Consider the following 60,948-nt stretch of genomic DNA (forward strand, 5'->3'; position numbering starts at 1 on the left):
ATCCAGCAAGAATATCTTTTTAAGAGCGAATTAGTCTAAATATCACACATTTTAGATTATATTTTATTACGAGAAAACTAGGATGGTATATGTAATTAATAAATTATATTAGCATCTTAACCTAAGATATAAAATAAAATAATCAAGACATAACTATAATTATAAAAGTATTATTATATACCAAATTAGAGACCCTTAATTATAAAATATTCCATAATGTATTGCGATACCTATACGTAATTAATTTGTTCATTTAGTTTAAAAATACAATCTTATTCTTATTTCTTCTTGGTGGAAGACATATATAGGTATCATTAAAATAGAATACTCATGGTTAACGAACTTAAAAATCGTTATATGGACGTCCAAAATAATATTTGTTACAGGCAGCGTGGTCACGATAAACAGTCCACTCGTCAAACACCATCACAGCCTCTCACTGTGAAAATATAAACAAATATTAAGGGAAAGTTATTCAACATTTTAATGCCATCTCTGAATCCACTGGGAGCATTGAATGTGGCGTCGTATATAGATTTACGGCAGTTTGTTGTTGCCGTCTCGCACTCCTCTCACTGCTGGACACTGCTCTAACTGGGGAGTGACAAGGTGCTGCAAACTCAGGGTCGATGTTGTGGTTGTACCACTTAATTGATGGAGGGGAAAAAGCCGTAATTGCAACTCCAGCAACGACGGGTTGCTAATAACAGTACGACAACCATCTGGGTGGATTCCATCACTGCTCATCATGAATCTATTTCTCAGCTGTACCCGACGAGACGCTAGCACGCTGCTCCGCCATATCTTGCGGTCGTTGTTGAAATCGTTGCATTTCCTGAGAGCACCTGAGCCACCAGTTACTCTCTGATTTCTTTACCGCCTCCGGTCCAGTAATGCTTATTCGCAGCTTTCCTATTTACTATAGGATGTGTCACTATCTATAGCTATCTATGACCCGGTAGGTATCTCTCCCGCCGCTATATAATATAATAATAGAGTAATAATTATTATATATTTACGAATATTTGTGAGACTATATAAAAAGTGCAATGTACAGTAGAAGAACTTTTGCACATGTGAGTGGTGTCTTTAATAATTAAATTAATTTCATTCCCTTTAAAAAGCATTTAAATATTTATTTCAATATTTAAATAATATTAAAAGGATTTCTAACATGATAGACAAAATTTATTTCATAGTGTCAACCCTTGAAATCTATTTTAAAAGTTGCAAGTGTTACACCAAGTGGGAATGTGTATCATGACCGCCTGATCTGAGTGTCGTTATGTTGTTATGTTTACAGTTCTTTTCAGTACTACAGATTCTATATAAAACTATCCGAATCAATTATATGTCCGCGTATCTCAACTTGGAATGAATCTGCTTTGTCGTGTATCTTTATAACATAGTACCAATCTGAATAAAAGTCCCCTTAACGCGATGCGGACGAAGAGCAAACAGACAAAATTGTGTTGACGTGAATTCATATGATCTGCTAACAAACCTTTTGTTCGTCAAATGAATTTGCACTACAGTTTTTTGAGGCATTTTTCATATGAGCAGAATATTTTTTCAAAATTTTCCTGTTTTCAGATAGATAAACCTGTATAAGTTTATGTAAGTGTCTCTATATCGAGAGGACAATAACATTTCGTCGTATTATTCACGATTCTTAAATGTGTTTGATATTCTATTTTAATCGATTTATTTCCAACAAACGCTATACGTCTTTTTTAATATTATTAATCCACGTACATTATGGTTGGTGGACTCAACTTCCACTCCTCCACCACTCCAGTTTCCTCGTACTCCGTCAGTTGTGCGTATAACCTACATAGTACCTAATAATATTAATAAAACATGATAAATAGAAAATTTAAACCAATTTAAAAAGTGGCAGTGTTATTGTAGCTTTTCTCCTTGTCGAAAATAGTAGCATCCCATCCTTCAAGGGTTCAAAGAATCCCATCCTATCGCTTGCCATCGTCTCTATTTTAAATATTTTTTGAATAATCAAAAATTACCAAGTTTAGTTAGTCCTTACAATGTTACCTCACAATGATCTTCAGATATTTTGAGTTCTATATATTGTTTGTTTGATGTACTACAGTTACTTTTCAGTTGGAGCTCAGAAATGTTTTATAGGCTGTAGGTTCGATACCCGGCTGTGCACCAAAACAACTAATATTTCAATTTATGTGCGCATTTAAGATTTACTCGAACGGCGAAGGAAAACACCGAGAGTAAACCGGCTTGCCTTAGATCCAAAAAGTCGACGGCGCGTGTCTATTAGATTGACAAATGCTCATGAAACAGATACAGAAAACTGAGGCCCAGACCTTTTAAGTACGAATCAAAAGTAGTTACTCTCTTCCATAAGTAATACCTAATATTAGATAATATCTAAAACTTAACGAAAACTTTCTTATTAACCAATTCGATGTGGCTCTTCAAAATGAACTTCAAATGCGTCGTAAGTTCTCACTCACTTCACAATTGCGGTAATTTTGTTTAAATTAGTATGAAATTAAATCAGTTGTCGGGTCGGGAGTCGAACTCCGGTTCGAAGTAATCGTAACACTCGACACAAAGTCAACACGTTAACGAGCTGAGCTCTTTAGTACATTGTGTATGGAGTGTTCAAAAAAGTATTTATGTTTAGGTTAGAATTTCATTGCTGTTTGTAGTTACTCAAAAATATTTGGAAATTTAACTAATAAAGATAAATCGGCGTCATTTTTATTTATTTACACAACAATTCATGCAATTTCCTGGCAGTACTAAGCGAATACAATGTCGAAAAAACTAGATATTTTTTATTATTTAGATATACTGTGACCTCACTCTAACATTTTTTTTTACTCTGGTGACGTCCTCTACATTAAGGTCTCGATGGAGGTTGTTATTGAGAATGTACCAAGGAGCGTTAATAATTCCTGGAATAACGTTTGGAATCGTTGGGCAAACGTATAATGATGTCGATAGTGTCGCAGACAGCTTTCAGTAAGCGCAACGTCTATGCAAACAATTTTGGCCTTTGCCGTCGTATCCCCTAGGTACAAAGAAACCAAATTCCTGGAGAACACTTCCACTTCTCACAACCCCCCAAGACTACCATCGAAAGTATACTTATTAGGTATTTAGAACTTATGCAGTAGCATGTAAATTTATGGAACTATTGGTTTAGTCTGTGCCTTTAGTTCTTGGCGAGGATCCGATTTATATTTTTTCATTTTTATTATAAGCCTTTTTCTCGAAAAGATAGGCAGAGACTACGGATTACCACTTGCTAATGGCAGTATATACCATTATCGCTTATGCACTTTCCTGATACTTACCATGCATGCTCGGTTATGGGTACATTTACCCTGACCCTTATGTAGTGTCATCTAGATTTGGTCGAAGTATGAAGACCTTACCAATCCACGGGTGCCTTGTCCCATACTTGATTATAATATTATAGGAAATATTTTGAGGGGCGGTAAGATCCTGACACTGTTTAGCAGTAGTTTCAATTTAGTTTTTTCTTCAAAATATGTTGTTTAAATTTTTAATTTCAGTTTTCTCTTATAATAAATATTTATTCAATTATTAACTAGATATTATCTTAATACTACATTAATTACGCAACGGAAAATTAACATTCTTTGAATATAATACTAAAAACCTTAAAAAGTATAATATATTAAATAAAATTAATGTATACGTAATTCCCCCTTTGAAGAGCTATACTAATTCTTAATTAATGTACTTAATTGACTTATACTTTTTGTTTTGTTTATTTTGTTTAACAATGTCAATACGTTATAACCTATCTGTTGTATTTGTATATTATCTAAGTGTTTTCTTTTATTATATGTAGCTGTAAGATTAGTTATAAATAATGAAAGAAATACAAACACATCGCAATACATTAGATGCCTATATAAGTTGTAAATTAATTAATTATAACACACTGTATGTAAATGATGAAATGGTCAAAAGTGCTAAATCGCAGAGCAACGCCAAAGAGTCGCGTGAGACACCCTCGTGTCTTCCTCGTCGATGGAGCTTATTATAATTCAGAGAAATGTTATGAATCGGACTGTTGTCTTTGTAATATTATTTACTGAGAAAAATGCATACATCGTGTAATTGTATAATATTACTATTATATTTTCATTATATGTATATCCTTAGAAAAAGCTTATATTGTACATAATTTTATTTATTATCATGTATTAATGGTTCATATACCAAGTTGCTCCTATGATGTCGATGAATATATGTTAAAGAAAGGATATATATGTGTGAAAATGACATGAGAACTTATTACAACTCGCGAGGGTACTCTTGAAGAAGTCGCATGGGTGCCCCAAGCATCCGCCAATATACAATATAAATACATAGTTATGTAGTAATACATAAAATAACAAAATTAGCAAGTATTTACTTTCTGGTGGTTATGGTGTTGCTGAATATGCCCACCAAGTCATTTTAATCACATTTTCATTGTAAATATAACACAAACTGTTGAAGGTCCATTAAACGATAAGCACAGTGAGGTAAGCGTGTACTATGATTAATTGTTTCTAGTCAACCATTTTAATTTTTTGTTTTATAATTTATCTATAATTAATATTAGCTATATTAACATTACAGATAGGAACTGAGGCGATTTCAATGTTTAACGTTAGACAACATTAGCCAATATTTCCGTAATATAATAAATATGGCAAAATATTCAAATTTATTTTATTAATATTCTTCAGTAATTTATTGAAATTAAATCAGTAATTCATCCTAAATTTAATAAATAAAAATATGTATATATTTATTTAAGCACCCAATCATAAGTCCATATGGTAACTATTGTGATAGTTACAATATTGTCCTAAATATTTAAGGTTAGCCTTTTATTAGAGCTTTGTTAATAAATCCATACAAAAAATAGTTAACATTTCTAATATGAGTATTAGTTAGTATAAGTGGTAAAAATTTAAATACATTTCTTTTTTAGCAGTCTAGTAGTTTTTGGCATGTTAAGGGTAAAAACCTCCTCTATATTTTTTCCGATTTTTCTCAATGCATTGTAAAGATCAAATTTTCTTGCTGTTATTATCTTACGCTAAGTGCATAATTTTAATTATTGTGACGTGGAGCGCCTTTTTTTATTTTTATTATTGTTTATGGATTTTCATATGTGCGAGGTTAGATTTAAAGTATATTAAATCACAAAATTAAAAAGGGCAATCCAGCCTTCCAGCTATAACTGCCAAATAAGTTCGCACTTTGAAATATCACAAGAATTTAAGTCATTTAAAATTTTGGAATACGTCATGTCGTGTCCCACGTTCGCCTCCCGGCGAGCCATTTGTCTTTGCTAACTGAATGTTATTACATTTGAAATTATCTTAAAGTGTTAAATATTATAATTCAATTGTATTACTTAACAAATGTGTTTAAGTGGCTTTTGATTTTCATTGGCGTAAAATTTATTCACAGTAGTATAGGAGTAGTCGTTCTTTTGACGGCAACACGAGTAGCGAAGACCAATGGATGACAAAAGAAACTTTAATCTACACTTCAATCAATTATTTTATTCCTTATATATATAATAATTTCCTGAGATGAAGTTAGAATCTCCCAAACGGAAGTCTCTCCGGATACAACGAAAACAAGACGCAATCAAAATAAATTCAAAATTAAACGCATCCAACCCCTTGAATAGCAGTTAATCCGAACCCAAACATATGTTTATAAAGGGTTAAATTACATAAATTAATAACAACATCCTCTTTATATAAAGAAAGCTTGAAATATACGCGTAAAATCATTTCCTCTATCATTTACGTTTTTTCCCGCCATATGACGCAGTTTTTTCAAGATGGCCGCCCATATGTCGTCAAGCACGTGGACCCATTACAGACACGAGCGACTGAATTAAAATTATTTTAAGTGTGAAAACATCGGTAGTGCAATTTGCTCTGCGAAATTTGCCTTGTTTCAGAAGCTAAGTACAGTATTTAGGATTTAAACGGAAAAATCAGCAGGTAATTATGTAATGAGTTTCTGTGAGAAACAAGTAGGCGAAGTATTTTTTTATATTGAGCAAAAGGCGGAATTCATCGAACACAGACTGTCGTATTATAATTACGAGTTAGAACACATATAAAAAAAAATATGGATATGCTTTTATAAACCTTTTGGTCTTAATTAGGTTAATAATTAACGCAAATTATTAGTGAAATGATTACTAAATCTATACTAATAACTTCACTAGACAAGGGCGGATTCTTACCCTTTGATAAACCCCTCTGAGCACTATCTGACATTATTATTAGATATATGTATTTCTTTGTAGTATGTACAACTTAAAGTATAACGATATTTAAAGTAAATAATGACATTTAAAAGAAGTTTCTCATAGAATAAATTGAAAAATATATATATTTGTTATGCACTTGCGTAAATTCTAATAGGTAGCTGCGGACATCTGTAGAGATCAAGCAATGATTTGTGTTGAATTTCTGGATCAACAAATAAATTCATAAAATCCACTAAACACATTAGCATTAGTATTTGTCTATATGCCAGCAAGCTTCCTGTTTTCTCTCAGTACCAACAAGTTATTATCGTCTAGTAAATTTCCACATAGCCTTTTCATATCTTGGCAATAACAGCTCAATTTAAACTAAATATTAATTTCAATTTGTTGACATATTATACCTCACATAACAGTTTGATGAGAATAGAAATATCAGTTGCCATAAAATATAACGACCACCACCCGGTGTGTCGGACCCTTCGCCAAAGTACCGACGAGCTGTTTGCATTAATAAATATGTGAAACTATTGATAGTGACGATTTGGTACATCTTTGGGAGGTCCTGGATTCTTCATTTTTATTATATTGTTCTACATTGTGCATATTAATCAACCCGTTATTTTTGACTTATGCTAATAACTCTCCTGTTATAAATAGACTTTTTTGTTAGGCGTCGTGTGAGAATTGAAAAATTACCGAAACTGTGGGATAGAGATTCTATAAACTAGAACTTTAACAGGAAAATATAAATTCCACGCAGAATACTGACAGACCAGTGTCCATTTGTAGAACTTTCGTTGGGTTCATACTTTATAATCTTAACTTGTCATTACTGTCTCAATATAAGTTAGGATGTAATTTAATAAACAAATGTATTCTACTCTAAGATAAACATGATCTGTTTTATATAAATGACGCAGCCAACTAGCGTAATAAGCCGTTAAATTAACGGCCTAGCCTTTTAACGAAATAGCGCCGTTTATCTAGCGGCCTCAAAGATACTCAGCCGATCAAACATTACTTGCCTAGCCTGTTGACTTTTAAATTTAGTTCCACTTTCTGCCACTGTCAAATTCGAAACGACACTCTTCAAACTGTCATATGGCGATGGCAAATCACAGCTTCAATTGTGTTTTCCAAATTTTAATAAAAAACAACAAGTGTGTAGTGAAGAGTGTAGTGATAATAATAATGTGAATTTAGCTTTGACTGGCTCAAGCAATTTAATTTTAAAAGAAATATTTGTTAGTTTAGATGTTTTTTACTTATAATTTCTGCCAGTTTAATTAATGTTGTTACAAACGCTACGGCTGCATATCTTTCAGGCCGCTAGTTAAACGTCGCTGTTTAGTTTAAGGGCTAGGCTTTATTGAACGGCTAATTAAGCTAGTTGGCTGCGACATAAACATAATTTCAATTATAATATACATATGCGTAAACCGGAACATAAAACCATAAATAATACAAAGCTATAAATCATCAACATAAAACACTATCATCACTACGAAAACAATACATTTTTAACCCCCGTCAATGCTAAAGGGCATTTTTTACCACAACGTTGCAGAAATTAATTTGTACACACAACGAAGGTTAATAGACTATTGTTAACAAAAATACCCCTTTTGTGTGTGACTACGAACACACGTCGCGATAAAAATTGCGATTTTATGCTCAAAACGATCTTTGAATAGTTGATAATTGTTTGATCATAAGAACATTAATTGACGGAGCAACAGGCGTTTCTGCTCACTCAATTTGATTTTTTTAATTATTTTACAGATCTAAAAAATTAAAATATTTAAAAAAGTAAAAAAAATAATAATATTCAATTAGGTAACACAATGTTCAATTAGGAACGTCATTAAAAAATATAAATACATTAAATGCTTCTAATTTTTCATTTACTACCGGTTCTCAAATCAAGGGCGTAGAATGGAAGCGAAGAACTGGCAATCTCCGCCAGTAATTTTAATCGGCAAGTTTTTTTTTGTTTTACATAACGTTTGTAAGGAGCTGCAACCATTACACCATATTCCACATGACATCAGCAGGAGGCATGGTGAAATAGGCGCACGCACTTACATTCTCGTGGGAACAACTTGCAAATACATAGTCGAAATAACTAACATTACATGACTATGACTTAGCACACTCACTCCGCTGGTTCTGCGATCTAAAATCTGGCTTGGCCTCCGAAAGGAGAAACTTAGGAGACTAACGCCTGTCCTGTGCCTCTTACAGCTAATTGTTTACTTAGCAAGTAGGCACATGGAAATTTCCTACAATTCACATCCAAACCGCAAACATTTAGGAGTCACACAGGCAAAGCCTTCTTTTTTTAGTGCCTCTCCACTAGGTTGGCAGTCAGCCTCATGAAGCGTGTGCCAAATGCAGCACCACCGCAGTCACAATGCCCATCCATTCCCTAACGTTGCGAAGACATGATTTTTTTCCTTCTACCATTGTAGTTAATTATTGAAGTAGGAGGTAGCGGTCATGGCGCAACACTTGGCAGAGGTACGCAACTTTCAATACCTTACCTATTAATAATTGGTAGAAAAATACGAGTTTTAGCAATTATGTAATCTCCAAACATAACCATTTGTTAAGAAAACACTTGACTCTGTCAAGTGCTTACGTGAGCTACCGATTTTTAACATGCCACCCTCAAGCCTCTTGAGTGTGTAAAAAAAATAGTGAGAACGGTGAGTCAATCAGTTTTGTGGTATTTTGTTAATTAATTTAAATGTTTATTTGTTATATTATACTAACAATTAATAGTAATTATATATAAAACTGTATGGTTATTTGTGTGTATATAGGTAGGTTATAGGTACATTGCTATTTATGGTCACACGGAGAGCAAGAATATGAATGCAAACCGATGTCAAAAGGCGCTATGCTTATCAACTTTACTTTAAAATAATAGTTTTTGAAGGTTCGATCTACGTGTATCTCACGGACGGGAAGGGCAGGCTGAAGCCACTAGGCCAAATTTTTGGCACTGAAAGACACAATTAACGATTAACTTTTTACACAAGATTGATACATGACGTTGATTTGTATTTTCACACAGTCATGGCGGAATCGACATCTCAATTTTTTACGTAATTTTGCTGAGTCAGAGGCGGCGTCGAATAAAAAGCTTCCTTCCTCGGTGATCTTTGGGATTTTGTTTCTTGGACAAATAAACTTTGTTTTTGTATGCACTTATTGTGTTGATAATATTTCAGCACCTGCACAAGTACTACGCTTAATTCCGTAAAAAAACATCACCTCACGTCTGAAGGTGTCATTAATAATTTTTCCTCATATTCAAGTTTGATGTCCAACTAAAGTTATGCTTTGTTTCAGACGGAATTAATGTAAACAAGTTAGTACAATAATTTAGGACCTAAAATTACTATTTATTATTACTTTTTAGTTTAATTAGTGTAATTAAATAATTTTTTCCGGTCATAACACAATAAATAAATTCTTACGAAGACGCTTTTAACACTATTAAACTATTAAAAAAATGGCAACACTTTCTAAGATTCCCATAACTGAAGGGGTGTTTTATCGTAATTTTTTTAATTTATAATGACCGTGACAAAAGGGTATCGGCAGTTTTGGCGCCTCAAATTGGACTTTTTGCCAGCTTTTTGACTTTTATTTTGATTTAAGTTAATTGGGCGGCAGCTTGAGTAGGCCACCCGGTATCATTAAAAAATTCACTGTCCTGCTAGTCCAGTCCACGAAATCGCTGATTCATTTTTGACTAGAAATAATTGTCTAGTAATCAAAAGTGTTGTTCGATGATTTTTGACGTAACTCACCACGAGGGTATGGGATAGCATTCATCATTTTCGGGGATCTGGTAGTCGTCGGCTTTATATACCAACCAATCCAAAACCGTAATTATTTTACAGGGTATATAACTCAGCACCTTCAGGTTCTACGTTAACCACAATGCTACAGATATAGGGAAAATATGAAAACGGCCTACTAAACTCAAGTAAAAACCCTCGTTTGAAATTATTTGTGAGGGTAATTGCGCCATCTTGAGACCACAAAGGCAATAAAAATCTATTCATAAAATATTGATACACTATAAAACTATTGTTATGTGTAATAGTTTCTGGGAATAGTTAAATATGGGAACCATATCTCTAATACAGGACGTCATTATCTACAGGTAGTGTTAAGCATGCGGCCCACTGAGAACAAAATCACACTACTCAACGCGTGACGAGAATGTAATTTTTTTAGTGAAATTCAGCTTTATAGCACAGATCATACAACGTCAAGAAGTTATAATATTTATTCATATTATTATCATAATAAATAAACTATGAAGAAACTGAATTACTAGTACAAGAATAATCTAATAATTTTTTAATTTTCACAAAGCAGTAAGCACAAGAGTGTAAGCTCTTTTACACTAGCACTCTCACCATCCCTTCCCAAACATTATCACTATCTGTACAAACGTTTCAACCATGTAATCCTAAATCTTTATTTTAGTAATAATTCTCAGTTTTCTATTTTTCTTTGGTGTTTGGTAACGATTTCATTAAACCGTTGGAGGAACGGAGTCAGGAACTCCAATATCCGCTAAAATAATATTTTTTATAATTTTATTGGCGCTATAACCTTTCAAGGAACTGATCTTTGGATTATGCGTCTATTTTAATAACAATATATTTTTATTTTGAATTTAGCTCTATTAGATTTAGATTTTAAGTTAACTAAGCTATAAATATTTGAATAGGCTGCTTAACATCTACCCGCTTACCGTCTACAATCAAAGAATACGACTAAAGGACTGGCTCATGAACATACCCTACGCAGAGTTGGAGCTTCTTCTGAGGCCTAGTATGTAGTACAGACTTTATTCATTCACTCACTGACTCACTCACTCACTCACACATTTGCACTCACACATTTGCACTCACACACTCACTTATGCACTCCAGTGTGTTGATAACAGTTAAAAATCAATAACAAAACAAACGTTAATAGAAGATGTAACTAAATTATATATAAATTAAATATTTTAAGGAATGTATAACTAAGTTTGTTATGAAAGAGCTGGAAACCCTGACACAGGTATATTTTTTTACTTAAAAGGGTTGCCAAATCTTACACATTGTAATGAAATTGAACTTGGAATGAATAAACATATTTTAATTAAAAAACAAATTTATATATATATATATATATATATATATTATCTCCCGGTGTGCCCCAAACGGACTGATGCTGCGGAAGTGTTCCGTCCTTCTCGTATAGAACCATTAAACTTTTTTAATTGTATAAAAACGCGTTTCCCACAACGAGTGTGGGAGACTCATTTTTTGAAAAACTTTTCCTCACTAACCCTTTATGAGTACAAAAAGATATGTGTGAGAAAAACGTAATAACATCTAAAAAAATTAAAAATTATTATTAGCCATTTTCAGACCCTATATTGTTACCTGTCATATATGCATCTATAAAAAAAGATTCGCCACTTGGCTTATCTCTTTCTGAAAAAATAGTATTAATGTCATCTTAAATTCTATCATCTTAAGTTCCAACTAACGCTTGACCCCATCAAATCTATTCTGCTCACAACATACGTATAACATTTTTCTGCTTTAGTGGATAGATTCCTCATTTTTGTACAAAAAACTTAATTCTCCCTTAAGTATTTACAGTCAACATATTTTTTTTAATAGCTATTTCTAAAAAGCCTTGCTTACAATGCAGCAGATTTTCAGAATTATCCAGTTGAGGTAGACATAGAATTAAATTTTTCACACACGTTTAAATTACACACCCACAACCACTCATACTTTAGTTTTATTTGTTACAGATACCGGCAAACTTCTTGAGCATTAAACAAGGTAGTGGGGGAAAGTTTGCGCATCGTACACACACAAACACACAAACGTCAACTGATTTACCAATCACGCGATCGACACGTAACTATTTTTGTTACCTTAGGTCTTGTAAAACACGTTTTGAAGTGTATTTAGCATTGTGCACGGGTGTAATCAGGCGTTAAATTACGGCGCCCGTGTGGCCGAAGCCCTAGGACTGCGGTCACCTAGTGCCCTACTGGTGTTTATTTTTTTATGAAAACTCAAAACGAGCAGCTAAATCTTAATCTAGATTTAAGCTACCTCAATTTAATGACGGTAATTTGTCATGTTGCATTAATTAGATGTAGGTTTCAAACAAATTAAATGTTTGATTGTTACCTAAAGAATTTGATTAGTAAAATATGTGTTCGAGTTGAAGAATTATCTTTGCGTATTCCGTGGAGGAAGGCTATGTAAACGCTACCACCAAATAAACAAGTGAAACTGTACTAAGAAACAAATACAATTGCTAGCTTTGACCTGAATACGCCACGGCTGAAAATTCGATAAGGATTCTTAGATATTCTTATTCACCAACCACATGACATCTGACTCCGATACACTATTTCAGGCAAAGTGCTCAACTTAGTGGAATTAGTAGTCTAAATCGTATTGATCTTTGGATGGGCAGTCATAGTTTGCACTCAGGCTAAACTCTAGGCTCATCTGATGTTAAGTGATACCATGGACACTCTCAATGCCAGAGGGCCGACGTTTTAAGTAGTGATACGCTCTTTTCTTGTTTGCTGTGGTTATTTTATATTATTCATTACAAATAAAACAAATAGCGAACATCTTGGATCGCTTGATTCCTTTATTTTTTCAGTGTAAAAATTTAAGAGTTAAAAAATTAGCCGAATATCAAGTGAACCCGATAACACAACCTCTAGGTGGTCTGAACTGATTTTGAACCCCTTCCCATGAGAAAATATTGATCCAACAACCGTATGTCACAAATTCTTCAACCTGACCCACAATCTTCACACGAATATTCAGCATACCGAGCGATTAAACCAATTATTCACTTAATTACTTCACGCTATAAACAATTAGCGGAGATTTTGTAAAAAAAAGCAACATCTGGGCGCGAAAAATAAGGAGGCGGGGAGAATGACAGTTGTGACAATTCGATCTGTCTGTGGGGCTTCGCGCCTTCGCGCATGCGCCGCCAGATGGTTCGCAATTGGTGGGTTTTTGTTCGAATAGAGAGGCAGGTGTTTTGTTTTTACAAATTCGCAAAAAGGTAGTCAAGACCATAGGGAAAGAGTTGACAGATATCCAAGAGGCATTTAAGCCCCATGAAAGTCCTAACTTTTAAACGTGTAGTAGGAGAAACCTCATATTTGGACCAAGTGGACCAAGTGCTTGACAAATGCTTACAATAGAGTAGATTCTATAGAATACTAGTAAATATTGTCTAAACAACGACATTATACTAAAAATATTCCATGACAACAGAGACATTGAAAGAAAACACTTTTTAACCGGACTTACGCTATGTATTATTATAAACTTATAAATAATTTACATAATTTTAAATTTAAATTTTTCCGACGTTTCGCGTGCTTTACAGCGTGCGTGGTCACGGTGACATAATTTTATAATAAAGTTTATAATAATACAAAGCTTCAATCCGGTTAAAAAGTGTTTTCTTTCAATGTGTAAAAGCTATGTTAACAAAAGACAATACTTTGAACACAGACGTGGTCAAAGTTAGCCTTATAGTGACGCCATTGTATTAATTTCTAATTAAACGCTACCTTGCCACGGTTTCCTTGAAAAAGACGGATAAATTTCAAAATACCGTACAAAATTGCTTCCTATAATTCCCCAAAAAGGTTTCACGACGGAAGCTAGCAGAATTTGTAAGATATCGCTCTTCCGTTTAATAGCCAATATTGTCACATGAACTTCGACCACTTAGTTTTGATACTAGTATTTTATTATTTGGTTTTAAGGCTTTCAAATTTTTGCGTATGATACAAACGAATCATTTTTTACTACACACACTTTTGTACTACACACTATGTACACAATGCATAGGAGCGATGAGAACCTAGAGAAGCTCATCGTGATTCGGCATCGGCAACACAGAAGGCAAAAGATCAGAAGGTGGATGCTCGCAACCAGATGGATTGATCAAGTAAATGGCTCGTCATCCTCAGAACTATACACAGTTGTAAAAGCGCGCCTGATCTCGCTATACAATACCACGATACTTAGACATGAGATCCCAACCCAGAGAGAGTATCTACAAGTATCAAAACTGGTATATTCATTGCTGATCACATCTCTGCACTTCCATAATGTACATTTTGCACGCATCACCGATCGCCGGACACCGGAATTAACGGACATTGTCATATTTGTAAGGACGCGCTAACCACAATTTTGTCTTCGTATATTTTCCATCGCCTTTGGTTTTTTCTCAATCATTATCCAAGTTACTTAAACTAATTTACAAATTTGTGCGTAGGTGTATATTTGCTCTCACGTGGCTTATTATAAAGACATATTTAACAATATTAGTCTATATTTTCTTTAAAAGAGTTTTTGTTACAAAAAGTTTTAATATTATGTCCAATGAGCCTATATTATACTTAATAATTAGGTTCTCCGCTGAGTAGACCGTTTAATCGATACTAAAATCAAAATTAGAGAGCAGTGTTATCGAGTGGGTTTGGAGCGCGATTCTAATCCCTGAGGCATGAACCTACGACAGGTTCAATCTGCTGTGCACCCATGGGTTTTTGTCTATGTATTTAACATTCTTCGAACGGTGAACATCGTGAGGAAACCGGCTTGCCTTAGACCCAAAAAGTTGACGGCGTGTGTCAGGCACAGGAGGTTAACACATACTTGCCTATTCGATTAACAAATAATCATGACAAATAAGAACTTAACATAACCGAAAGAGACCTAAAAAGGTTGTAGCGCAGTGGCGCTTTTAACCAGTGGTTTATAAACATAAATTAACATTTATCGAAACCAAAAGGATCAAGTTGAGGATTTGTCCCGTTTTCATTAATTTTACATAAATATCCTATCATTACAATTTAAAAAAATAATCTAAACTGAATCTATATATTTTTTTAATAAAAAAATACATGAAGTATGTCAACGCAATTTATAAATATGTTTTTCACACAGGATTTAATTGATCGCATCTAAAATAACTTTATTTTGCAGAACAAATCTGATATCCCATACTTAATATGTTTCACAGATTAAAAAGAAATTATAAAACTGGCATGGAGATAATTTTATTATTGGGCATGTAGGGTTAATAACTCTATTATGGCTAACGGCAAAGTCCAAAGGGCTAGCGATTTTCTGCTTGAAAAGGGCTCCCAAATTCACATTCAGGTGAGCGTCATACTTATATTTACAAACGCTCGAAGCAGCTTGGGTTAGTTTATACCAAGTGCAGGAAAGTGGTGACTTCCAGCTGCGAAACAATAATTAAAAATACAGATAATGTGACACATAACACAAATAAAACTAAAATTTTCATCGCTACGCAATATTTTATTGGTTAAAATAAACTACAATACTAACATTATTTTCAGATTATCTTAAAATAATTTTCTAAAGTTTCCACTGTAATCTATTTGTCAATTACGAAACATGACACAACACAAGTAAAAGTTATGTAGAAAGAAAATATAGTAGTTACATCCTTGAATTGTTTCACAGATAAGGTTTTTATATAACTGTGAGTAATGAAACTGAAATAAAAATAAATACAATAATAGGCACGAAATAGTTATCACAACAATTAAGAGTACATAAACCAAACAACTAGGTACATAAACGATTTAAGAAGACACTTGGTGATCACGAAAACATATCAACAATCAAAAAATAGAAACCAGACCAGACCATTACAATTTTTTTAAACCATTATAATTAACCATGGAAACTCAGATTCAGATCAGACCCGGACTTCTACAATATCACTCAATCATAGCCTATGACTACCAAAAATATTGTGTGTTGTATATACAGAATATTTTTGTATCGCTCGAGAATTATGCTTAGGGCGATGCGTGATTCTTACAGCTGAATAACAGCTAGCGTTTTTATATTTTATATCGGAAGCAGTGTAACTTCCTATGTTATAATAATAATAATAATGTATAGGGTAAAATAATATTGTACTCTCGTATTCTGCCACATATTGCGTGCAAAGTTGTCTTATAAGGTAGAATTTTACATTTTCGTTATCACATTATCAGTAAGTCTGCGACTAGGTATATTTAAAACCCCTAAGTGATAAGGGGTATCCACGCCAAATTTAATTTTTTTTATGTTTGAGACCAAACTTTTTGTTTTTATCTTTTTATCATCATACAAAAATACATACAACCTAAAAATTTCAGCCCTCTACTATCAGCCCATATATTTTATTTGTTGTCCACATTACTTAACTTCGGTTTGTTGTCCACTGTTGGTATGTACTAAAAAGGTAGGCTAAGTAAAAACACATAAGGGGAAACGAAGTTCACGGGGGCAGCTAGCTAAAACACTTATTACATTATCAAATTAATATTAATTGTAATGTTCCACTCAAATAATCCAAGAAGACCAAAGAAGATCAAATCCCATAATTTTGAAAAAATGTAATTTTGCAAATTGAATATTGCAGGATGTAGTAATGAATACGGTCCGATGTGACAGGACTAGGTCATAATGGACCCAAATTGTAGGGTATTTGATTCTATTAGCAAAGAAGGAGCTTGCCATCAAATAGCGATCATCTACTTAGCAGAGCCGCAACCGCCTCTTATTATTCGGCTAATTTGGTGACTTTTAATAAAAATAATGCCTCAGATATAGAACATTTTTCTTTGGAATGATTACGCGCAAGACCACTATGTGCCAGCTGGCTACTGAAAAATTTTCGAACCAATTCGACTTAAGTTCACTGAGGAGCCCTCTGGCATTAAGTGTCCACCACTTAAAGCCAAAGCCCTGGTTAAACGTAAATTAATCAATAAAGCTTTTTATAAATTTGACAAATACTTAAATAATCCTAATCCTTGGTTTGCTCCAGTTAAAACAATTTTTATGACTCAAAACTTAGCGATTAAAAAGAGTGGCGGAAAGTTTCTTGCAAATTTTTCTTGCCCGCTCTACGCCCTTGACTTGCGAACTGATTGTAAATGTCAATTTACAATAAATTTAACTTCTTTTCTGAAGGTAAACGTTGTTTACCGATACGTATAAACTTATTTTGAGCTTTGAGTTTTAACAACAAGTGAGCCTCCAGCTCGAAACACAAACCAAAAACACCTGAACGTGTATCTTAGTTGGTTCTCGTGTCAAGAGTACTATTGTTTTAGTTTAGTTTAGATTTCTTGCAGAGGAAAACATCGTAAAAAAAAGTCGTAGATCCAAAATCTCTAGAATTTATATCGGGCACAGAAGACAATACCTTAATACCTATACAGACAATATCTATTTATTTTCTATATTAACGTAAACAACGTACATTAAAAACCTAATCCTAGCCTTAATCGTGAAATCAAATGTCGTTATATCCTCCACCACTGAGTATAAAAATTGTATTACAAAATATATCATTGTGATCTCAAAATTGTGACCACTATTATGTCAAATTAGGGATGCGGTAACAATGTATAATCTTCGAGTTTGCGGCTCAGCTAATGCTTGCAAAATAATGGAATTAGATACGCTTCCTTTGATACCTGCCTGAAATTAAATGGCCTATATGTCGTATTCATAATTGGAGAAAAAATATAAAACAATAGATGTACAGTAAACAGTTTTAAGTTAAACAATAATATTTATAGAATAATAATAACAATAAAAAAAGTTTTCGTTGGCAGACAAAGTAGTTCAACTCACACAGCCGTCCTCAGAGTCTTCTTTAATTATCTGTTGTGATAGCTTCTATACATCTAATGAACGGTGCATCCCTCTTATTTAATGTAAGATTACTTAACTACTGATTTATGGAAGCTAAGGGCTTTGGAAGATTTGAACGTACATTTATGATCTAAAAATGAAATTAAATTGAATAATATCGCTTCTAATACTGTATATTTGTGTGTTTAAAATAAATATGTATATCATATCAAATACAATTTAAAATGTTGAGTCATTGAAAGAGAATATAAAAAAGTAATTGTCCATAATGTTATGCATTTCAATAACATACAATATCACTCAAAATAGAAATAATGTGGGAACCCATATGAACAACAATGCTGAAAGCACTTATGGTCAAAAATGGGCCATAAGATATAGTCATAAATTGACCATGCCACGCCCGGGGCATTTCATAATGTACGATTTTTTGCCACCTACCGCCATGTTTAAATTTATGATTTTATTTAGAAACGCGTGTGGCAAAAACTTAATCGACTGGGTCAAGCACGGGTAGACTCCGTTTTTTTCAGGAAAATTAATATTTATTAAAGTGGTAATACATTCCTTGAATAAAGAAAAAGCCATATATGATAGTGATAGTGGATTTGATCCCTGGCAAAATGCATGATTCGGGGTTTTAGGTGCTGAACTATTTGCTTTAAAAACACGGTGAAACAAACTCAAACGCAAGTGTAAGCGCTACATTGAAAGACATTAATATATGTCGACGTAATACATCTAGCCTAGAAAATGTATAATGAGCCAAAGCCTTCGCAACTTAATTACCAAAGATTTAATACCCATAATTAAACCCACCCACAGGAATTCAAATTGATATAAATCCATAGGCTACACGCCCTTTACAAAAGTATTTAAAAAATATTTTGATGTTTCGCAACCTTTTAATAGCCGGTTGCTAGTAAAACCGCCAATTATAGTATATTTTGGTAGAAATATCAATAGAATAATCGATGATCAACCATTATTCATAGCAGCATAATCTACCCTGTTCAATAACGTCATAAGTCTCCGCTGATTTTGGATTTCCACCTTAACATGTTAACATAAAGTTGAATTTACGAGTAGTCTCAGTAGTGCACTTTGTTTTCTATCCGTAGCTAAAGAGACGATTATTATATAAAGCTTACCGCAAACTGTAATATTATGCTGATGTTGCGTCAATGCGTCAATCAATCACTTTTTAGAAATTATTTTAGGTTAACTTCAGTTAGATGAAATGGAGTATATTATATTTAAATGGGTATTTTACATTCAGTGGCTGATTTACAAATTTACAAGAGGCTGTCAAGTTTTTGCCGACATCGCCTCTACAATTGTCATGTCCTAGATTATTTTTATAATCCAACATCCAGTTTGGAGCCTCCAAACAGTACTAGGAATGACATGTATAAGTGTAGGGGTAAGAGGAAAGTTCGCGAGTTCGTTCTTTTCACTTATGCAAAGTATGAGCTGAGGGCGCACAGGTAGATTACTAGTTGGGGGACGGCGAACTAGCTGTTGGACTCTATATTATGGAAGTTTGCTACACCAAATGTACAATGACAAGTGAGAGGGACAGTCATCGGCAGAGGTAGCAAACTTCTTGTTAAACATCAGAAAACGTCAACATTTGTTTGGTTTCTATTAGGTAACAAAAAAATTTTCTCCCTAAATTTGCCGCCCTAGGCTACAGCCTACTCAACCAGCTGGTAAATCCGCCACTGTTTACATTGCGAATCTCATTTAAATTAGTAAATCGTTTTCTGTTAGCTTATAAATAATTGTCCGGTAGTTTGATAAATTTCTATTTAATTCGTATTTGGCATATTACATGTATTGTATCCTCTTTAAGATTATTGATCCAATTGAAATCCACATTACTTAAAAAAACATTTATTTACAATAAATAGATGTGATTCTTTTGCACTTGACACCCTCTGTAGCTTTTAACGAAACGGCGCCGTTAACTAACGGCCTGAAAGATATTCTGCCGTAGCCGTTACAAAATTTAATAAACTGGCTGACTAATGCTTGGGCCATTCGTACAATACAGTACAGAATAACAAAGAAAAAGAAGAGGTTTACATTAGTGTGGAAAAACTAACTGGACCACCAGGACGTCAAACAGATTTAAAACTTATATACTAAGACCAATGATGCTCATAACAGAAATATCACAAACGCATTCAAAAATCAAATACAACAATACAGATTTATTAAATTAACAGTAAAGTAGGTAGGATATACAACTGGCGTCATACAACGCCATAAGGATAAGCGACAAAGCTTTCGTAGCAGCAAAAGCGTGGCAGTCAAGATAAGCTAAGACCATTAATTGACAAAGTCATTATTGTCAAATTAAAAACTATCGGACATTCGGTCAAGCAGAGCAATAAAACTGAATTTATTGTGTCCACGCGGCGATCAGGAACTAACAGACAATACTATTTTACGCAACAATAGATACAAACAAATTTGAAATAAAGTACTCTAAAGCCAAGTATTGAAGCTCATTTTACTTTGAAACACAAGTTCAAACATTCAGTAGTTACCAAATATTACGTGTGAGGAAAATTGAGTCTTAAAACCTAAATATAGAGCAACATTTCGATTGGTTTTTGTTTTCAGATAGGCCCTTTCACGTAACGATCCAAGTACATAACTTATTTACGCCTTAAGTGTAAAGTTATTGTATCGTAGATAAGTTAAGCTAACGTTTTGTATTTCACAGGTTTTATTGTATCGGCTTCCGTATTCTTAGAATCGATAAAACAGTTTGAAAGGGAAAAGTATGTTTGTCACTTTCTTAGATAAGTTTTTTAGTATAGTTTGTTAATGTATGTAATTCATTTGCAAGCATCGTTGGCAATTATTATTATTTAAATAAAATACATAACCGTTTAATTCGGTGTATTGTCAACACTATTCTTTTTTGTAAAAGGAAGCTCAATTCATGTTAAATCATACCGCCAATAGACACTCATTGCCAGAAGGCTTGCAAGCGCTTTACCAGCCTTTTTAAGAATCGGTACGCTCTTTTCTTGAAGGACTAGAGTCCTAGAGGTCGAATTGGTATTTTGTATTGTGCCTTAACGTCCGCTGATGAAATTCAGCTGCAGGTATTAGCGTTATTGCTCCTTGGTACATGCGGTACAAGACCTTACTTTACCTTCTTCTATTATAAAAATATCAAAGTAAAAAAAAATATGTATTAATAAAATACCTATAAGGAAGGATTTCCATTCGCTTATAATGTTTTGTACGGCCCATCTGAAACAAGCGGTTCCTCTGTAGATTAATTTGTAACGAACCAATAACGGGCTTTGATTTTTTGTATGACAAATAGATACTAGTAGTAAAATTTTTCATAAAAAAATTTATTCATCAGCCAAAACTCACATTTTTGACAAATTTTCAAACACATCTTATCAAATTATCTTAACGACCACCGGTAGTTCTGCCTATTTATTGCTTAGGAAACTAATAAATTTAGTCGTTTTTTCTTTACTAATTTGCTTTAATTTGCCGTAAAAATTTGGCAAAAAATCAAACCAGTTTGTCACTAAACACTGGAGGCAATTAGTAAAAAACTTGAGTTATTTGTCCCATTATATTGTTTTGGTTACACTAAATTAATTTTAACTTTTTTTTTTATAAATTACGCTAATTTTGTTGAAAACTATTTTGCCGGTTTTATAGTCAATGATTTCGACACATTATGAATATTTTATCACGAATCCTTCCAGCTTTTCGACACAATAAATAAGCTAGAAAATTTTTGTACCTATAGTGTGGTGCGTGTTGGGTAATTTTAGTGTTGAGCCTTTAAGAGCTACTAATTTAACTAGTGAGTGAAAGTAAAACTATGCAAAATACATTTTTACTTTTAATTTTTGTTCTCAAACATCATTTATTATATATATTTCATCAGTCACTTACAAACATATGTTATAAACAGGATATACATGTATAAAACGCAACGCAAACGAAACGCAAAAAGTCGCAACGCCAACCAGATCCACGTAACTTCCTCACAATCGAGTAGCCCACAATATATTACAACTCACGAGAGAATTCTTCGCATTGAAGAAGTCACATCTGTCCGCCAAGTTTTCGCGAATGTACACTGTAAATACATAATTATGTAGGAATAAAGAAAATTATAAAATTAACACGGTTTCAAAAACGGCAAAACATTGCTGGATAATGGCCCCCAAGTCGTGGTATGTTATAAAACAATGTATAACTATATCGAAGTCTCTTTAGAATCCTATTTTTATTAATACGGTTTAAACAGGTGTATCCGGAGCTGGATATACTCGGTGATTGTGATGAAGAATGATTAGTTATGAATTGATCAATTTTTCATTTGATCAAAGCATTCAATAATTTGATCAATTCAAAGCATTGTTAAGTGCCTATCTCAAACCTAATCCGCTAGTAATTTCTTATTCTGCTTACCAAAAATTGCTATGACATAAATTTATTGTACTTTCTTTATATATAACATATACCGTATATCTACGGTACTATACCTAGTATTATGTGTGATGTGGTAAACTAAAATTAATAAAGCTTTTTTTCTGTAAATATGTAATATACTTTAATACATTATTTGACTTGGAATTCTTTCGACGTTTCCTATACCTATTGTAATATAACAAGCCATCGGCATCTATTATTGAAGGCTCTAAGGGCGAGTTTCAACATATGGCGCGTGCGCATCCCAACGCAACGTTTTACAACGCAAAGCCTACTTGGCCTGAAAATGCGTTTTTATAACCAACAGCTGATGGGTAGCTTTCCGTGACCAGCAACTCCTGTCACTCTTAAAGAAGCCATATGTAAATTAATCAAAATAAGATCAGCATTTGTTTTTAATTTTGATGATTTTTTGTGTTGGTGCGTACGTTCGTACGCGATGTATTAACATACAATTATTATTTTCGTGTATAATACAAAAAATTATATTAAAATACAAACAGTACTACCTATTTAAGGATCTGTCATTCAAATCAATAGACAATTTTGAAGGTAAAATCGCCATTCCAACGGGTGGGTAATTTTGAAACCTCAAGAACATATGGTGGTGGCAGACGCCATACCAACTGTCGTGGAGGCTATCTCTTTCAAACTATTCGCAATGTGTATTGAACGAAAAGAGATAGGAGATTCATTAGTCGGTATTTTTTGAATTGCGAAGAATTGTTTGTGTCGTAGACACGTGCTCCGGAAGGGAGGGTAGGCTTTGACGCGAATTCAAAATTCGAACAGGATATTGGACGATAACATGTGGATTATAACAATAGAATGCTAATCTTGAACGTGTAAGAAAGTTTCTTTGTTGTATTTGAAAGCATCGTTTCTAGTAGCATTTTTATAAGAAATTATTACTGAAAAGCTTTATTAAAATTTCTGCAATAATAATACTAATTTATTTGCAAGAATACCCTACATAAATAATCTTCATTACTGAAGGTCCTGCCTGTCTTGAAAAGCCCTAAGCGATACGTCGACTTGCTACCTCCACACCACTCCATCCTCTGTCTTAGTGCATTAGGGTTGTTGAGACCTATAAGTTTCTTTATTGATGCAGAAGAACGGGTAGCAAACAATACAATTAAGAGTCTATTATTTAGGTTTTCTCCCCCCCCCCATTTAGGCTACAATCTTAAAACCGGAAATTTTAAGACCGTCAACGCACTCGCGAGCACTGGTGCTAAGAGACGTAACATCGAGTTAGCCCTGTTACATAAATAAATATGTATACATTAAATTTCACATGATTTATTCTCTCTACAAAAATCTCAAGAAGAGGAAATTAAGCAAGTTATAATACAAACATTGCCGTATTGCGTTCCATTTAAAACTAATGAACTAATCACTGTGTTTACGACATTTCTCCGAAATGAGCTCGTAATAAAGGGATGGTATAATGTACCAAAGAAGCTATCAAAAGGGTTGAAGTAAATGACGCTATTTCCATAAATCGTAGCGCGAACTAACTATATACCGGGGAACCGATCTAACCCTTTCTAAATTATACTATTGAGCAGTGTTGGCCTAGTGACTTCAGCGTGTGACTCTTATCCCTGAGGTCGTAGGTTCGATCCCCGGCTGTGCACCAATGGATTTTCTTTCTATGGGCGCATTAAACATTAGCTCGAACCGTGAAGGAAAACATCGTGAGGAAAGTGGACGGCGAGCGTCAGGCACAGCAGGCTGATCACCTACGTTTCGTGTTTTAAATAAAATAAAATAAATATTTAATGCCGCTACAACCTTTTTAGGTTTGGGCCTCAGATCTGTTTCATGATCATTAGTTAATCGAATGGGCAAGTACTTAGGTGATCAGCCTCCTGCGTACGCCGTCGACTTTTTGGGTCTAAGGCAAGCCGGTTTATTCGTGATGCTTTCCTTCACCGTTCGAGCGAATGTTAAATGCGCATATAGAAAGTCCATTGGTGCACAGCCGGGGCAAACCTTCGACTTCAGGGAGACTCTGAGAGTCGCACGCTTGAGCCCCTACGCCGACACTGCGCGTTTCGTCTGTTATGTTTAATAAAAAATACATAACTATGACTATACAACATACTGTCTCCAACAAAAATTATTCGCTCTTGAAAAGACGTCGATTTCATGATTCCAATATCTTTTAATTGGATTTTTTATATGAAAAATGAATTAGAGATACTTATCCTGTGAGCCTGTATTCCTGTTTAAAATGTTTTACTAACCCGGATATTTGAATTATAAAGTCATTCTTCAAATTATATACTAATTTAAATAATCCTGTTTTATTTTCGTAGGATTATTTTATAACTTCGTGGGTTTTTTAGGGTGTTATATTTAAAATAAAATATCTACTCAACAGTCCCACTCTCAGTTTTTTGAATAGCGATGCTACATAAACATACTATGATATTTACTATTATCACAAACATACCTGCAACGCAATAATTATTATACGATTCTTCTCCTAAAGTCTTTTAAAGTATTCTTCTTGTATTTCGTGCGGATCTTGTGAAGAATGCAACACGCTTTAATACAATTTTTGTCAATAGATTCAAGTTTACATATATATTTTTATAAGCCAGTAAAATGGGTCTAGCCATCAAGACGATGCGAATGAAATTTTGACTTAATACTGCTCGTACGGTGATGAAACGAGACAGGAAGGATCAAGCCAAACACACTCAAGAAGAATACGTATAGAGATGCAATGCCTCATCAGGAATTTGTGATTGACAATTCGACAAGCCCTAAGCTGAATTTGGTCATCAAGCTGGTATTTCAGAGCGCCGAGAGATGTGGTCAGTAATCTGTATCAGCTCGTACTAGCCATGTAGAGCTACATATGTGTTAACCCAAAACACCCACCATTTTGGGTGATATACCTATTATTTATAAATAAGAAAGGCTTAGTTCGCTTTAACGGTTTCCTATTTACAATTGAGGCAATGGCTAGTTAAATCGAGAGCTTACACTTAACCACCATTAACTCACATTTAAATGATAATTTAAACTTTTCCTTACGGATCCAAATAAAAGCTGCGCTCCATTTAGTCGATTAGTGGACGATGAAGTGATTTAGAAGGATCCCATGTTTGTTAAGCATTAAATGTTATAATAGGGGTCTAAACGGTCGCGGCAAATAAAGGGTTGACTACGATTTCATTTGGTCAACATATGGCCGACTTATTTTTTAATGCTAAGCAAACAGTATGTGAATATTGTTGTTGATACAAATTTATTTGAGCTCTTTATAAACTGTTGTCCGACGTAGTTTGTATACATATATTTGCGTGAAGTGAATTCCGGCGAATGTATATTAATATTTGATGAATTATTTAAATCCAAACACGGCCCAACAATAAGTCGGCGATAAAGTCAAGAGGAATGTTTACTTTAACTTAAAGTTACAAATGTAAATATAACGACTGTGACCTCATGCCAAAATCACAACTTGCATCTTCAGGGCATGCTGTCCACGGTGGTTTTAATAAATTTAATGTTCCACCTCTTCTTCAATTGCTCTTTTTTCGCTCCTTGTTTTGTGAAGGTCGCACATCTAACTTGTCACTTTAGAATACCACAGACATGCTCAATTTGATTGAAGTCAGGACTTTGAGCAGGCCAATATAAACGACTGATCCCAAATTCTTGAATATATTACGGTAAATTGGTGCGAAAGAGGATTTATTTATTTATTTATTCATTTAGGAAACAAAACAAATACATCTCTAAAAGTGAAAAAAAAAAACATTACACAAAAAAATGTCGTCCATAAAAATCACTTCTCACCCTTGTAACCATACCACGGAGGTATGGAGCAGCCTCATTACTGTGTCCGAGGCCAGTCAGCCAGTTTATCCGATACAATTATTTTCTCGAAAATAACTGTAGGATAGTATTTTTCAAATGTATCTTTAAAACTATGATCATGTCATACGTGCCGACCGTTCGTATTGTCTTGGTAGAATTCATGAAACGTATAAAAAATAAATTCCTTATTGATAGCTAGTATAATCGATTAATTTTTGACGTATATCAAAAGTCAGGTGGAAAAAAAAGTTGCGAAATATTCACGGTAGCGATGTCCCGCAGTGTGGTCAATATTGGCTTCATAGAAAAAGTGTTGCAATATAAAAAAAATTGATTGATTCGTGCAACTTTCGAAACACTTTCAATCTTATACGCCACTCGATTATATTTGTGATATATTCACACTAAAAACAGTAGAAAAAAATTTGAGCATTATTTACTGTATGTACATAGTTAAAACTTAGTTTTTTTTTCATAAAATTCTAGTAAGTAGTACTAGTAGTAAGGCTCCGGGTAAACCACGAAAAAATTGTGCTGAAGAATGATATATTGATATATAGTCAAACATATTGTATACAACACGTACATACACATACACTGTGGATTTTATTTGTGTATGGGCTGATCCAGATTACTGGAGAACACGCAGTCTTCTGATTAAGTCATTAAGTGACCTCGTTGACAATAATCCTAATTATAGCTACTTATCCTTGTTAAATCGCCGTCATTTGCAGTCACATTACAAAATCACTGTACAATAATTACCAGAATAATAAATAAATTCATCTCTATTTCCCATGGTATTATTACGTTATCATACATTCTCCTAGCTCACAACTATTAATCTTTTTTTTTATCATCCCGTTTTTGAATAATTCCTTGTTTTCAAATTAACTAATTTACCATTGTAAAGGATGCCGCAAAAAGTTTCTATATCAAATGACAATAAAACCTTTTTTATCAGTGCACCCGCGAATAAAGAAACGGCGGGATGTCCAAAATTCAAATTGACGTCAATTCGAACAATAGACTCCAGCCGTTCGCGCCAAATCCACCTCGCAGACCACACAATGACATTAAAAATAACATAGATAAAAATTTTTTGGAGTTCACGCGCTACTGAATTAACAAATTAATTGTGAGGTTAAAATGAACTGTGTATAATTTAATCAGGACCGGTCAAGTGTGACTGCTTAAGCAATAAGCTTTGGAATAAAGTAACTTGACTACGTAAACTATAAAAGTTACGACAGAGTTGACAAGAAATTTATTACGCAAAAAAAGTGTTACATAATTATTAAATCCATTAAAAAATATTCGATCAAAATTAAAACTTCGTTACAACAAAAGTTAATAAAAACTTTTCAATTGCATATGTCAAAGTACATGAAACTAACGATTGTCAAAAACAAAATTTATCCAGAAAATATAACAATTTGTAAAACATTCTGGTAATATGTAATCAGATTAGTATATTTCCTGACCTTGCCGTGGGCATGCGTTAAGGAACTCTATACTTTATTTATTCCTAATTATTCTGGTAAGATTTGTGTTATTTTTTCTCACCTCATTTCGTGATGGCTTGCAACGACTTCAGAATTCTGTTAGTCTGTCAGAAATCTGTGTAAAAATAACTTTCATTTTAGTTCAATAATGGCAGATATTGCACGGGAATATTTAGAAAATTCATTGGAAAATGAATATATTTTAAACACGAACCAAGAAAGCAGTATAAATGACATAGAAACTCATGATAAGATTCAAGAATCAGAGGTTTGTATTTGAGGAGTTGGGTTAAAAGGAGTAGTCCATGTTTAGTCTTTTGATTTGTTGAGTGTCTTATATGTCTGTACTGTTTCTCCTTTAAATAATAAGATGTGTGAATTAATTAAATGTTAATTGCAATGAAACGAATGCTAAATTAATCTAATGTAACTGTTGAAGAGAGGGGTCTACACTCAGGGCGCTTATAAAGCTGAAAGCCTGAGTGAGCAAAATGTGCTTAGTGCTAGCTGTTAACTGGGTATTATACCTTGGGCGAGGTTCGTTCGGAAATGAGTCCCGATTAATAAATATTTACTGGTCTTTAATATAATAATATTTGGGCAGTGTTGCTACTTTATTTCGTTTCCCCGATATACATATTTTGTATTTGTAGTTTTGTTTCACATTTGCCCTGGTCCGCTTAGTGCATTATGTGTATGAGACCTTTTTTTATAGAGCATTATGACACATTCCTCGTCGTTTGTGCTAGCCCGAAATGACAGTCAACTAAGTGGTGATGTGGATCGCTGGATGGGAGACTCTCCTACTGAAGTACCCTTACGTGGTATCAGGTCAAGTTTTTGTTTAACTCAGAGTCATATATGAAGATTTAAATAGGTTATCATAGTTGATGATGAAGTGATACCGCCCGCCTATGGACAGTCAATGCCAGAGAGCTCTCGAGTGCGTTGCCAGCCATTTAGCCATTGGAATTTTTGTTGAAGCATCCTAACTCGAATTGGTTTGGAAATTAAGTTACGGTTTAATGTCGGTTTCAAAACTATCGCATTGGCATATTAGTTGTTAGGGTAGATGTATAGTTATAAGTAGATAAATAATCTTTAAGCGTATTTAAATGAACCACTCAATGTTTGTGTTTTATCAGCTCCATGGTAAATGGAAATTCGTAAATAATATCATCCGGACACAGCGGACGGTGCAGGCTAAATTGACCTTTTTAAAGTTTTAAAGTTTCTCCTATAGTGATTTTTTAGTATTTCTGTGTAGGTCTAGTAATTAGTTTTAGTCTGGACCGTGTAAAATTAACGAATGAATTTTGACAAATGTATACATTCGAAAAAGAAATGGGTTTTGTTACAGGGCTTCTAATATCCAGCGATCGGCATTAATATCTACGCAACACTCGCTCCTGAGTAACAGTTTCTGGTATTTGGCTGCGCTTGTCCTCCCCATATTCAGTACAAATTCTTACTCCCAGTGGCAGTGTTCACCAAAGTACGTATTACTACTCATACAATTTATCCGATAACTAGAATTAAACAAAATTTTACCTATACATTTATGGTACAATATTAATTAATATTCTTAATAAGTAAAGTAAACTATAATTGTTGTTAAAACTTATAGTCTAAATACTCTAAGAGGAGATAAATTTTTAATGTTAAGGTACTCCCAAACCATAAAAATTTAATTAAAAATAACAACAGTAAATATATTTTTTTATAGAACAAAGTATTGTTAGCAAATTATATATTTATATAGTCATATACTTGAAAACTTTCTTTGAAACCCTGGTTGAATAATGTTGGGAAGATAAAGATTTATATTTTATGCACCTTCTCTGTATTACAGCGCCATCTATTTAATGTTGCTTATATTATTTAAAGGTGTTGTGTTTCCAAACTCCGTTTAGACGAAACTAAATTTTTACCATAGATGGCGCTGTTTTCAATGTTTATGTTTGTTGTATTTCGATTGTTTTACAATGCAGTATTTTACACAACAAGCTATTTAATATCAAACTGTTTCCTAAATACTTTTCGACTCGATGTTTCCAATATTATATTATATTAAACAAACACATTATATTCAAATATTTTTGTTTTTTAGTGCCATTTTTAATTCAGCTGGCCTACTAGTAGCGCAATTGGGACGACTTTGCAGCCATATTCGATGTCAGTTGCGTCATATGTCCGAGACCACCCGTGCTAGGGATATTTTTGCGACCGCAATGGATGTTATATTAGTCGTTTATGCAGTGGGTTTCCTTATTCTATCCATGTATCAGGCTTCATTAATTGGATAAATTAACTTAATATGAAATTATATCCGTCTTCTATTAAAAGTTCTATTTTTTTAAATAATATATTATATATTCATTGATAAAAATATGTGAGGCGAGAGAATTAACCACACTCTAGTGAGTCGCGCTTGTTAGTTGTTCACTTTGTCGTTAACTACTGCACTCTAAGAACGCGTTTTCTTATCATGAAGGAGAGGAATTTTATCAATGAATCAATGAACATTAAACACACAAATTAAAAACTAAAATTTATAATGAAATATATATATTCATGCTCTTTTGGTCTGCCCTTGTTGGCCAGTCGAATAGCTATACCGATAATATTGTATACCTATGTTGAAATGAAACCTGCGGTATAAAAAGTATAATACCGGAGTAGTACCCCAATCATAAACTATATAAAAAAGATAAAAAAAAACTTAAAATGAAAAGTAGATTTTTATACGAATGCTCATGAAGCGCCCTGTGGGCATATTTGGAACTGAACTATGTGCATACAATGGTCGAATAGAATTAGTAGTTCGACATCTATATTTACGATACTTGCACCCTGAAACGCGTTAAGAAAATTATTACGACCGCTATTAGAGCTTGGCGTTAACCACTGCCCCTTCCGCTAGTCAAAGCTTTATTTATTAATAGGGGTCCCATACATACTAGTGTATCAGACAGATGCTGGGCCTGAGAAGCTAGGCAGCAGGGGAGTATCATAATTCCTCTTCTCTAACTCTACTTTTGTAAAGAAGGTTACATAAGCGATAAGCGAAGGCTTATCTGTTAAAACCAGTTAAGCCTGCCGATCTGTTACCGCCGCCCTAGGACACTCGCAATGCCAAAGAAAAAAATAAATTTTCTTAAAAAGCTTGGCGTCTCCCGTCGGGCCCAGGCGACATCTACTCCGTAAATATCCCCATGATATGTGATGATATATAAAATGGGCGAGTTGGAGAACGCCGATCGGCAGGCGTTACCTTTTGTGCTATTTATCTTTCTGAAATGTTTGCCAATTTCTTGCAGAGTTTTTCCATCGATCAGTGCTCAAGCAACATAAGAAAAGATAATTAGGTTTGAGGAGCACCTTCCTCGCTACATATGGTAAATCCTACTTATCGTAATGACATTATTTTATACGTTATTTTGCCGTTTGAAATCTATTTAGTTGAAGACGGCATTGGCTCATTATATAATACATAAATAATGAATTCGAGCAGTTTAAATCAAATGACTTGTTTGTTCTCAAGTGGGCAGATTACAAGTACCTATTTAACTGATTGGTGATATGCACCGTTACTATTTTTATTACGAGTACTTTGATAATTACTATCTTCCTTTTAGATTGGTTTCATTTGAAGTGTTCGGTTCGATTTCTTACAACATAAGTTATTAAACCAATTCTTATAGAATTTGTCACACATAATATTGTCTTTTTTTGGTTCTTCGGTTGCAGGCTGCTTCTAAAAAGAAATAGGGGGATGTTGTCGGTGCAAGCAGATTCCGTCTTCTATAAGTTGAATAGGCTGCATAACATCTTCCCGCTTCCTGTCCACAATTAAAAAAAAACAGTCTTCTGAACACACCACACATGTAGTATACACATTGAACTTGAATACTTCAGTCATTATTAAAGAGCTGGGAAACCTAACACAAGTATTTTTTACTTAAACTCCTCCCAGGGCTGGGCTCCCAGTACTGAATAAACACATTTTTTTTTTAAATTTCGGAGTTATGCGATGAAGTGAGTTTGCAAGCTCCCAGAAAACTTCTATAAGTGACAATGAATAACTTACTGTCAATGTGTGTTTAATTTCGGCCTTTTCAATAATTAAAAAAATAATACCAACTGAATTGATAACCCAGATGTTGACAGGTCACAGTGGATTCTTGTCGTATCTTTACAGGTTAAGGGTTAGACGAAGTGCTGCCTGTCGTTGTAGCAATACAGCTGAAAAGACGGTGTTACATGTTCTGACCGACTGTCCAATGTATGGATACGACATGTATAACGCTGAACAAGCTATGGGCATAGAAGTAATAGACACGGTTTAAGAAAAATAATGTTCAACATAAGGTTAAGAGGCATCTATTTGGGATTTGCTGTAAAAGTCATACAAAAAGTTGTTAAAAGAAATAGATGTAGTGTTTCATCATCCCGGTTAGCAAAACCATATTTTACGTAATCTATTTAATACCTCCGACGATTACATAGGCGGGGAATTATCTAGAATTATATTTAAAATATACATATATATATGTTTAATTAGGTACGCAAATTTATGAGGTTCGATTTTAATTAAAAGCTGTTAATAAAAATTTATTGTAAAAATAAACATTACCTGTCCAGTCCAATTAAAAGTAATTCTAAATTCAGTACGGGTCTTTTTTTAATCAATTTTCTAATAATGGTAATAATAACTAATAATAGTGGTACATTCTGTGTTCGGGGTGAGTGCAACTGGGGCAATGATGCTTTTGTCAGAACCACATTTGTCTTCTGATTTTTTCGTATCTGGATACTCCATACGTTGGACAGTCCCACAGCATGTGTTGTGATGTTTGTTCAGAGTTATTATCGCAGTAGCATATTGCCCTGGCAAGATGCAAAATATATTTTATACATTACTCAATGAGCCCAACTCTAAAATACATATTGGTAAATAGATGTGTATATTGTAGCACAATATAGATTTAAATTTTATATTTTAAAAAGAGGAAAATAATAGAGAGCTCGACCACCAGAAACCTGGGAAAATGGAATATAAGTGATAGCGGGTACAAGAAAGAGTGATTTGGAAAAATAAAATGGATACGATGATTGTGGCAAGGATGTATTTGAAGGTGGTCTTTACTCCATCGGAAGTCGAGTACTAATATTAAACATAAAGGAGTTAATATAATACTCGAATGAAGGCATTTATGATGGCGTAGTCCTGCTCTTTCGCGAATTTTGTAAACGTTTTTGACATTCATTATAAACTGAATAAACATATTTTGATTTTCATTCATTTATCGATTTATTTACATATAAATTAAACATCTCCATCGAAGTATAACCATTTATATAAAAAAAAACCCTTTTGATAAGCAGTGACGATGTTTCACAATGTCACTCACATGAACACGTTCATAATAAATAATCTAAAATAGCGGAAGTATTAAATTCGCTGTAACTTGATTTGTTTTATATTGTATCCCTTACATTGTGGCTAATTATTACCACTAGGGCTTGGTAGATGTTTTTATGAACTTCGCCATAGCTTTGTATTAAATTTAGAGGACAAACACTTATCTTTAGACTGTTTTTTAATCCTGTTTGAGCAATATCAGTTTGAAAAACATTGTTAATTGTCTCATACTTAATTTTTGGAAACATTTATGTTAACGTTAATTGCCATATATTTTAGAAAAGATACTGTAAATGTAGGTATATTGTAGTGAACTTAAATAAATATCATTTATAATTTTATGAATTATCATAGTTTGTTTCTGTATTAAGTGAACAAAGGCGAACGCTTCTTCACATATTATAATATATTACATCAATTTTCATAATATAATTTCTATGAAAATGACTTCATGACTTATGTATGTATACATGACCTACTTAAAGGTTAGTAATTGTGGACACAAGTGCTGAATTCCGATGTAGATTATTCAGATATTTTGTTTGAAGAAATTCCTCAAGGTCGAATATTCATTGATATGTGACTAATATGGTATGACTTAATTACATTAAGTATACATATAATAAATACATAGTACGTATTTTTGTATGATAGTTTTAAAAATATCGGTAGCGCTACAACCTTTTTAGGTCTGTGCCTCAGATTTCTGTATCTGTTAATATAATAGCAAGCCGTCGACATTTTGGGTCTTACTCAAGTTTTCCTTCACCGTTCGAGCAATAATAAATGTACAAAGTAAGAAAGTCCATTGGTACACATCCGGAGATCGCACCTACGAGCTTAGGGATGAAAAACTCACGCTGAAGCTACTAGGCCAACACTGCTCTATTATACTAATTATTATTCTATTACAATTATTTTAAAACTATTATAAAAATAAAGCTTTTAATTTATGTTATTGAACAGGATTTTGGGTTGGAAAGGTTGATGAAAAATGTTATTAAAGTAGACATAACCCTAAATTATCATCCCTGGATGATAATTATTCATATATCAAATTGGAATTAACAAATACTTCCTGCCTACCAGACTCATCTGCATGCTGCAAATATGCATAAACTCAGTTTTGTATCGCGCAGGCCAGACTACAACCAATATCGACTTGTTTATGACATCGCAGAATACGCTCAAAAGGATTATTAAGAATATCCATAGCGCTAAATCACCTGCATCATGAGCACACCCCACATACACACTCTCACGTTCATACTCACACTTTCACACCACCACACAACACAGCCGAATTAGATATTACGTAGTTAAGATTTTTTATTAATATTTTCCTTTCGTATGTTTGTTGGAGCAGTGTCCTAGGGGCTACAGCGTGTGACTCTCATCTCTGAGGTCGAGGAGGAGGAGATTCGATACCCGGTCTGTGCACCAATGGTCTGTCTTTCTATGGGCGCATTTAACATTAGCTCGAATGGTGAAGGAAAACATCGTGAGGAAACCGGCTTGCCTTAGACCCAAAAAGTCGATGGCGTATGTCAGGCACAGAAGGCCGATCACTTGCTTGCGTATTCGATGAAAAAATTATCATAAATCAATAATCATATCAGAAATATGAGGTCCAGACCTGACGCTTAAAAGGTTGTAGCGCCATTGATTTAGTTATTTATCCCTTCGTACGATAACCGAAGAATATTTAGTTTGTACCTTCTTGTCTATATTATGTATTCAATCTTTGGCTATATGTTTAGTATACCTAATTGTTTTTTGTATATAATTTATGTTAGCTTAGGAATAAGTAATACATAAATAAATAAATACACACATCTAAAGAAATGTAATTATTAATATAATTAAGAAATAACATTTGTAAAGTTGCAATATTAAAACAATTTTCGTTGAATGACACAGTGAAAGATCTAATATTATTACAAGCATATCGATGTTTGGGAAAGATCTCCTACGCAAATTTCTAAAGACTTATGTTATTTTGTTTGTCCACATACCGACACGTACGAATACCAGTTTGTATGAATGATCAGTGATATATTTAAATTCGTTTAGATTTAGTACAAAACTTGTAAACTTAGATCTCAATAAATACTTTCCTTTCTGTGTAGTTGATTCGATTAAGACTTTATAATAAATCTTATAAAAGTCCATCTTTTATTTATGCCTTCGCTTGCGACTCTATTACCAGAGATCGTAGGTTTGATCCCCGGATGTGCACCAATGTTTTCTTTCTATGCTCGCATTTAAGATTCGCTCGTACGGTGAAAAGAAACCATGTGGAAATCGGCTTGCCTTAGACCCAAAAAGTCGACGGCGTGTGTCAGAAACAGGAGGCTCATCAACTACTTGCCTTTTAGATTTACTAATCATAATCACAATAATATTAGATCACTAAACAGATGCAGAAATCTGAGGCCCAGACCTAAAAAGGTTGTAGCGCCACTGATTCATTTATTTAATTTAAGACAGTAACTAATCGGGATGATGGTAAGGATTGTAAAAGATTCTCAAATTCTACTCTACTACATGTTCTTAAATATTTCTTAACAATTGCTTAGTCTATGGGATAAAAAATATTATCAACTGATAGAGAATTTCTAGAACCATATAACTCCTAAAACATTTTAAGACCCCTGTTCCTTCGAATGCTCACTATAGAACGTCTTGGTGTACAAGACCCCGTTGTGGTAGTTACTGCCCTGCTGCTTCCATCTCTAACGATCTCCAGCTGGGTGACTGGCGTCAGGTGTTAACAAGGTCCGGGAAAAATGGTTGAAATGTGCTTGAAAGCCTTTTGGTGACATCCTGTTCCTTTAGAATTGAGACATTGGTCCCATGGGCTGTCCAGGCAATACACAGCATAAATCGCCAGCACCACATTTCGAATGAGTCCATGCAGCTGTCAGCCATTTTTATATCTGTAATTGGGTCAAAATCTTATATCCTAGACACTGGTTGATTTTGTCTTGGTTAACGATATGTCTTATTTCCCGGCTCACCGAGTTCGGAGTTCGGCAGTTGTTCCATTTCAGTTTCTGTAATTGGAAACAAGGTCATATTGAAAGTTTCGATATTTTCAGGCCTCCACCTTTCCAGCCCTCCAAAAGTATCAAGTACCCGATAAGTATTGAGTACAGAGATGGCTGATGGTACCAGCCTACCACTAGCGAAGGTAATTGTCAATGTCAATACATTATGCACTTGTAAAAATCTATGAATATTATATACACAATAGTGCGATCAGCAAAAAGTAATAGTTATAATAACTTAACATCGCCTATAATACATTACTGGCTCAAACAATACAGAGTATGATAGTGTTACATGAAATACGCAATGTATAATATGAATATGCATGGATTAGATTATGATTAAGGCATTAGCGCGCACAGTAATGAGCTATTGACAACACGTGCGGTAACTCTCAGTACAGTTTAACGTTCGCGGAAAATGGTCGTGTTCATTGTGATTTTCGCGCTTTTCGCGAGCCCGATAGAGACTCTCGCGCAGGTTAGTATTTCGATTATTTTTTGAGAGAAATATTTTTTTTTTAATTAATTTTACTGTTAAGGTATTTTTATAACGGAAATGAAATATGTTAAAAATATTTGATAAAAAATTAAGATTGATCAGTAAATTTGGGAATTTGGACTTTCACAGCTTTTATTGGAGGACATTTGACAAAGTTCACATTACCAATAAAAGTTTTTATTAAATAAATGTAAGACGAACCAGACAAGGAGATGAAGTCGTTTCTTTCTTTTGAAATTATTGCCAGTTCCAGCCAGTTATGATGAATTCCAGAGTTATTACTATTGAATTATATTATTATTTTTATGTTCGAGGCATTTTGAGAAGTCCAGCGATGCCTAAGTAAATTTGTAACTCCTCATTGTTATATTATTTGAAACTGTAAATGTGTAATATATGTAAATATTTTTTTACTTCGACCACGAAAATAATTTAAGAATTTTAGTGACAAAGCGAGACAAATTCATAGTATGAGCGAAGTTATGTATAAATAAGTAAATAACGTTATGTAAATATGAAATTCCTCGTGATAAGCCTTACTAATTCTTATCGCATATTTAAATTCACTTTATTTACTAACAAATAAAATTCTATTGCAACACACCTCTATATACATACTTACATTTACTCTTTCAGGTACCAAATGATTTTAGAAAAATATGTTAAATAACCTTCTATATATCATTTAAAAAAATTGTGGCGCTACAACCTTTTAGGTCTGGGCCTCAGATTTATGTTTCTGTTTCATAATCACTTGTCCAATCTAATAGGCAAGTAGATGATCAACTATTTCCTCATGATGCTTTCTTTCACCGTTCGAGGGAATGTTAAATGCGCACATTAAAATAAAGTCCATTGGTGTACAGGAATCGAACTTACGACCTGAGGGATGAGAGTCGCGCGCTGATATGCTCTAGGGCAACAATTTGTCCTCCGATACATATTCCCCATTAATTATATTTCCCATTAATTTTTTCACTATAAACGTAATATCCTTTTGTCGAAAACGGAAATTACCCCAAAACAGTTAAATTATAACGTAACATTTATATGTCCCTAAAACTCGGTAATTAATCCTTATAGGTCCTTTATTATAGTTTGGTTGACATTTGACCGCGACACCCGAGCGAACAGCGTCCCGTGGCAAGTTACCGTGTGACAATAAGATGCTGACTACAGCCTCAACTTTCAATATATGCTTAGTATACAGCTAAATTAATTTCAAACATAATAAAGTAATGTAACAATAAAACAAAACTTTTTTAAACTATATTACGCGATTTCCGTCCCCCATGTAACGCGGAGATTTCTCAACCTGTATCTAGAGAGAATTTATAACAACTTCGACTTTTTATTGGAGACATTGTTATACCTTTGTGGTTAAGTGTACCATTCTCAACCATGGCCGTGCGATTGACCGGTTCAAACGAATTTTTAATTGTATTGTTTGTTACCCAAGGAACAGGAACTATTTGTTCATGTAAAAAAGTTATTATCAATGTATCATAAAGGAATTTTGTTAGCCCGTGAAGCTGCTTTTACACTATTAGGATACCTTGCTTGTTTTAAGATAGAGGCATTGCGTAAATGCCAAAAAAAATGAAAATGTTTAAGGGTTTAGGCCTTATAGTTTTAGGATAAAGGCATTGTGTAATAGCCCGTGAAGCTGCTTTTACACTATTAATGCGTAAATGCCAAAAAAATTAAAATGTTTAAGGCTTTAGGCCTTATAGTTTTTACTGTTGTAGGAGATTACAAATGTTTGTTCGAGAATCTCTCAATAAAGTGACGCTGCAATGACGTTTATGTTCACATAGACCATCGGAACTTCTATTATTTTTGGATTGACTATCTAAGTTTGCATCTAGAAACTTGATAGTAGGAATTTTAAGAGAAAAGCTGTCGTTTGTCATAAAATTTAGCTGTACACAAGAAACGTGTGGCCTACGTTAATGATATATAAATAGAGAGTAATTTAAAATTATAGTTGTGTATATTGAACTAAAAATATACCGTGACGCTGTCTAGCAGTGTCGATATTGTGCAACTGAAGGTCACGTCATAATGCATCCACGTCATTGCACGATCGTATTAACACACACTTATGTAACTATTGAAACTCATTTTATAAGCTCCAAGAAGAGTTATTTAACCTGGAATAGTAAGAAAGAATTTCTTACAACTAAATATTATCTCTCTTCAGCCGGTATATAACGTCTGAGCGTCAGTCCAGCGTCTCACTTATAACAGTGTAAAGAGTTGAGGATGATGAGTCGATCGGTCCATCTGATTGATGAACGGCTTCGTTCACCAACTTTACGAGATGGGTTGCCTTCTGTGTTACCAACCACGAACATTTTCTCCAAGTTCTCATCGCCTCTGCGCCTTGTATGGCCAATCCATGATATAATTGGTTGTCGGCATGCAATAGACAGTCTATTAGTCTTCGGAGTTGGGTTGGGATCGATGTATTGGTGCACTTCGCAGTCTAAATAGTTCTTACCAGTACCACATCTCAAAGACATCAATCCTTCACCTTTCCCGAGCCAAGACACTACGAAGTTTCTACTACATACATAGGCATAGGTCTGATTTTGGTTTTGATGCCAATTCCAGATGCCAGGTGTGGCTTAAACGTGATATAGCATCTTTCGCCATGCGGAATGTATTTTTATCTTGGGGACAGTGCCGCAATCGTTAGAGATGTGGGATATGAGATATATGAAGTGTTCAATCCCATATTGATGCCAGGAATGTTGCAAGTGACACATGGGAGTTTTCTGACTCGATCTTCAAAATATTCTAACTACATCCATTTGTTTTTAAAACATCCAGGCATCAAAACAGTTACCCTTTTACATTTATAGCATCATCTATCTAAATAGCGTATGTATATTTATCTTCTTATAAATATCTTAAACTGTCAAAGAATCACATCCAATCCAGATTTTGTATAAGTCCCGGTGTAAATACCGCACACATTTATCACATTTAGCAATTTCTATATATTCTAAATCAAAACAATAATAATTAAATATGCAATTCTCCACACATAAATCATGGTCCGATGTAGCGGTCTGACGGCAGGTCTCGACCCCTTGCGGGATAGCGGTTTAATAAAAATAATTTAACTTGCCGGTAAGGAATAAAATACATGCGGTTAAAATGCAAATGCACTAAGCAATTTATCTACTAAGTTAAGTAATTATCTAGTTGGTACTAGGAGTTCATGAGCAATGATCATCCCAGCCTTTGCCGTGAATCTTTCTATGCGTATTAACACTTACGATTTTAAGCACTGGGAATTGTAAAGTTTTTACTGGCATCCGATGTATCTATGATAACTAAATCTTGACTTAAGTACCCGTTAACTCTTACGTATGGCTAAGCATGACTTTCATTTGTGAAAGACTACAAAGTAGCATCTTACACGATGCTAAAAAGCACACAAAAACGCGAGTTGTAGAGTGTGTAGGTGTGCCTAGGTGATGTATATGATGTATTTCGTGTCACCTACATATATTTGTATTAAAACTTAATACATTTTTTTTAAACATATTAAAGAGATTACAATTTAGTCTACTCTAAATAATGACAATCAGGTGAAAATTAAAAAAAAAAAACTATTGTCGTTTTTAATATTTTTATTTACTAATTATTTATATTTTCCGTTTAAACCTTCTCCGATCTTCCACGAATGTTTAGAGATGCTTATTAGACAAATGTATCCAGCCATTCTCGAGTTTTGGCTAGCTAAACGAACAATTCATTTTTAAATAACATTCAAATTTAAATTATGCAATAGAATAGCATTTATGCCCTTTAAAGAAGTTTTAAATAATCTAAATTAAAGTAAATATTCGGTACCTACAAGTTAGTGATAATGTCTCAAAATATCGTAGATTCTGGGATGCTGTTCAAACGTATCTTATATCAACAAAGTTATCTCCTCGCTCTTGATCTATATTATGATAACAAGTACCTCCCTTTGACCTTACACCATTTATGACGATTATTTTGTTAGAGCGATGTTAGCCTAATGGTTGCTGAAAAATCTTTCAGTCGAATTCCAACTATCCACCAAAATATTTTTATTAAATATTGTATTTTATTGCTCTTGTACCAATGTATCAGTATTTGGAGCGTTGGCCAGCGTTTTTAAATAAATATATAATTTAGAAACTGTATCTAATAAAAATCCAAGCAATTCCGTAATGAATGTTCTACACACATATACTTGGTCAACTGACCTGTAAATATAAACAGTTGTTAAGGAATTCTACCGAAATAATCAACTATTTTTAGAATAAAGCATAAATTTAATATTAGTATTAGAATTCCTATTATTCTCGAAATAAATTGTATAAAGCAATAAAATATACTATGTTGCGAACAAAAGCTGTAATCGCATATTTCTTGTATATCAAGATTGTATGTTTCCTCTGTGACATCATTCAAATATTTGTATTTTAACTACTTCCTGTAGGGCATTGCTTAAAACAAATACTTTAAGAAGACTAAACATATATCCTTCAATATCTATGTAATTCAAATTTAAAAAAATTAATGGCGCTACAACCTTATCAGATTTGGGCTTCAGAATCTTCGGAATCTGTTTCATGATTTGTCAATCTAATAGGCAAGGAGGAGCATCCTGTTCCTGACGCACGCCATCGACTTTTTTGGGTCTAAGGCAAGCCTGTTTCCTCACGATGTTTTCCTTTACCGTTCGAGCGAATGTTTAATCTGCACATAGAAAGACCATGGCCGGGGATCAAACCTGAAGCCACTAGGCCCACACTGCTTGTATCTATGTAATTATAAAGTCAATATCTTAAACGTCATGAGCGTTCGGAAATAAGTTTGAATGATGAAAAATCCAACAGAGTTTAGTACCTCAAGACTCGAGGTGTCACAGTTTTTTTGGATTTTTTCATGCTTACGGTTAATTACGGATTGTCCGGTTTTTTAGATGATGAAAAAAAAGTTCATAATTTATGTATGCCGTTGTAAAATAATTCACTAGTCACTGACTCATCTAGCATTTAGATACATAGATTATACACACAATAGAATATAAACTTGTGTTAAATCTTTGATATACGCCGATGAGAATCTTACGCATGATTAGATGATTACAAGATGTGAGTAACATGATGATATACTAGACTGAATGACGACCGCAGACACGTCATAATATAGATAACCAGCTGAGCTGCATTCCGAGCTAGGCAGCCGTGTAGTCACGGCTTTAAATAAACAACTGGATGAAAGCCTATTCATATAAAATATATACTAATAAGTACTTATTTAATAAATATGTTCCAATGCTGCCTGCGTGCTCCTCACGATGGTGCTGGTTAGAAAGAAAACGTGTACCTTTTTATGAAAGTGTCTATGGCAGCTTCCGCTCCAGGGCCGTAGAGCTACTGGTCGGCTCAACTCTTTAACATAATGTTTATAATAGCCGACTGCCTGCACTGTGCTAAACACTGCCTTGTACCATCTGCTGTGTCCGTAATTTGGTCAATCCACCTACTAAGTTTTTTTCCTCTTTTTCGTTTATTTACCGTCGGCAACATTTTTGCTCCACTTTTCTGTTCCTCTTGTCATGTATTCCGCCCATTTCCACTTTAGTTTATTTCTTAGTATCATCCGGAACCTGTGCTCATCTGTTAAACGGTCATTAGTTTAACTCCAAACTATAACCTATATAATCAACAACCTATCTAGAGAAAATAGTCGATAAGCTAACATACTTAAAACAGTTAAAAACCTTTACTATCTGTTAGTCAGGTTGCTTTATGTTTATTTTCTATAACCATTCTCAATGAATGAAGGTCCCTGACTATAACGTCAGATTAAAAATTATAAACATTCCCGTTTATTACTTTTCATCACGGATAAGTTTGCGCGTCTGAACAACATATTTCGCACAAGCGTTTAATTTTAATTATCTCGTAAACTGTATTTCTAAGATGCTGACGTAGTCGTAACGTATTCATGGTCGTTACAGTAAACTTCTGAAATAACTTTCACTCGTTATTGAGTTAAACTTTAAACAATGTGTTGTTAATATAATATCATCACTATGAAATGAGCTTCCATTATATATAACAACGCAGTAACATATACATCACAACAAACAAAAAAACACAATTAAACACTAATAGATTAAAAAAAAACAATTTCTAACTGTACAGGAACTGACATGAAGCAAACTTTTTGTCAATTCACTCAACGGACACTCAAAAATGTCTGTGAATCTATGCAGTTGATTTATTATTCCATACCATATCATGTATGAACTTTTTGAGAGGTAGTTTTCGCTGAGAGTACGAAGAGTAACGGCGGTCTTCTAGCGTAAACATCAGGAACCCCGAGGCCTAGGCACTGGATAGTAGGCACAGTATAGTTTTCTTTTCCTTGTAACAACTTTATTAGGTAAGGGCTGATTATCGGCGCACTCTGAGCCACAGAACCTATTATTAAATAATCATTAACTTGTGTAATATATTTTTTTCACAGACACATGCATCAATATACGTCGACGTGGCTCCCGAAGTGGAGAACCTGGAAGTTGAGAAGCGGTATACACCTGAACTTCTTGATGAGCTGCAGTCTGCAAAGGCCGATGCACTCCTCCTCTACACAGAGTACACGGCTCAGGCTAGCACTGATATGAAGACCTTCATTAGAAATATATCCCGATTGACAGAAGATACTGTGAGAGGCATGAACAAGACTTTGCTGGATAGCGCTGTAAGTATCTTCTCTGAAATATAATCCATGTTGGCCAAGTGGTTTCGGCGTGCGACTCTAATCCCTGAAGTCTTAGGTTCGATCCCCGGCTGTGCACCAATGGACTTTCATATTACGGGCGCATTTAACATTTGCTCGACCGGTGAAGGAAAACCGGCTTGCCTTAGAAGCAAAAAGTCGACGAAGTGTGACAGGTACACAGGAGGCTGATCACCTTTCATCAATTATTCCGTGCATGTTTATAACGTTGTTTAAAATAAAAAGTTGTCTGTTACATGTAATCAAACAGAAGTACTTTAATTATGCGTGAATCTAATAGTATGTGAATGGATGTGTATATGCATTTGACAGTGTACCTGAGAGTTGTTATAAGCGTGCTCTGTGTCTGTGTTTGTTTTTCATGCCAAAGTATGTAAGGCCTCTGTAAAATCGAAATCCAATTCGTCTAGCGTAATGTTATGTTTTGTGACATATGGATAGTCCTCATATTGCAAAAAATCGTTGGCCAAACATAGTCCTCCGTTTTTGCGTAATACAAAACTTCTTTTCTTAGAAGTGTTCGGATTTATTCGTCCATGGAGTGTATCTTAAACAGATCGCTAAGACGACGATTTGTAGATATGTATGAAAGCCCTCACTATCTGGTTTGTTTTTAATTAAGATGAAAATTAGCTATATAATTCAAAGTTCATAGCTAAGTAGATGAGTCGACTGTAACCAATAATAATATACACATACATTCACATTTCTGTCTAAACCAGTCGTCACAATATGTTATTTTTATTTAAATCAGTATCCCTTAACATCAGCTGATTCTTTTGCCCTAATAAAATTACGATCAATTTTCAAAAATGGTCTTAGAAAGTTACATTTAAATTGCTATGGGGTAACTATGTGTTCAAATATCTAATTACATAAATTAAACTATTACTGTACTATCATCAATAAACAATAATTTAAGGCGAGACGATCTCCATGCAACTTGCATACATATGCACTTTGAATAAGCTGATCTGTCCGCATTCCTGAATATTGCTGACTATTTGCATACCGCATCTAGAGTACCCTATTTATACTGTGAGTGTATCAATTGATGCGTTATTGCAAACTAACCTGAAACATACGTGCTTTCGAACCTTGGAAGCTCTGGGTGTTAGTAACAATTATATATGTTTAGAGTTAATGGTGGAATGCTTCATTTAAAACGAAATTTAATTAAGTGGTTATAGTAATCGTGGGATGTAAAATGTCCCTTGAGAATTACATATTGAGATTAATAGGGGCAAAATGGCAGGAGGCTCATCTGATATTATGTAATCCTCTACTCTACCTCTACACTCACATTACCAAAGGGCTCGCAAGTTGCCTTTAGGGAATTGTACGCTCTTTTTTGTTTGCGTAATTCAAAGAATCTTCGGCATATTTATTGCATAGCATGATTCAGTATTGAATTTAGTTACGTATAGCCAATGTTTGTGATATATATATATTGAAATTCCTACGTAAAAGCAGGTGAGAAGAGTGTTATATTACAGTTATGAATTCTTGCAGTTTTCGAAGTCGTGTCTCCATAGCTCGGCTGTGAATCGAAAGATTTTTCTATAACTAGACGCTTTCACGTACGGTGATGAAGGCGACGGTAATATCATGTTTTAGACTTAAAATTAATGCAGAAATCTGATGACGTATTTGCATATGGAATAATCATGAAACATATCTAGATAAAACATGTCAATTCCAAAGCAATATCACCAAAGCAATGTCATGTAACTGTGACTAAGCTCTTGGCCATTTTCTCTCATAAAGGCATTGGCAAAAATCTTCTACATCAGAGCCAATAAACAATCATATGACTAATTGTTTTAAATATTCTCGATAGCTTTGATAAGAACTAGTATGAAAATAGATGATTAAAACTAATTGTATTGTATATGTCAGATGATGTAAAATAGTTATTTCCATAGTTAAGGTTTAATGACATAATTATATTTTTTAAATAATTTTAATGCTACAATTAGCAAATCTTCAACGTTTCACTTGCGTTTTGAACCAATTTTATTGTTTCAAAATAAAGTTGTTTAACTCATACTCATAAAAAAACAATACCAGTGACGCTATGAAGTTTTTAGGTCTGGGCCTCAGATTTCCGTATCTGTTGCAAGATCAACTCATATTAATATACATATCCTTAGAACACACCAGCACCAGCAGGTCCCCCAGGCGAAACAATAATATAGTTATATATATATATAAACGTTAACCGTATGACTGCGTTATTTCTAAGTTAAAAAAATAAATCAGTGCGCTATTATATTTTTAGGTCTGGGCCTCAGATTTATGTATCTGTTTCATGATCATTTGTAAATCTAATAGGCAAGTAGGTGATCAGCCTGACGCACGCCGTCGACTTTTTGGGTCTAAGGCAAGCCGGTTTCCTCACGATATTTTCCTCCGTCGTTCTAGCGAATGTTAATTGCGCACATAAAGAGAAACTCGCACGCTGAAGACACTAGGCCAACACTGCTCGGTCTCTAAGTTGCGTCGGCTAAACACATCTTCCGTTTGTATCACGTAAATACTCTAAAACTAACCCAAATCCAATATGAAATTCAATTATCTAAAGCACCAATAATACCATAATACCTGCAACTTCAACAAATAGCAAGCTCCAATAAATCATATAGTTTATCAAACGCAGTAATGGCGCGACTCAGTGCGGTTCAATCGAGACTTGAACCGAATGTGTGCCACTGCGCATTCCACGCACCACTTAGGGCATCTGTCTTAAGCTTGTTTTTAATTGAGCTAGCTTCAAAAAATATTTTTAACTTTACAAGAAGATCACTGTATTAATAGTTCATTTCATTTCATTTATTTACAACAAAACACACACACAGAAACACATAAAATAACAATAATCGAAAAGAAAAATAAATTAAAAATAATAATAATAGATAGATAACATTTTTTTTAAAGAAAAACGTTTAATTGCGTAATGCGTGTGTGATGTGGTTGTAATTGGCCTTGGCTCAGCATTTTGCTGAGGAGCAGAGTTGTTCCACAGCGCTGGTCATTCTGCCAGAGACCACAGCAGCTAGTTTGCGCGTCAGTGGTAAAAAAACAAATAAGAATATAATACTCAGTAGAAATAAATAATAAATTTGATATATGAATCTTAATTACCTTCAGTGTGTAAACTGTGCCAAACATGTTTTAGGTGACAGCAAAACAATTGAATATTCAACAGGCCGGCAAAGAATTTTAATGTTACTTATAATAGAGATGAAGAGTAGGTGTATTGTGACAATACAAATACTTAGTAAATAATAATAATATAAGCCTCTATTCAGACATAATGTTAGATAAATTGAATCTTAAACTAGTGTCTCTAGGCACCCATCTGTTTGCCCATCTTTGGTCAAGGCCTCCTCCATTTCTTTTCACTCTGCTCTGTTCTGAGCCTTCTTTGTCCATATTTTCCCAGTTACGGTTTTTATTTTGTCCTCTTCCGCCTTCGTAACTGTTTTTCTTTTCTTATTTCTTGGATACCAATATATGTCCTTTTGGTCCACTCTACCTATACCTCTAATTATATGACAAGCCCATTTCCAGTTCAGACATCGTATCCTAGTTGTGACGTCTTTAATTTTGCGTCCGACTTTTTATGATTATATTATAGATTCTATCGGACTTTCTGATATTTAGGAACTACTATATCTATCTATACAGGAAATACATTATTTACTCCAACCAAACAAACGCATAACCAACCGTAGAGCACAGTTAGTAACATACAGTTTCTTGTAATATATGTATTACAAATCTCTGCAATGTTTGAATTTTGTCAATAATAATTATACAGAATTCATGCCAAAATCTAATGTCGGGGTTAAATCAACCATTTGGCTTAACTCACGTAATTCCATTTTGGCCAAGGTTTCTGTCATTTTCATACATCATATTTAGCTTTCTATTTGATACGCGGCTTAATGCATTTAATATGTATTATGATAAGAGATATATGTATTAATAATAAGATAGCGTTTAATGGATTACGGAAACTTATAATATAAATTTTAGTAGTTGCACCACAAAGAACGGTTCGGAGGCCGTCGATAGACAATCTTATACTAGAATAATAAGTCCTGAGTACATACCTCGTTGCAATATCTTCTTACCAGGGAGAAAGGCACACAATGTTATCAGCCGTAAGGATTTGGAGAAATTCATTAGTTTGGGAACAAAGAGAGGTTAGACTGATGCTAATACCTTGCCTCACGATAGTCCTCAAAAACGCACTAAACACTCACTATAAAATTCTAAATAGTGGACGTAACTATTATCAATTATAATTAACAAAAACTATATATCGAAATAAAAATGTGTCTAACGTAACCCGAGTAAGTCTCAACAGTGACTCAACTAATGAATGTGACGATCGGCCGAGAAAAAATATTTGGGATCACCCATCAAAATATATTAAAGTAAAATTATGTATTTCGAACAGTAGTGTTAGCCTAGTGGGTTCAGCATGCGACTCTCATCCCTGAGGTCGTAGGTACGATCTCCGAATGTGCACCAATTTACTTTCTTTCTATGTGCACATTGACTATACGCTCATCGACAAAATTGTGAAAATCCCGGCATATTAGACCCAAAAAGTTAACGGCTTGTGTCAGGCACAGGAGGCTGATCATCTACCTGCCTATGGATTGAAGCAACACAACATATAATTTAACTTTTGTAGACATACAGACAAGTGTAATTGTCTAATAAAAATTCAGTTTGTTGTAAAGTATTTGCGACAGAAATTAAGTTCTATCAAACGACTAGTCGTACAAAACATAAGTTATCCCCGGGATTCAAACCTTTATCTCTGAGCTATGTACAATTAAAATTTTAAAAATATTAGTATTATAATAAAACCAAATTAATATAATAATTAAACCACAACTGTAATTTGTGGTTTTTATTTTTAAAAAATACGTTAAAGTTTTTTTTATGTATTCACGCGTAATAAACTAAGTTATTAATTGTTTACTGTTCCGTAATTATATGAACTATGTATTATAGTATTTGCCTTGACTGTCTAACGGTTCATGGTAGTGTTACTCATTAACACGATTCGCATATAGCACAAAAACATGTACACACACACAATAGAGTAAGAGGAAAAGACAATTAATGATAATGATGCCTCAAGTCCTTGGGTTTTATCAAAGAAACATATGTTTATGGAAAATTATATAAAGGTAGATATAGGCAAACGGTCGACAACGTGTGTCAGGCACCTACTTGCCTAAAAGATTGATAAATGGTCATGAAACAGATACATAAATCTGAGGCCTAGCCCTAAAGTGGTTTGATTTTTTATAAATGGCTCTAATTGTAAACGATTGTTTTTACTCATACACCTTTCAAAGTTTTCTGGGAAATTTTCGCGCTCTTTTTACATTCAGCCGCAGTTATCATGGTCTTAGCAGATAGAACTGGTTCCGAATATATATAGAACCGAATCGAAATTTAAACTTATCTATCCGTACTAATATTAAGTAGAGATAAGTGTATGTTTATAACTAATAAACTTCAAAAGTACGAGGCTAATATCAAATTTCACCATTGGAATGCTACATAGTCCGTGAGGCTATATTTGTTTATTTAATCTTAAACCTTAAATTAAAATTAAAACAAATAACGTAAATCATGAGGGATGCAACGGGCGGCCTTATCGCTAACAACTGATCTGCTTCAGACAACCCTAGTAAGAAAAGAAAAGATATACATACACATATACAAGGGTAAAGTGCAAGTGAAGAATAAAATTACAAGTAACATTGGGGAGGAGGATTACAAAAGTCATGATTGGGGAGGTTAGGATATGGTTCAGAAGTGTATATTTACCTTGACAGAATTATATATTGACAAACGCTGCGTCAAATGCATGTCGCAAATATTTGCGATGGCATGGCTGGTGTGAAGGTTAGATAATAATTTCCAGTTATTTCTGAAATATTGCAAGGTTGCAGCTTTAATTGCAACGGACACACGGACATTGTTTATATTTTTTACGACTTCCCCGCGTTTATGATGCGCGAGCGCATATCGAGTGACTATTGAGATAATAAAACGAATTGTTTGAACATTTTGTATGCAAATTACCTACTGTACTGAATCGTTGATGAATCACTTGGTTTTATGGAGATAGAACAAATGTTTCAGGATAATTAACTAGACAGTTTAATAATACGTATCGTTTTTTAAAATAATTATTTTTAAATGTAAAGTGTTTAGTATAGTTTAGTATATATACAAAGAGATAATTGAAAAGTTTCAAAATTACTTAAGAAAGTTAATCTCGTTTAAGATAACGTAAAGATATTTGAAAATTTACTCATTAGACTTGACAAAAACAATTTTAGACAAAATTAATTTGCAGTTCACTTCTAGAACAAATGCCCTTTTTTGTTCCTGCTTATCGTGCTTTCACGTTCCTCACATCAACACCAACTATGCAAAAAACTAACTTTAGTATCGCGCAGCCTAGACATACAAAGACCACTAAGGTTTCTCTTGTTTGAGCTATCGCAGAATATGCTTAAAAGGACTATTAAGGATATCCATAGCGCAAAATCACCTGCATCATCATACCGTACATACCCTAACTTTCACACCACCACACAAGACAGCTGAATAAGGTATTACATACGTAATTAATATCTTTATAATTTTTTTCCTTTCGTATATGTTTGAAGTTTGTTTATATCCCGTATTCCATATTTGGCTATATCTTGATTATATTTGTTTTTTGTTGTAATATAAGTTCGGAGTACGATATAGATAAATATTTTCATCTAAATCAAGTATAATGCTAATTATCTCTATGGATATTCAAAAGAGTAAAATTAGATACTTCAATTGTAACAGTTTATAAAGTTGTATTATTTTATATATTATCTATATGTGAAGTCACAAATTCAGTTTTTTGTATATATTTCCTTATGTATTATCTATTAGAAAACGAAGATTTTTTCTTAGTTTATGGCTTGATTTTCTCTCTCTACGCATAGACATTGCGTCATCTACAAAGTGTAATATGGAGAGTGTTCTAAAGAGTTCTTTGGGTTGATTCATCACCGTACGAGCCCTTATTCCTCAAATTCATCCACATCATCTTGATGGCTAGACGCACAACAATGTCCGGGCTGCGATGACGGACCTTTTTGCCCCCTATCCTAAAAAAAATTTTTTATGGGTTTCCTGCGTAAGATAATATGAAATATAATGATTATTATTGGAGGTCGGAGGTCGCAAATCTACGCGGAATTTGTATTTTTAAAAATTAAGATATTGTAATCTTATAACCATAGTCAATAAGCCTTTACAATAATACAAAATCAAAATGAACCTGAAACATGCGCACGCGTCGTGACCGGTCACGAACCTTGACTCTGACAGATTTTATAATGTATAAGTGAATGGATATTATATTCGAATAGATAGGTTTCATTATAAATTATTTTAGAGACATTTAATGGATTTCAATTCACTGTCAAATGAATGGGAAAATATGCTTCTTCTTCGGTCGCACTCTTCATAGATGAAGGTCGTGTTAGTGGCACCGTCCAACTTCCTTCACTCTCACTTGTCTCCCGCAAGCCTCTGCACATGGGTGATGGTAAAGCCCTTAAGGGCCTACACTTCACAGCCTCGAGGTCTGTGTTACATGCCTAGAATGCGTTGGTAACCAAGTGTCGAAAGATTTACCTATAACCGTCTTAGTATGGACACGTTTGTTTCCTTAGCTGTCCAAGGAATTCTAAGCATCCGCCTCCAACACATGTGGTGTTCCAGAGCATCTATTTTTTTAATATAAAACATGCTTAGTTTTATATACTCACGTGAACCAATAGTTTTTTTAATATAAACGAAATTTTAAACACATGACATCACCGGTCTATTTATTATTGACTCGAACGTGGACGGAAATGGCTATTTTCAGCTGATAACGTTTTTGGCATATTTACAAATAATATGAATAATGGTTTGCATTTATAAATTGATCTGATTTATTTATAGCTGATTGCCATAAATGCGATAAAAACATATGTTCTCTCATCTCTTAGGCAAACGGTACGGAGCGGAACTAGTCACGGTAGAGGTCGGAGTAATATTTCAACGCCACTATGGCGATGAGTGAGCAGTGTTGGTCAAGTGGCTTCTCATCCCAGAGGTTGTAGATTCGATCCGCGGCTGTACACCGATAGACTTTCTTGATGTATGCTATTAACATTCGATCGAACGGTGAAGAAAATTATCGTGATGAAACCGGCTTGCCGTACACACAAAAAGTCGACGGCGTGTGGAGGAGGAGGTCACAGGAGGCTGATCACCTACTAGCCTATCAGAATGACTAAAGTTTATGAAACAGTTTCAGAAATCTACGGCCCAGACCTAAAAAGGTTGTAGCGCCACTGATTTTTTAATATGACGATGGTCTAATGATAAATTTATTTTCCAGCCTTCCACATGCAGAACAGAATTCGAGAAGCATCTAAAGAAGATAGAATATGACGCTCACCGCGCTGCTACGTTTAGCGCCGAAAATCATCACAAGTTTTTCTTGGGGCATATGATCGTCTTTCGCATGCATTTGAATAAGGTATTTTAACCTTACGAAATAAATTATATAAAACTTTGATAAGTATTTGATCAATATTATACACATACTCAAAATCACTTGATTCATATAGGTAACCAAAAACACTTATGAATGTCAACAGAAAATATGTTAAATTGATTCTAAATTTACATATACTACCAGTACGCAAGTCAAGGGTGTAGGGCGAGCAATAATAACTGGCAAGAAACTCTAGGCCACACTTTTTAATCGCCAAGTTTTGAGTCATACAAATTGTTTGAACTGGAGCAAATCAGTCCCAAATATTTTTATATAGGATCATTGAACACGACTATTGAAGTCGACAAATTTATGAAAAGATTTATTAATTACTTTACCTTTTATATCTAGTGATACAGAACATATTCCTTGTTCCTCATAAGTAACTGAGATTTTGGTTGTTTTATTATTAATCATACATAGGTCTGAAAATATTATTACAGAAGTAAACATGATGATGTTATGTAGACATTTATATAATCCATTTAAATATTATTGAAGAAAATAGTATCTTGTAAAATGCTAGTAAATAGAAATGTAACTTTGATAAACTCTTGAAAATCACTGTAATTATTTGTTTTCCAGAGTGAAGAATACATACGAAAATGCGATACGATTATAAAAACCTGTGGTACTGCTTGTGAAGTAAGTAAATATATATTTAATTGTTTATTCACAATACTATTTGTGTGTGTCTTTCTAGTGTTCATTTCTAAAACCGTCATATTTAGTTGTCGTATCTCATTAAAGAATAAATGAATCTATCTATCTAAAGTCGAAATTGGATTTAATTGTTATATTATTTTTGTGTTCTTCATTTATCAATGAAGGCTATCGCTAGGACCGACGTAACAGTTAAAATACGACTGGGATCTAAGAGTAAAGGTAATTCCAGTCATGATACTTCTCCTTAAAAATCCGTCAAGGCACCCACTTAAATGGGTTTCCATGGGCTGTGATGAATGACCCTATTCTATTGTATAAAAAATTCTATAAGCGCTCCTATTCTATTAAAAAGAAGGTATAGAAATACGACTTTTCGTTACAAATACCCTTTGGAGTTATGCTTGATATTGCGGTCTACTCGATAGTGAGGGAGTTCCATGGATCTGGTTGGCGCTGAGTCTTCTGACTTCTTGATGACAACTTAAATATAATTTTCATAAGTGTTTGATTATCCTCATTTTAACATGTGTGATGTTGAGCATAAATAAAATAGAAATATTTAATCACAACATTACAATAATTGCTAAAGATTACATTTAACCTTAATATCTGTTTATTTTGAAATAGTGTGCCTGTGAACTGTTTAAGGAGTCTTTTAAAGATGTTTGTTAGATGTGTATTACAACTACACAGCCTAGCTTTTCTATTATAGCCTATCAGTAAACTTTGATACGATCTTGTTATTATGGTTTCATTGAAGTTCGAGGTGTTCTGAGAAATTGCATCACTGTCTTAGCTCACGCCAAGACAGTTTGTCTGTCAATGTGATTGAATCCACGTCATTAAAGGTCGCCGTCCTGTTTAAATATAATCGAAACGTAAATAATGAAAGATTTTATTTACATTAGTGCCCGGGTAGGTGAACAAATTACAACTTTTCGATAATTTATTCTTTTAAATCGTTTAGAAATTATTTTACTCATTACCTTTACTACTCAGCGATAAGCACTGTGAAATATTTTTTTAAATCAGTCCAGTAGTTTTTATTAGTTATAAACATACAAAAATATAAACCTTTTCTCTATCCCATATAAGGTTTTTCTGTCCTTATATTATTTTTCTCACTTGTGTAGATAATCTTTATTCTTATACTTTTATAAGGAATTTAAAAAATTAAAACGTTTAGTTTAATTATTAGGTATATTTTGTTTATTTTAACCACGTAACACCAACTCTTATAATAATTATGTTATGGGTGTCAAAACTATATCTCAAATAATGTTTACTTCGTTGTGTAGTATTTACAATAATCTTAACTTAAAATTTGTATAATTAAAATTAATAAATAGAAAATTACAACAAATTTAAAAAGTTTGGTATTAGTATTGTCTTTTGTTAAAATAGCTTTTACACATTAAGAAAAACACTTTTTGAACGGATTAATGCTATGTATTATTATTAAAAACTTATAATTATTTACATAATTCTAAATTTTTAATTTTTTTCCGACGTTTCGCGTGCTTTTCAGTCACCGTGACCACGCTCGCTAGCTTTAATCCGTTCCAAAAGTGTTTTTATTAAGTTTGGTATTGTTATACTTATCCTTGAAGCATCACCTCTGGGGGTCAGTAGTACTATCTATCAGCCGTTAACTTAAATCATTTGATAGAAACTCATGAAGAGCCACTTGTATTTTGCGTACTTATCCTCCAAAGAGAACAGGGAGCGGTGCTTGATTCCAAATAGATGTTTCAAAACGAACCTTTAAGAGAGATTCCGTAGAAGTTTTTAAAAGATTATCCAAATCACCTTATAGAACTGGACGATGCCATCGAGGATCGCGAAGTAGATTAGTTAAAATTGGTAATAAAAAGACAGAATTTAAAAATGAACTGTTTTCCGAAATTGCGTTTTGTCTTTACTGTTGACAGCCCCAATTGTTAAACTAATTATTGTGTAATTGGCTTAACAGGGTTGCGGTAATTGAGGTTAAAGTTTTTATTGTTTGTTAATAGACAACATCTCGTATGATTCGGTGGAGGCGGCTTGCGCTATCTGAGATCAACAGGGTACGAGATGATATACAACATTCACGTCAATCTTACAAGGTACCTATCAAAGTCTGTAAAATATCTTCGTTAATATTTGACTTTTAAATAATTATTTATATATATATTTTTGTTGGATTAGATTATTAATTATCTGTAATGTCTTAACAGATGTTTCATTTCATTTGTTTGTCTATGTATGTATTAGTGATTTAACTTTGAATACGAAGATTTAGGGCCTTCAGCGTGTGACTCTCATCTCTGAGGTCATAGGTTCGATCCCCGGCTATGCACCAATGGAGTTTCTTATTATCTGCGCATTTAACATTTGGTCGAGCGGTGAAGGAAAACATCCTGAGGAAACCTTGCCCTAGACCCAAACAGGAGACGGCGTATGTCAGGCACAGGAGGCTGATCACCTCAAAATCAAAAGTTTTTATTTCAAATAGGCCTTTGCAGGCTCTTATGAAACGTCTAGTTGCACGGTTCCAAAAAGTGGGTCTCATGGAGAAGAACCGGCAAGAAACTCCATGGACACTCTTTTCAACAATGGTTTAGCTTACAAACTACCTACCAACCTACTTGCCTACTTGCCTAAAAAAAATATAAGTACATATGTGTTCATATTCATACAAAGCATAGGTGGGCCAAGTGATGCGTCACAATCACGTTTAACAGCAAAAAAACCTTTGAGATTAGAAATAAAAAAGGTGAGTAAAAATTGTTAAAAAAACAATATTTTTCCAGGATCTTCTGCTCCATGTACACCGTAAGCTCAACCACTTCCGGCGACGCGCCAACTCGCGGTCAAAAGAGGCTATCGCGAGCTTAGAGGCTTGTACTAGGCACAGATTATGAATTTAGACGTGCAGTTAATACATAATATGTATTTTGACACGCTATGTGTAGTACAATTATTTTCATGTTATGAATTAATGTTTGTAGCAAATTAACAATGCAAATGGTAACCTAAATTAGGATATATCTTATAAGTAAGAAAATTTACGTACATTAAAGCCGGAAACTAATCACAAATTTATTTACGAGGAAATGGTCGATTACGTAATCAAAACCGATTGAATCAATTGTTTACTTTATACCATTAGTTGCCTGCCTTACAGTCTTCTATCTATAGAATATCCATACAATCTATTGCACTCCGGATATTGCTGCATGAACTTCCCAATTTAATTCCGTCATCTCCTTTCCAACGCTTATCTAGAAGCACGCTGGAGTTTCACACCTTGTAGTCGACATCCCCAGGTGCCGCTCGGCAAGATCTATTCGTAGGTTCTTTAAAAAACTGCAAAGGATTACCTTGCCCCCTTCCATCTTACCTGGACAGTATAATATGGGTTCGTTTAAGCGGCGGTTAAACAGGTATTTTCTGGACCGGCGGATTCTCTAATAGATCATTGCTGAAAATCCAGTTCTCTATAAAGAAATATATAGATATAATATAATTGTTGTTAAAAGTTCCTGATTGGTATTAAAATTTATAATATAAATTAAATGAATTATTCGAATTTGAACGACGTTGATAATCGAACGAGTACTGTTATTATAGTATTAAGTTTATAATTGTATATAAAAATGTTTATAGAGAAAAGTTTACTAGATTTTTGGAATTTTCATTATGAAAACAGATTGAAACCACTCCATTTTGTTCTTACATAAATTGAAGTCATATTTGAGGGTTTACATATACAGGTGTATGTAATAATTAGCTGTTGAAAATTATATATGTGCCATACTCGTATATGTAGATAATTATTTTAGTTCTTAGTTCTAATTCTTTTGTCTATAAATTATGAAATTTATGTATGTTAGGTTTCCGTTTTTATGTTATGCAAAACTTACGTCCTAACATTGCAACATTTTTGTCTGGTGTTTAATCGTATTTATTGAGAGCTTTATAACCTAGCTGATCTTAATGAAATTTGTACTGTAATCTAAGTGTATTTCGATCGAGTCACAGCCATTTTCTAAGCTTTTGTTTTTGTTTTCTATTACATGAACGTGTTGATCTAGATTTTTGAACGTAGTAGTAGTTTGTTTATGATTTACTACAATACTTTGATCCTGGCTCATTGATTGTAATGTTTCTGAGTAATATAAACATTATCTGTCAGCTCTTCTATATTAGATAACTTCTATACTAGATAACTTCGCAAAATGTACACCTAAAGCAGAGATGTAGGGTAATTTGCTATGTTTTTAGATTGAATACGAAAGAGAATCGCTTATCGAATAGATATTTGAGAGAATACCAAATCTGACGTTTTAAACCTAACCCCGCTACATCTGTGCTGCCATCTAGGGCGTCATAACATGTCCAACAGGACGAAATAGTTATGTAAAATTGTACTTAGTCTCACTGTGATAGTCGTAATTTAATAAATTAAAGTAATCTATTGTAATAACAAAGTGTTATGTCGAGAGTACAAGCATTTTAGATGATAACAATTTTTTGTTGTTAATATTATGAATTAGTAGATTATTTTTATAATAAAGTCTTAACAAATGATTCTTTCTTATTTTTGTTATACGTCCACAAAACTTTGAATGATATTTCGTTCCCAGAAGCTCCACACAGGACAACACATTTCCGGTTCAGTTTCCAATATCATATTTTGTGACGTAAACACAATTTTCGGTTTCCGACGTCACGTTACGTTTTTGCTTTACGGTACGATGTGTTAACGCACATAAAAATAAAAATATTAGCATTGGAACATTCGACCATTCGGACATTCGACACTGCTCAGTCTTTAATTACATTTTAAACGCAATGTCGTTATAACACTTAACCGGTATTATATGAGCATTGCATTATTTTGCGCCTGTTAAAGCAAATTTATGCGTAATCAGATGCATTATTACAATTTTATCTATCGCCTTGACACCTAGGACATGACATTTCCTATTAATATGTACTGCTAGTGCAAATAAGTATTTTATCTATCATGTTGTGTGGTGTGCAGTTTTTTGTTATTTTATTAATGTCTACTAAATGTCTATGTCAGGTAAGACTTGTACAACCAAAAAACAAATCACTAGTCAATTAAGTATCTGGGGTACATCTCATGGTAAGTGATAACGCCGCCCATGGACACTCACAATGCCAGAAGAATTGTTACGATGTTTTGTTGAAGGAATCTTAGTTGAATTGGTTCGGAAATAGGTTAAGGTGATACGGATGGTATTTTGTATTCTGCCTTGACGATGATGAAACTCATGTCTAGATTACTTTATAGGTGAAACAAAATAAGAACATAATTTTGTTTCACCGTGACAGTTTCTACTCACATTTTATTCTTAAAATCAAGACTTTGCGCTTGTGACTTTTAACTCGAAGTAATGATTGATTCACAAAGAATAGAACTCAGGATCAATTGGATGAACTGTTCCGAACAATTTTATTTATCCTCAAATGTTCTTATAACATATATTTCTGATAAAATGGTCATAAATAACGAGCTAAGTCGACAATATCTAATATCGTATGATTTAAAAAATAGATGCACCAAAACAACGTTACTGCCTTCCTCCTCAAGTACGAAGGTTACATGAAGGCCTCCCAAGACCTGGATAAAAGTGACAAAGCGCTCCTAAAGAGCTGGGCTGCTGTGGCGCAGGTGGATCGTATCAATGTGACTTCACATTACCGCCTTGAGATGGTACACCATAAGGAACATAGCTTTAGTCGGAACAATATTGGTCAGAGGGTAATAATTTTTGTAAAATAATAATTAAAATAAGCCCAAGCGTCGCTAGGGGTCTATCTTGTCTATCGTCAGAATACCGCCAAGATGACCAACTTAAGTTATCACCGATACGTTTTCTGTTTTGATTTTTTTTAAATAGATTATAAGGCAACTATGTATATTGTTGCTTGTTCATATTTCAATAATGAAGTAACTCATGTTAGCGAAGCAAAATTGCATACAGAAATTGTGTCAAAAGCCTCGTACAAGTTGCGTCTGTATGCCCAGTGCAAGGTCCACACAGAGTCCGCGAAAAGATTATTGTATTCACAATATACTAAAGAAATGTTATTATATTGTATTTGTAGGCAATTTTTTATTTTTTGTTGGTTTTCAATTAAAAATATCTGTAGTGGCTGGAATGTTTATCGCTTCATCAGCTGGAAATAAAAAGACCCGAGCGAAATTACTACCGTTGCGAAGCGGACTGCTTGCAGGTAGCAAGCGTGGCAGATCACCAAGAGAAGAAAGCCGTCCACCAGGTTGCTAAAGAGGTATCGAAGTTTTGGTATATTTAGATCTTTATATATTTAAGTAAAACATTGTCGTGAACGTGAAGCTAGACTTCGACAAAGAAATATATACATACATACCTCCATAGATGGCATTTATTACTATATTTTTGTTATCAAATTACTAATATACGCGATGAGCTTTTTGTGTCTTCCAAACCCAAATCATTAATATATCAGAGGGCAAACGGTAGGTAAGGCTCATCTGATCTTAAGCGATACCGCCGCCCATGGACACTCTTAATGCCAGAGGCCTCGCTAGTGCGTGTTGGCCTTTTAAGAATTGGTACGCTGTTTTCTTGAAGGACCCTAAGTCGAATTGCTTCAGAAGTACTTCTGTGAGAAGCTGGTTTCATACGATAAAAGAAATGATAGTAAATGCGGTAAATGATGCAGACGCTACACATTTGTACCAAACACCAAGAGATCAAGCCTAGTGACTTGTCGACGATTCGTACCGCTCTTCGTTGAATACGGTTAACAATGGATGAGAACTTTTGTTACTTATGGCGTTGCAACTTGTGTGTGTACTTTCGTCTGGTCTTGCTGAGCTCACCAAGCTTTTTAGTGGCTAGTTTAGTCTTGCCATCCAAATGACCGCAAAACTGAACGTCAATTGATGTCAACCCCCAGTATTCCGAAGCTTGCCGAGTTTGTAAGAATAGTGTCTTCGAAGAGAGGAGTAGTCAGTTCTTCATGTCCACTCTACGCCCTTGATTTGCAATTGTTTTTGCTCATGAATACGACTTTTTACTTATTACAGATTAAACAATGGCGAAAAAGCTTTCGATATTTAGCAAATCAGTGCCATTTGGATAATCCCAGAAACGAGGATGCAGCGGGTGCATGTCTTGTTGAATACGTATGTACTAACTTATCTTAATAGTCTTGTTCCTGTATATGTATTTTATATAATGAGTCATATAAATAAAAACACAAAATAGAATCACAGCCAGACTTTAGACAGTCAATAACTTTTGATGTACAATTGTAATGGACGAAATTAGTCAATGAAAAACTATAAAAAAACGAATCCAAATGTCATATTAAAATAAAAGCGATAACATTCTTGTGAAATGCGTGGAAACCCATATATTTGGTGGATGGATTCATTTCATGAGATTCATTGAAAATCACCTGTGCTCACGTGTCACGAACGTCTTTTCATTTTCAGATTCAACGGGACAATTACGACTTATCGTTACAAAGGCTAATGAATCTCAAACAAAAATGTATAGCTGACGTATATTTAAAGATGGCGTTTTCTTCTAATGACCTGAACGAATGCCTGAAAACCTGCCTTTCGCAATTTCTTTATGAAATCAGAAATGTAATGGACACGTTACATTTATGTTATGAAATGAAAAGTAAATATAAGGAGTAAATGATAACAGCGGCTGTTTTTTATTTATATACATTATACCTACTGTTGGTTCGTACACACATATTAGTCGATATTTTAAACCTAACAGCGACATTAAATCTAAGATTCGTCGGTGTTTTAGCTTGAAAGATTTTCATTATACAATATGACCAAAAATGTAAACCTACTCCTAAGGTTTGGTTTATAGAAATCGACTTTAATCACTAAAATGCCCGCCGGCAGACTTGGTATA

The 60,948-nt window shown here is 33.9% G+C and overlaps 3 protein-coding genes across 3 annotated transcripts; all 3 read left to right on the plus strand.

Annotated features, from left to right (window-relative positions):
• The first annotated feature begins 27,811 nt into the window (after positions 1-27,811).
• Positions 27,812-30,271, plus strand: LOC123708600. The gene is made up of 5 exons (XM_045659389.1): positions 27,812-27,958; positions 28,065-28,191; positions 28,639-28,754; positions 29,284-29,418; positions 30,034-30,271. The coding sequence occupies exons 2-5, from the start codon at positions 28,072-28,074 to the stop codon at positions 30,227-30,229; spliced, it is 567 nt and encodes a 188-aa protein (XP_045515345.1). The 5' UTR covers positions 27,812-27,958; positions 28,065-28,071; the 3' UTR covers positions 30,230-30,271.
• A 6,519-nt stretch (positions 30,272-36,790) lies between these two features.
• Positions 36,791-57,574, plus strand: LOC123708773. The gene is made up of 6 exons (XM_045659650.1): positions 36,791-36,879; positions 43,429-43,662; positions 52,181-52,321; positions 52,925-52,984; positions 55,021-55,113; positions 55,801-57,574. The coding sequence occupies exons 1-6, from the start codon at positions 36,820-36,822 to the stop codon at positions 55,909-55,911; spliced, it is 699 nt and encodes a 232-aa protein (XP_045515606.1). The 5' UTR covers positions 36,791-36,819; the 3' UTR covers positions 55,912-57,574.
• A 291-nt stretch (positions 57,575-57,865) lies between these two features.
• Positions 57,866-60,725, plus strand: LOC123708522. The gene is made up of 5 exons (XM_045659279.1): positions 57,866-58,079; positions 58,575-58,781; positions 59,174-59,314; positions 60,096-60,194; positions 60,507-60,725. The coding sequence occupies exons 1-5, from the start codon at positions 58,020-58,022 to the stop codon at positions 60,714-60,716; spliced, it is 717 nt and encodes a 238-aa protein (XP_045515235.1). The 5' UTR covers positions 57,866-58,019; the 3' UTR covers positions 60,717-60,725.
• Positions 60,726-60,948: the final 223 nt, after the last annotated feature.

The sequence above is a fragment of the Pieris brassicae genome, chromosome 4 (assembly GCF_905147105.1).
Source record: "Pieris brassicae chromosome 4, ilPieBrab1.1, whole genome shotgun sequence".
Classification (NCBI taxonomy): domain Eukaryota; kingdom Metazoa; phylum Arthropoda; class Insecta; order Lepidoptera; family Pieridae; genus Pieris; species Pieris brassicae.

What these genes read in the sequence shown, in the direction of transcription:
- LOC123708600 (XM_045659389.1), top strand. Translation starts at nt 28,072, where the DNA reads ATGGCAGATATTGCACGGGAATATTTAGAAAATTCATTGGAAAATGAA. An exon ending in GTACCCTTACGTGGTATCAG is followed by an intron (nt 28,755 to 29,283) that starts GTCAAGTTTTTG and finishes GTTTTGTTACAG; the next exon opens with GGCTTCTAATATCCAGCGAT. An exon ending in CAGTGGCAGTGTTCACCAAA is followed by an intron (nt 29,419 to 30,033) that starts GTACGTATTACT and finishes TTTGTTTTTTAG; the next exon opens with TGCCATTTTTAATTCAGCTG.
- LOC123708773 (XM_045659650.1), top strand. Translation starts at nt 36,820, where the DNA reads ATGGTCGTGTTCATTGTGATTTTCGCGCTTTTCGCGAGCCCGATAGAG. An exon ending in TTCGCATGCATTTGAATAAG is followed by an intron (nt 52,322 to 52,924) that starts GTATTTTAACCT and finishes TTTGTTTTCCAG; the next exon opens with AGTGAAGAATACATACGAAA. An exon ending in CCTGTGGTACTGCTTGTGAA is followed by an intron (nt 52,985 to 55,020) that starts GTAAGTAAATAT and finishes GTTTGTTAATAG; the next exon opens with ACAACATCTCGTATGATTCG.
- LOC123708522 (XM_045659279.1), top strand. Translation starts at nt 58,020, where the DNA reads ATGTTGTGTGGTGTGCAGTTTTTTGTTATTTTATTAATGTCTACTAAA. An exon ending in TCCACCAGGTTGCTAAAGAG is followed by an intron (nt 59,315 to 60,095) that starts GTATCGAAGTTT and finishes TACTTATTACAG; the next exon opens with ATTAAACAATGGCGAAAAAG. An exon ending in GTGCATGTCTTGTTGAATAC is followed by an intron (nt 60,195 to 60,506) that starts GTATGTACTAAC and finishes TTTCATTTTCAG; the next exon opens with ATTCAACGGGACAATTACGA.